The 70,040-nt window shown below is 47.6% G+C and overlaps 3 protein-coding genes and 1 long non-coding RNA gene across 28 annotated transcripts; 2 read left to right on the top strand and 2 right to left on the bottom strand.

Moving 5' to 3' along the window:
- Window positions 1-486: 486 nt before the first annotated feature.
- RAB33A (RAB33A, member RAS oncogene family) lies at window positions 487-7,451 on the bottom strand. The gene is made up of 2 exons (XM_038416321.2): window positions 6,485-7,451; window positions 487-1,061 (listed from the first exon to the last, which is right to left on the bottom strand). Exons 1-2 carry the CDS (start codon window positions 7,403-7,405, stop codon window positions 606-608), a joined length of 1,377 nt encoding a protein of 458 aa, XP_038272249.2. The 5' UTR covers window positions 7,406-7,451; the 3' UTR covers window positions 487-605.
- A 9,283-nt stretch (window positions 7,452-16,734) lies between these two features.
- Window positions 16,735-22,324, bottom strand: MARS2 (methionyl-tRNA synthetase 2, mitochondrial). The gene is made up of 3 exons (XM_038415983.2): window positions 22,108-22,324; window positions 21,564-21,898; window positions 16,735-17,960 (listed from the first exon to the last, which is right to left on the bottom strand). The coding sequence occupies exons 1-3, from the start codon at window positions 22,322-22,324 to the stop codon at window positions 16,776-16,778; spliced, it is 1,737 nt and encodes a 578-aa protein (XP_038271911.1). The 3' UTR covers window positions 16,735-16,775.
- AIFM1 (apoptosis inducing factor mitochondria associated 1) lies at window positions 22,261-60,469 on the top strand. 25 transcript variants are annotated; one of them, XM_038415974.2, is made up of 18 exons: window positions 22,261-22,383; window positions 35,456-35,598; window positions 40,895-40,985; window positions 42,063-42,119; window positions 42,922-42,954; window positions 43,590-43,714; window positions 43,858-43,988; window positions 44,862-44,952; window positions 45,649-45,733; window positions 50,250-50,326; window positions 52,097-52,205; window positions 53,481-53,588; window positions 55,565-55,653; window positions 55,745-55,885; window positions 56,606-56,748; window positions 58,248-58,372; window positions 59,555-59,751; window positions 60,217-60,469. In XM_038415974.2, the coding sequence occupies exons 1-18, from the start codon at window positions 22,323-22,325 to the stop codon at window positions 60,286-60,288; spliced, it is 1,878 nt and encodes a 625-aa protein (XP_038271902.1). In that variant the 5' UTR covers window positions 22,261-22,322; the 3' UTR covers window positions 60,289-60,469. The 25 variants fall into 25 exon arrangements, with proteins under 25 accessions (XP_038271902.1, XP_038271896.1, XP_038271909.1 ...); XM_038415968.2 differs by lacking the exon at window positions 22,261-22,383 and adding an exon at window positions 22,445-22,648; XM_043491852.1 differs by lacking the exons at window positions 22,261-22,383; window positions 35,456-35,598 and adding exons at window positions 22,492-22,648; window positions 37,109-37,236 and having other exon boundaries at window positions 42,925-42,954.
- LOC122455674 lies at window positions 23,626-35,436 on the top strand. Its single transcript, XR_006274055.1, has 2 exons — window positions 23,626-30,086; window positions 30,169-35,436. It is a non-coding gene; the product is annotated as an uncharacterized LOC122455674 (long non-coding RNA).
- Window positions 60,470-70,040: the final 9,571 nt, after the last annotated feature.

Below are 70,040 nucleotides of genomic sequence, written 5' to 3'. Positions count from 1 at the left end.
AGTAACAATAGTGAGTTGGGGTACACTGGGTTGATCAGGCCAACAAACTCACTGTTGCAGAGCAGAATGCCACTTTCCCCCTGCCCTAGGGCTGTTCTTAATGTCACAATATCATTCTAGGTTGCCTTGTTTTTTTTAAAATCAGAATATCATGCAGAACCAGAAAGAAACTGAAGATTTTACCCTGACAGGAATCCTACGCAGAGCAATGAATGCAAGTCAGTCCTTCCTGCACAGAGGGGGCATTCAGCTGTTGTAGAACAGCTGCAAGGATTCCTCTCAACACAGCATCAAAGAGTCAAGTCTCAGGGCATGACAGCAACATACCCTTTAAACTTTACCTCGGCTTAATCTCTTACATGGTGAGATGAACAGCCAGCCTGAGGGTTTGCTGAGAGTTCCAGTCCTAGCCAAGACCCCATTTCTACAAGCATATAATTACTCTGAATCCCCTGTTGACAGGCAAAGACAGACTCAAAGCAGACATCAGTGATACAAATTTTATTCTGTTAACATTAATTTATAGTGAAACAAGCAGGTGTCAGTCTTATACGGGCACAAAACCCCTCCCCCCACAATATTAACCTAGACTGCACAGCCTCCGTTCAGCAGGGGCAGGAATTTTTATTATTAGCATCTTGTGTGAACTCCAGTTTCTGCACTTTTCCCTGCTGCCTCTCCATATCCCGATAGAGCAGGGACTTCTGGGCCTTCAACCGGCAGGCCAGGCACATGAAAATTGACTCCACGTTCTGACTCTCTTTGGGGTCCTTGGCTGATGTTTCAAACAAAAGCATGTTGTGAGCATCAGCGAATTTCAGGGCCACGCTGGATGGCACCTGAATTTGTTCTCGCAAGTCACACTTGTTCCCAACAAGCACCTTGGGGACGAAAGGGGGCACAGCATGCCCATTGCATTCCTCAATCCACATTTTGAGATTGTGGAAGGAAGCCATCTTAGTGACATCATAGACAAAGATGACGGCATGCACATTGCGGTAATAGTGTTCTACCATGCTCTTCCGGAACCGCTCCTGGCCAGCTGTGTCCCAGACCTGCACCTAGAAAACAAAGCACAGTGTGCCTGAGGCAGCCAAGATATAGCCCACCCCCACAAAGGGCTTGGGTCCCAGGAAAAGGCAGTTTCTTGTTGGGAGAGGCTGGGGGCACAGAGACTTGGGGCATTTCCTCTTAGTCTAGATCATTCTCAATATGTACATAACCCTTGTTCAGTTTGATTAGTGAGGCTAGACAACTACAGAGCTCCACACAGCTAATTCCCCTTCACCTCAACTGACACTGCTGAGTCCAGCACATTTTGAGAGAAGTCTCTCCCTGGGCAGCCGTTTGCTTTACCTGCAAATAGTCCCTGTATTCTGGCCCAGAAGCCTTGGATTCCTTTGTGCTTGTACTGAGCATAGTTTGCTCCTGGCAAAGTGGTTGTCTGGGATTCAATCACTCTTGCTCAGCACCTATCTGGCAGGCCCTGCGAGCTTTTTTTTTTTTTTTTTTTTTTTAAGGGAGCGTTTCCTCTTCTAACCATATTTCATTGCCTTCTTCACCATAGCAATGACGTGCACAAAACACCTGGCACTTAAAGAGGCATTTCATCACCATACCAGGCATTACTCCACCTCCACCAGCCAGAGCCGTCCCTTGGGTAGGGTGAATTGGGACAATCGCCCCAGGCCCCATGCTTTGGGGGGCCCCCCCATGCTTCGATAAAATCGGAACCGTCCCAATATTTAGCCCTTTGTCCTACGTCCCAACCGATCTATGCCATTTGTTCTGATATTCAGGTAAGGCGAGTGGGCAAGCAGGGTAAGGAGGTGAAGGGCAGGTAAGGAGGAGAGTGGCGGATGGGGGGAGGGCATGCACTGGACGGACGGCAGGTAGGCAAGTGGTGGGTAAGGAGGCGGGGGGGAGGAGTGATGCAGCTGTTGAGGAGGAGAGTGGTTTGCGGGGAGGCACGCTGGACAGACAGCGAGGAGACAGGTGGGCAGACAGCAAGGACGAGAGCGATAAGCAGGGGAAGCGTGAAGGGGTGGGTGGACGGCAAAGAGACTAGTTGGAAGGCTGACTTGTCCTGGGCCCCACATCCCCCTAGGGACAGCCCTGCCGCCAGCATCCTATTCCAGAAGATAGGAAGAACCCTGTAATGCACCCAGCCAATTATACAATGGTGAATCTGGAATGGGAAGAAATAGTAGAATTCCTACCCTGCCCCTGCAGGTGCACCCTGAAGCCTGGGATTTTATTATTTCTTTTTTAAAGCTGCAATAACTGCAGACTAATGCTGAAACCATTCCTTGTCAACCCAGTGCCAGCATCTGCAGCAGGGGAGTCTCAAGCTGGGCACACGCTGGCAGAAAGCAAACATGTTTGTTCTTCATTTCCCTGCCATTCAGTTCCCCCTTGCACTAGAATTAGGTGAACAGCATGAAAAGGAGGGGCTGCCCTGGGCTCATTGTCCTTCAGATCCTCTTGTCCCCACCCTCTTTTCAGGCTACATACGCCTCATTTTTCCCCTCTGACAGGAGGTTAGCCTGGGCCACTAACCCTTCTCCCCTCATTGCTCAAGTGTAAGCAGCTATGGTAGAGCAGCAGGCTGGACACTTCCAAGACCTGGAGCAGTAACACTGGCTTCAGGCCAACATATGGTGTAAGTTGCACTAAAATGATCACAGGACTCAGGAACAAAGCTGGCTGAAAACATTTTGACCAAGCTTCTTCCTGTCGAAAAATGCCATTTTATCACCACTGAAATGGCTCCCTGGGCCAGGATGGACCAGTCAAATTGAGATGCAGAGCAGCCTGGAACAGCCCAGAGTCTGGCGGGCAGAGCACTCCCCCGAGGAGATGGGAGGCCCAGGTTCAAATGTTTGCTCTACCCAATTAGAAGCAGAGACCTGAGTCTCCCACATCTCAGGCGAGCGTCCTGACCACTGGACTAGAGAGTCTTGTTGGAGTGTTTCACTTTGTATAACTAATTAAATAGTCATTAGGCCAGAGAGAGGGACAACAGCTCAGCGGTTATGACTCGCCTGGTTTCTGAGCCTTTCAGTCTACTTGGGTCATGTTTTCAGGCTTTTATCTGCATTCAGAAGGGAAACTGACAACTCCCCCCCCTCCCCCCGCCCCCGCAATGAAAAAGCTGAGAGTCTCTCTTAATCACATGATCCCACAATCTGGAGATTTAAGAAAAACATCAAATATTCTGAGACTTGTGATAAAATGGTATGGATTGACTGCATTGTTGTTCCCCCTTCAGAAGCCCTCAGACTGCTCAGCTTCCAGGGGTCACTCCCGCTGCAGCGTGCCAAGCCTGCCAGTCTTCCCTTGTTCTCTGTTACCTTACCCATCAAGTCAAAGTTTACCAGTCTCAGCCATCGAACTTGAATTACCAGAGTCAACCCACTGGGCGGGCAGGCAGCCAGCTCCAGCCCATGCACTTTATGGATGTGGACTCAGGACAAGTTAACATTTTGCAGAAACTCAGCTTTCATTTAAAAAGGTAGTTTCTAGCCTGCACATTTGCAAAGGAAAGTCTGAGAACACCTGAGTGCAGCCTAAAGGCTCAGGAACCAGGAGTCAAAAAAAAAAAAAAAAGACCTAGCATTCAAGATTTTAAACAGTCTCATGATTTGGGGGCCTGGCTTGTGGTTTTGGAATATCTGGGCCTGTGATAGTGGAATGGTCATCTCTTCCTAAGTTTGGTGCAAGCTGCAAGAAAAGGGGATTGGCACCCACACACAGCCAGCTGCTCAAGGCCTGTTCCCAGTGTAGCTGTTACAGACAGACACACAACAAGGAGCATCCCACTGGGCAGCCAGCTGCATGCACAAGCTACTGCAACTCACCCTGCCCTAGGACTCAAGCCACAGTCACAGCAACTGGCTGGGTGGGCCCATGGCTCTGCTCTGCAAACTGCCCCTTACTGGGCCTACAGCCCAGCTCTGCAAAGCCCTGCCTTCCTCAGTGGCAGAAGTCCTGGGGTCTGGAGTAGCTACCAGCTCCTTCCTCCCAAGCACTCACTTCCATTCCCCCACGCAGCTCCCTTGCTCCAAAACTGGGCACACTGGACCTTTCCACAGCATTCTCACCACCACCTCCTCCACAGATCTTGGAACCTCCCAGTGGCCTGGTACATGGCCCCCCACTTTCCCAATGCCTTCATACCTCAGCACCTCCAGTGCTCTCTGCCCCATCCCATCTATCACCACGCTCTCTCCATACCAACCCTCATACACCTCCTGCCCCGACCTCCTTTACCTCTCCACCCACTCCCCTCCCCTCCCCAGCCCCCTCCATGACTTCATAGTTCCCCCTCCCTCAACCGCTCCCATCCCCTCCTACCTCTCTGCCCCCATTCACCTCATACCCCCCTCCCCTTCCCTCATGCTCCCAGCCCCTTATACCACCCTCCCTCTCACAATGTTTCACCAATGGGTTCAGACCTCCCAATCCCCTGGATGACCTCATAGCCCCCTCCAGTGCCCTCGTACACCTCTCCCCTCCCACCCCATCCTTCCCCCAGTGCCTGTGTACCCCCCTCCCCTCCCCACCAGTGCCTGCATACTCTCCTGCCCTCCAGTGCCCCCCTCCCCTGCCCACTAGTACCCTCGTACTCCCCCTCCCTTCCTAAAAAGAAAAGGAGTACTTGTGGCACCTTAGAGACTAACAAATTTATTAGAGCATAAGCTTTCGTGAGCTACAGCTCACTTCATCGGATGCATTTGGTGGTTTTTTTCCACCAAATGCATCCGATGAAGTGAGCTGTAGCTCACGAAAGCTTATGCTCTAATAAATTTGTTAGTCTCTAAGGTGCCACAAGTACTCCTTTTCTTTTTGCGAATACAGACTAACACGGCTGCTACTCTGAAACCCCTCCCTTCCTGTATCCTTGTATCCCCCCCATCCTCCAGTGCCCTCGTACCTCCCTGCCCCCTCCTGCCTTCCAGTGCCCTCGTACCCCTCCGCCCCACTCCTGTCCTCCAATGCCCTTGTACCTCCCCACCCCACTCCTGCCCTCCAATGCCCTCGTACCTCCCCGCCCCCCTCCTGACCTCGTATCCCCCCTCCGGCCCTCCAGTGCCCTCATACCACCCCCACTACTGCCCTCCAGTGCCCAGTCTCCCCTCCCCTGCTCTCGTATCTCCCTACCCTCGTACCTCCCTGACCCACTCCTGCCCTCCAGTGCCCTCGTAGCTCCCAGCCCCCCTCCTGCCCTCGTACCTCCCCACTTCTCTCCTGCCCTCATACCCCCTCCCCTCCCCACTAGTGCCCTTGTACCTTCCCACCCCCCTCCCCTCCCCACCAGTGCCGTCATACTTCCCCACCCACCTCCTGCCCTCCAGTGCCCTCGTAGCCCCCACCCTGATAACTTGCTACTCCACTCACTGCTCTCACACATTCTTGCCACCCCACTACCTTTGTACCTTACTGCCTCTGCTCTAGCTCCCCACCTCTGTTCCCCAATCCACTCATGGCCTCCTATCTCACTGCCCCCCAAGCAGATGTGCCCCCATCCCCGTGACACTTTCATAGCTCAATACCCCCACATATCTCATCAACCTCCACTACCCCCTATCTCTCTGACCACCAACCTCCCCCATCCATTTCTCTCCCACACACCCCAGGGCAACCTCCAGCCCTCTCACCACACACCTCCACCCCTCTTCAACCCCTTCCAATGCCCACACCTGCTCTTTGACCTTTGCACACCATGGATGTCTCACACCTGGAGAGCCCCCCAATCACTCTCCCTGTTCCCCTTCTCTCCTTCTGCTGTGGGTGCTGTTCCCCCATTTCCTTGCATCTCACCTGCTCTCCAGCATCCAGCTCTCTCTGACCCATGCCTTCCTGTCACCAACTCCCGTGCTTGTTCTCCACCTCTCCCCCCAATCCCTTACCAAACCCCTCACTTCCCATCCCTCGCCACCTCCCATTCCCTCCTCCTTCACTGCCCCTGCTCCTCCATTCCCCCCTCCCCATCCGCCACTGCCCCCCATTCCTCCCTGCTCCCATTTGCCACTACCCTCTGCTCCCCATCCCCCTCACCCCATCCCGCACCCCCAGTTCCCTCCTCCCTCACTGTCCCTGCTCCTCCATTCCCCCCACTCCACATCTCCCACTGCCCTCTGCTCCCCCATCCTTCCCGCTTCCCCATGCTCCCATCTGCCACTGTCCCCTGCTCCCCCATCCCCGTCTGACTCTTACCACCACCCCCCCAGTTCTGTCCTCCCTCCCTGCCCCTGCTTTCCCCATTTCCCCACTCCCCATCTACCACCACGCCCTGCTCCCCCAACTCCCATCCCCCACTGCCCCTTACTCCTCCTCTCACCCCCCCACCCGCCAATTCCCTCCTCCCTCACTGCCCCGCTCCCCATTCCCCGCCTCCCCCGCCGCTCTGCTCCCCCACTTCCCTCCTCCTTTCCCGCCCCTGCTGCTCGCCCCATGCCCCCTGCTTTCCCCATCCCCCCACCTTGATTTTCTCTCCCTCGATCTCCACCGTCTTCTCCCTGAAGTCCACGCCGATGGTGGCCTCGGTGCTGGCGGGGAAGGCGCCCCCGCAGAAGCGGAAGGTCAGGCAGGTTTTGCCCACATTGGAGTCGCCGATGACGATGATTTTGAAGATGCGGACCCGCAGGTACTGCTCCAGCGAGGCGTCCAGCTCGGCGGCGGCCGGCCCGGAGGGCTGCATGCCGGGCGCTACGCGGAGCCGGGCGGCGGCCCGCACACAAAGGCAGGAGGCAGCTGCCGAGCGCGGCGGCGAGCCCGGCGGATCAGGTGGCTGATACATATTCAGCGCCGCGGAGACCCTCCCCCTGGCCGGCCGGCCGGCGGGTGGGGCTGGCGGCGGGGCTCGCCCGACCCACGCGCTCCCGCGGCGCCTGCCTGCGGGCCCGCAGCCGGGGCGCGGGGGTACCAGGCCCGGGCTGCGCGCCAGCGGAGCGAGGGGCGGCCCCGGGCGCGGCCTGCCACGCCCCCGCCGGCGCCTTCCCAGGGCCGGGAGCTCGGCCTCCGGGAGCCTAGCCCAGGAAAGGGCCGCCGCGGGCGCTCGGATGCTGTGGGCCGGGCCCTGAACACACGTAGTGAAGTGCAGGGCCCAGGGGGGAGAAAAACTCTTGCTGACCGGCCAGAAGAGCTCCCGCCCTGGCTCGCCCAGCCCAGCCCAGCCCAGCAGCAAAGCCCAGGCAGGCCTGATTACACCGGCGGGGAAACAAGCCGCCCAAACGGGGCACCCAGAGAACCTTCCCCTCCAGATCTCTCCAAACCCCCGCGGGAAGCAGGAAAAGGCAGCACCCCCCTCCACCTCCTCTGCAGGCTGCTGGGGGAACAGCCGGGCTGGAGAGGCCAACAGAGCCACGTTTGCACCGCCTGCGTGACCACAGCAGCATGACATCTAGCCAGCAGCGGGCTGGCCCCATCAGCACATACTAGTTGACAGCCCCTCTCACCCCTACCTGCTCTTCTAGGCCCGGTCTCTCCAGCTCAGGTGAAAGGCAGAAGCAGGGTAGGCAAGATAAGAGGCGGTCTGTGGCTGGGGGAAGGCGGACCTGGATCACAAGGCTTAGGGGGGCACTTCCTGGGTTACATGCAGGCCAGAGAGCCAAGTGAAATTTACAGCAGACCAAAGTACAGACATGACTGTGTGCATCCAATACAGGGATTCATTCTGGGCACTGCCAACACCTGTGACAGACACACATGCTGGAGGGACTATCAGCACATGCCTGGGATAGGTCTTGGATCCACAGGGTCTAGTCTATGCCCCAGCCTGTAACCAGTCCCTTGAGAGTGACCCCTTCAGTTTGCTGGGCCCCTAAGGACCCACACATTTCCACAGGGACAGGCCTCTGGCCTCCAAGACTTAGAAACTAGGCCTTCAGGCACCTTCAGTCTCTGTCTCTCTCCATGACTCCAGCCAAGCCAGACTCTTGCAGAAGGCTTTTACCGGGCCCCGTCAGGGTGCAATGCTTTCTGTGAGTACTGGCAGCCACACCAGGCAGCCTTTTCAAGTAAAGGCAATGAGTTATTGGTCACCTGGCTACAGAATCTGACAATCCTGCGGTTAGCAGAGATGAAAAGGTTAAGATAGAGTTCAGCCTGGCCAGTCAGGCCAGGGCTCCCTTGAGCCATGCTGCCATTGAAGCCATCTTGGCTCTCTCTCTGTCGCTCTCCCTTTCTCCTCAGCCCCTTTGTGAGAGCTCCCATCTCTCTCCCCAATGCTAACTCTTATCGCAGCTACCTGATACGTTTCCAGCCATCGTCCAGCTCCTGCAGAGTCATACCGAGTTCGCCTGCCAGAGAGGCCCATGGATAAGTATCAATTGCTCAGTCCCATTGTTTTTGTGGACCCTTCATTGATACGGGTCAATTTCAGCCAGTCCTTTAAAGACCCATTAATTTCACCCCCAGACAGTTACATGACACAACATCTCATGTATCCTGTTCTGCCCCAAGAACAGCTTTTTACCCCCTTTGCACCTACTGGGTAGAAATGCAAGTACAAGGACTCTGAGTCACACAGGAATAAAAAAAATCACAGAAAATTCCCACTTTATCAAATAGAGCATCTGAGGGCTTGTACCCACTACCACTTACGTTACTCAGGGGTGTAACTTGTATCACTCCCGGGGGTGATTTATACACACACCCCTGAGCAACATAAGTTATACTGACCTAAGCGCCAGTGTGGACATCGCTGTCCGTGGGAGAGCTTCCCCCGCAGATATAACCACCTGTTCCTGAGGTGGAGTTATTAGGCTGACAGGAGAGCTCTCTCCCATTGGTGTAGTGTCTTCACCAGATGCGATACAGTGGCACAACACTTTGAGTATAGACTAGCCCCGAGTCTGCTCCTGCCTCTTTGGCAGGTGGCTCCCCTGAACAATGCTGTGTCTGCCCTCTCTCCTTTCTCACTGTAGGCTCAAGTTTCCATCATTGCTCTTGGATCCTTTTGGATAGTTTGGGGGAACCTTTCTCCTGCTCCCTGGTATATGGGGAAGAGTCCCCTTCACCTCTGCCCAGCTCCTCTGCATTTGTACCCTGGATAGGGTCACTGTTCTTCCTTCAGCTGGATGCTCCATCTAGCATGATTGATACCTGGAGAGGCATCTCACATTGGACACTTTGGCTTCAGCTCCCTTTGCATTGGAACTTTTCATGTCACCCGTGCCCCCTCCCTCCCCCTCCCCTCCCAGGACTGCTGCTTTCCCCCCAGCTACACAGTCTCTTGGCCACTCTCCCCCTCACTCTGTTTCACACAGTTAATTTATTCTTTCTTCCCTCTGTTCCTTCCTTGGCCTTGCCTATGCTGGAGATGTACTTCACTTACAGCCAGTGCCGGTGTATCTTCACCAGTGCAAACTGCCATTGCAGACACAAGGGAGCCGATTCATAGGGGACTTGCAGCCTGCACCACTGGCTGGCACTGAGACAAACCTGAGTGCAGACAAGACCTTTGATTTCATCCTCCATTGCCCTCTCTTTCATCTTGGAGACTTCCTTAGTGCCCAGGTGTCTCTGCAGTGCTCCTTCACCCATCAATCTCCTGTTCCTTTCTCTTTGCCTGCCTCTGGGGGATACAGCAGCTGCTCTCTATTAGCACTGGTAAAGCTGAGTGATGACTGCTGCCGCCAGGGGCCTAGCATGACTCCCTAGAGCAGTGCACGCAGGCTGCACTGCAAACTGTGCTAGCAGATAGTGCTGCGGCCCTTCCCCCTCAACCCTGTGGCTTTGTGAATGGCTCTAACACCTTCACTGTAGTCAAGGAAACCATGCTAGAACCTGGCTAGTAGTCATGGCTGTAGCTAAAAGGAGGATTCTCCTGGACAGGACTGTAAATGCATACAGGAGCAGTCTGTCGAAAGGCACTCAGCTGCAGAAAGGATGTACACCCCAGAAAATGCTGGTGAAAGACAGGGGATGGGCAAAAATGCTTTGAGGCATTCTTTGTTTGCAGCAACAGTGAGGGATTTAGAACAAAAAGAAAAGGAGTACTTGTGGCACCTTAGAGATGCATCCGATGAAGTGAGCTGTAGCTCATGAAAGCTTATGCTCAAATAAATTTGTTAGTCTTTAAGGTGCCACAAGTACTCCTTTTCTTTTTGCGGATTTAGAACAGTTTCCAGTCCCTCCCTTAGAGAATATCAGAATATTCTAGTGACCGGTGCATTAGAAACACACCCAGAGGATTCTAACTGCCCCAAGGGAGTTTGATGCAGACTTTGACTCCAGGCTTTACTGGGAGAGCTGAGGGTACATCACCCCTCCAATAAGAGTCCCACAGCATAGCCTCAGCTGGTCCAGGTCAGCTGAGCAAGCTTGTGGGGCTCAGGTTGCAGGGCTAAAAATCGCAGTGTAGATGTTTGGGCTCTGGATAGAGCCCAGGCTCTGAAACCCCGGTGTGTGTGTGTGGGGGGGGGGTCCTCACAGCCTGGGCTCCAGCCCGAGCCCAACCATCTACACACCAATTTTTTGTCCTGCAGCCTGAGCCCCGCAAGTCCAAGTCAATAGACCCAAGCTCTGAGATTCAGTGCTATGGATTTTTATTGCAGTATAGACATACCCTGAGAGCCAAAGGAGTCACAAACCAGCAGGAACAAGAAGAGTCTAGTTATACAACGAGCCCAGATGAGGATTGGACAGGGCAGCTGCTGGAGCACTTCCATATGCTTCTGGGATGGCTTGTAGTGTGCAGTCACAGCTGTGAGGTAGATGCTTCATTGGACAAGACCCCATCTTCTGCACTTTTGGGCTGCACATGCAGAGGTCTCGCGTTACACTGCAACTCTAATGAGACAACAATATGCTATATTGGCTTCAAGAAGTAGGGGGAATCTAACAATTCTGGAAAGATGCTGACAGACTATAAGGAAATTGAGAGAAGAGCAAGATATAGGATCTTGAGGGAGCAATTTGTGATGAGATATAAAAAGAGCTAGATCTGTAGAGCTAGGGAACAGTTCCCTAAAGGTATCGGATATAAGCCAGATTCTGCCAACTCTCAAAATTTGATCATAAATCTCATGGTATTTGGTGTTTTTCTTAAATCCCCAGATCCTGGAGTCAGGCGATTACGGAATAATCTGTTCTCACTTTTACAGTCCTCATTTTGAATAAAAGTTTTTAAAACAAGACCCCACAGGCTCAGACACCAAAAGGCAAAGAAACAGAACCCCACCTTTGGGTTTGTTCCCTGGGTAAGCACAAACTTTGGGTTGTAAGCCAACCTCACAACTGATAAGCACAAGGATAGGCAATACTGGGACTGCTTAGTGTAGGGCAAGGGGGTGGAATTAGGAGGAAAGTGTGGGTGGGGATGTTGAAAGTGAAAATATAAGAGGAAATTAGGAGACACCTTCCTACTGGTAGGCTGCAGAGACAGAAGCCCTAGCATGGAAACATGTTCCTGCCAGGTCACTGTCAGGAGTCACTTCAATTGGTGAATATTCTACAGGACATGGCCCTACTCTGACCTGTGGAACTGGCTGGGCCCAGCACTTAATTTATGCTTAGCCCTGGCACCTCTAGACTTGCGAGTTCATAGCCCTGGCACCCCTGGGCTTGCCACATCAGTTATGAAAGTAAAAAAATTGCTTGAGCCCCAGCAACTCTTTCATTACAAATTAAGCACTGGCTGGGCTCCTCTGGATTTCTTCCCATCATGTTTTTCTGTGATTCTCCATCTCCCATGCAGCACTGCCAAGCCCCAGCCCTCAAGAACCATGAATCAGGCCTCACACAGTCATAAGTTTGGCTTAACAATCATGAGATTTTAAAAACTAGTAAAGCTGCAGTCCTGTTGCTTTGCCTGTGTTTCAGCCATTAGAGGTCACATTTTCAAACTTCCCTACATTGAGAAGGGCTAGAGATTTACTTTTTGTTTTAAAATGAAAGCTGAGAGTTAGCAAATCCAGCTACATGACCAGCCTGGGTCCCCAACACTTCTACCACAATAGGTGAGCAGCAAAACCTTGGGGGAGGATGTCCCTTCTGGCATCTTCCCACATCAGCAAGAAGCAGAACAGCATTCTTTCAGGGGGATCCCCTTAGCCACTGATGGTACTGGACCAGATCTGGATTTAGGAGATACACAGGAATCTCCAATCATTATCAAGGGTTGACTGGCTTACCCCTGCACTGAAAGTGGAGAACAGAGTCTGCCTGTACCTCAATAGTGCAAAGGACTCAGCACAGGACAGCTGCACTCGCCCTTTGCCTGTGAAAAAAGCCACAAGTGAGATGAGTCTGGAAGGTCTCATTCAAATTCCAATTTGTGCACCTCCTCAAACCACTTCATTGTGCAAGAGGCAAGCCCAGGAGCAAACTAGGGGTGGATCATGCCCCTCATGACTGAGGTACATTAGCAGAGCTGCCTGGGGTCCCAGCCCTGGAACACCAGGGGGCATGTAAGTCAGGACTGAGAGGCACGGGCAGTGGGGGAATGAGGTAGTCATATGCACACATTGATACCTCACCAGCATGGCAGCCTGCTCCCTGCAACAGGGTCCTCTTCCCTCAGACACCCTTTCCAAACTGAACTGCAACCCTGTCAATGGAGCCCCTTCCTGCTCTGAAAGAACGTCCTGACCAGCAGGACTTTGCTCTTTGCTAGCTTATCCACACCTGGAGTCTCATGTTCTCACTGCCCTGTGTGGGAGGGTCCTGGTAGGACCTCGGAGAGACCTGCTTGCCAATACAAGCTGAACCCCGAGTGGTAGCTCTTCCCCCAGCCCAGGGGGAAGAAATGCTGAGACAGTCAAAGAAGGAAAACATGGCCCGTGCTTAATATTGGTATGTAAATGGTCCCAGTTAGGCACTGCACTCGCCCCTCCCTGGAATGAGAAGAGGTCTGGCTTTGCTGAGGAAGCTTTCTGCCAGGCTGGGTTAAGGGACAGCAGCACAGTGGTTTGCATGAGACAAGGCCTTTAAATGAAAGCTGGAGATGGGAAAGGCAGCAAAGGTGGAGGGCCCAAGGAGCACCCTCCCAGCCAGGATGTCCTCTTGCACTCAGGGGAAGGGGGTAGTAGTTTCTGGGGGATTTTGCTGTGTTACAAGGCAATCTTCTCAAGAGAAAGTGTGTTCTTGGCAGACCAATGGCCCAAGGGTAGCAGTTACCACCAGCAGTTGTGGCTCTAGAGGGTAGAGTGGGACTAACCCTGCCCCTGCTCAGGAGAGTAGCAGCAGACCCCTCCCTCTTTGGGTGGAAGGGTGGCACAGCCATATCTCCATCAGCTCCTGGATCAGAGTGCAGCCACCAACTCTTGCTGGTGGCTGCACTGACACTTTTTCCTAAAATACTTTAGGAAAACAAATAAATATACACGTCCAAATCATTGTAATTTATTGATGTAGGGTTTGTTTGGTTTTTGCAGACACCATGATAAAAATAACGCTGTGAAAAGTGATATTTGTATGTTCATTAATATCACTTTTCACAGCACATTTAGTAGCTAGCTGGGAGGCTGCTATAAGTGATATTAACAAACATACAAGTATCACTCATCACAGCCTCCCAGCTAGCTAGTAAGTCTGCTGTGAGAAGTGATACTTGCATGTTTATTAATATCACTTTTCTCAGCAAACACCAGGACAAATTAAGCCCTGGATGGGGGGGTGGATGTGGAGCTGGGGGAGGCAGTGGGGGCTTGGGGCAATTGTGGGGGGAGTGAGCCTGCATGGCTGGAGCCAAGAGTCAGTGCACCACCACTGCGTGGTCAGAGCCGGGGGCCATACAGCTAAAGCTGGGGGTTGGAGCCCGCTACCAGAGAGCAGGGCTGGGACATAATCTGCTCCCGACTGGCAGCACACTGTTATCCCACCTGCAAACCCAGCCCCTAGCTATGCAGTGCTTTGGGTGTCTCCCAGAGGGCACTAGGGAATTCCATTGTCTCTCTCTGGCTTTGTTTCCCTTTTAATCTTAGCTTATGTACATAGAGAGCATTTACACTTGTAAGAGGGTGGCCTGCCCAGTTAAGGGCCAGGAGGCCTGGCACTAGCCAGCTCTGTTCAATCAGCCCACCTGTGCCATAATTAGTTGCCTCCCAGCCAAAGAGGGATGGATAATGGGATAGGTGTTAGCAGGCGAACCTCTAGGCCTGTAAATAAAAAGACGCAAGAGAACCCAGCTGAAGGGAAACTGATTGGAGGGACAGGGAGCAAGTTGGGCTCCTGTGGAAGGCTCTGAAGCAGAGTCTGGAAGGGCTCCAGGAGTGGAGCTGGCAGTCAGTGCTCTAAGTCTCTGACTCTTGGATAAAGGTAGCCTAGAAGAGACTGGGAACTGAGCCCAGAGGGTGGGCTGAAGAAAAGCCCAAGTGGGATGGCAGAACCTTTTGTTGGTTTGGGATGTCTGTTACCCACAAGGGGTCTGGACTTCACCCGAGGGCTGAGCCACTTGAACCCCCAAAGAGATGGAAAACTCTGAGCAGAAATGTAGGGAGGAAGTGTCTGCAAATCCAGGCTTGGCCAGCAGGGGGTAATACAGGGCTGCCATGCTCGTGACAGCCATTCAGGGTTCACCTCTGCCCGAAAGCCAGGAGCACAGATGCCCTAAGCTTTTTCTCAAGCTCCCTGAGGACAAGGGGGAAGAGAGTTCCTGGAGTGAGGGAGCCCCTGGAACACCTTGCCCCCTTTTTTAAAGTCATGGGGCTGTTAGCTAACACACATCTGTCCATCCCAGAGTACCACATGAGGAGAGAGGCCCTTTCTCAGGTGGCCAGGACCCAGGGCTTCAGCAATGGCTGAAGTTTCTGTGGGGCTGCCAGTGGGGCAAGCTGTAGAATCAATCCGGGGTGGTGAAGGCGTGGAAAGTAGCAGCAAGGTCCCTGCATCCCTAAAGCAAGGTTGCTGCCTTCAAGCCAAGTGCAGACAATAACTGCTGGATGGCCAGAAACAGCTGCACTTTCTCCCAAGGTTGTGAAACTGTACAGCAAGTCAACTCCCCTTCTCAACAGAGCCAAAATAATTGCCACCGATTCTTCCCATGGCTTCCCCCAGCCCACAAGCATTCTTCCAGCTTACCCAGGTGGAGTCGCGGCCAGCTTATCCTCATCTAAGTCCCCATCCGTCGGGCACTGTTCCAATGTATGGGCCAGGCCCGAGTGGATGGCGCTAAAGGATCTACCCATGCCACAAGTACAGCATGGTTTTGTAACCAGTTGGTGTCATTTCCATCTACTCTAACTACAAGAGTTGAGTTGTCTTCACAACATGAGCCTGTTGCTTGTCTGAGCAATTGCACTTGCCACACTGCCTGATGTTTGTATCTGTGCATCCTTGCAAAATCAGCCCATATTGCTCTAGTAGGAGACACACGGGGGAATGTGCTGTGGGCTGTCCTGGGAGGAAGGACAGCGACCAAGCTGGTTAGGTAGGAACCAGGGTCTGATCGCCCAAAAGGACTGTGAGCAGAGGCAACCATGTGCAATCTAGGCCTCTGGCTGGGGCCACTGACTCAGCTGCCAGGGTTACTGACAGTAGTAACAGAACTGGAGACTGGCCCTGCTGACAGCCAGTAGCCATTAACTGGTTACAGACTGAGTTACAACTGCAGCCTGGCCTCGGGTACAGAGCATAACACTGGAAACCAGGCTTCCTCCAATCCTCCTAGCAGCCCCATGTCCAGACTGAACAGCAGCAGTGACAGACTAACATTCTGCCTGCACATGGCCTCTAGACAGATGAGCAATTGCCCCAGAGTACAACTTCATTAGCTGTACGATGGTGGTACCTTCCTGCATCCTTCCCACAGCATAACATCCCACAGCTCTGCAAGGCAATTGGTCAGACTCAGCAGGAAATCGACACTGCATGCACTCCAGCCCATCTGCCCTCCTCTCCATCTGTAACAAGCTAGCCGCAATCCCCAATGCCTCGGGAGGACGAAGCTGCTAAACACAACATGTAGAGGCCATTGTATCCCGAGGACAAAAGAAGCTAACATTCTACAACCATTAACAGAGCGCTTTAGCAGCTATCACTGCTGCCATTGATGCCAGCAGGCAAAGGCACCAGCCTTAGCACTGAGCCCAACACAGGGGCCTTGGCATCCAAAGCTCTGTGCAGAACAGCTGGCTACAGGGTTTGGCAGCAACCCCAGTTCCCCTCAATGCCCTGTCATCAGCCCCTGCCCTTCTCACTTCAACTTTCTCTCTCACACCCCTACCCTGCTAAGTCACCCAGCAGGTCTGAGGGCTCTGGGTCCTCTCTGCATAGAGGTGCTAGCTGGGAGGGGAATCACCCCAGAAGAGGAGAGGCCACTCAGGGGGACAGGCTGCTGTGCTCTTGCCCAGATGTTATTAGTAGAATGACCACCCAACTCCTCACATCAATGAGAGAGGCAGACAGGATGGAAAAGGAAACTAACTGGGTAAGAGGTGGGGGTGGGGTTAACTTTTCAGAGCCCAAATATTATTTAGAAAGGGTCAGCAGCAAAGATCTACCCTTTTAAAAAGGAGTCAGGCATTATCCTAATCCCTTCTCATGTCCCACCCTAGCGGCTGAGGATATTTACCAGTAACACCATTAGAGAACGCTCTACTCAAAACCCCACAAAAGACAACATGCCTGGCTCACGCTCCTGGGGTTCTAGCACAATGAGGTATTCAGGCCTCCTGCTCTGGCAAGGGCATCCCAGCCAGGAGGAGGGTGCACGAGACCCACCCAGCTGATGCCTGATCCAAGGAGCTGCTAACATTTTTTAAAAACATACTTAAACAGACACAGATGTTCGGTGTGTCCCTGGAAGTTTTATTCACAACAGTTATTTGTCAAGGTCTAAGGCCTTTGGTTTCCATCTGACGCCTTCCTGGTGTTTCCAGCCTAGGAAATAAGGCCCCCGTGTCAGGGCCAAGTCTTCTTCCTTCAAAGGGACTCGGCTTTCCATGGTAGCGAGGCAGAAAGGTCAAGTCTGTGAAAGTCCTTTCCTCAGGCTTAACAGCCAGCCTGGAAAGTAACTTTTCCGCAGTGGCTGGAATCACTGGCTGCAGCAGAATCCCGTAAATCCGCAGACATTCCAGAGTCACATGAAGGACTGTGTCAAGCCAGCACTTCTCTGCAGGGTTGTCTCGGCACAGCTTCCAGGGTGCGTGTCTCTGGAAGAAGCCATTGGTCTGCCTCACACACGCAACAATGGATTCTAAAGCTTTGTATATTTGGAAGTGTTCAAAATAATCAGTCACCTGGAGAGGCAGGTGATCAACTGATGCTACCAGCTCGTAGTCCTCAGCCAAAGCCCTACCTGAGGCTTCCACATCCACATGGTCAGAGCCCTTTCGAAAGCACGACTCTGAGAAATGTGGGTAAATCCCACTGGGGTTGATGCTAGAGGCTGTACAGCGGTTGAGAAGCCCCCCAAGCGCATCTGCCAGTTCAGAGTTCACCAGCTTAATAACTTTCTCCTCGTAATAGTCACAGTCTCGCTCAGGGACACCTTGCCTTAGCAGGAAATACCTAAAGCCATCCACCGTGTACTGCTTGAAACATGCCACTGGATCCACCACATTGCCCAGGCTTTTCGACATCTTTTGCCCATGGACTGTCCAATGGGAGTGCACACAGATCTGCTCTGGGGGATCAAGCCCCACAGCCATGAGTAATGCTGGCCAGTAGATGGCATGGAACTTGATGATGTCCTTGCCAACAACATGGTGAGCGGTTGGCCACCAGGCATGGTGTGCATCAGGGTAACCCGCTACAGTCAGATAGTTCACCAAGGCATCTACCCACACATAAATGGTTTGTGTTGAATCACCAGGGACAGGGATACCCCACTGTAATCGGCTTCTCTCACGGGAGACAGACAGGTCTGGCAAGTCCTCTTCCAGCCATCGGAGCACCATCTGGTAGAACGGCTCTGGGGAGATGACATGCCGATTCCCCTGGAGCCACTTCCGTAACGGCTCTTGAAATTCAGACAGCTTGAACATGTAATTCTCCTCTTTGGTCCAGTGCACCTGAGAGAAAAAATGAATTACAACCAATACCCTTCACGAAGTTCTACAAGAGACACCCATACGTTTGTTAACATGGAGTTATGGTTTTAGACATTCAACAGTGGTTGATGCCCTTTTGGACCTCCCACTGCACAGGAGTTTAATTCTCAAAATTCAAACCTTGGAAAACCAGGAAATGGAGAGCTATGGTCCCCATACATCTCTACTACAAGGACTGCACCTCTCCCTCCCCCGGGCAAGCATTAGAAAACCAGGAATGAAACTTCCCAGACAACACACAAAAGTTGCACTAGTTTAATTTAAATTTGTTTTTAAGCCCATTTACTGGAATGGGTTCAAAACCCCATGCAGACACTTTGGTTTAAGAGTATTTTACTTCAATTTAGTTTAAACCTTTTCCTAATCCACTGAAGATAAATTGATATACACCTGACTGATACAAGAGTGTCCACAACACCTTTTTCACTTATTTAACTGAATTAATTTGAAATTTCACTTTCGTTAAAATGGTATATACACTGCAGACAGACATGCCCAAACTGATTTGATCAGTGAACTCAGGAACTGTCTGGCCAAACCGGGAATTCATAGATTTTAAAGACAAGAGAGATTATCATAATAATCTAGTCTGGCTTCCTGCATAACAAGAGGCCAGAGAATCTTACCCAGTGATTCCTGCACTAAGCCCAATTATTTGACTGAGCCAGAACACATCTCTGAGAAAGACATATTATCTTGATTTCAAGTGATGAAGAATCTACCACGTCCCTAGGTAAATTGTCCCTCATTGTTAAACACTTGTACCTTATTGCCAGGTTAAGTTTTCCTGATTTCAATTTCCAGCCTCTGGATCTCAATATGCTTTTGCCTACTGTATTAACAAGCCCTCTGTTATCAGAAACATTCATAGATTCAAAAGCCAGAAAGGACCCTTGTGTTCATTCAGGCTGAGTTCCTGTATAGCACAGGCCAGAGAACTGCCCCCAAATAATTCCTATTTGAACCAGAGCAGATCTTTTAGAAAAACATCCAATCTTGATTCAAAAATTGCCACAACCCTTAGTAAATTTGTCCAATAGTTAATTATCCTCACTATTAAAGATTTAACTATTCTCCCCACATAAAGTCTTTCATTGTAAGACAGGTTTCCAGACTTTGCTTCACTCTTGTAGCTCTCTTTTCTGAACTTTTTTTTTTCCAACATCCTTTTTTCAAGTGTGGACACCGAACTGGACAGAGTAATGGTCTTACTAATGTGGTATACAGAGGTCATACCACCTCTATACTGCTACTTGATGTTCTGGCTTATGCACACAAGGATCATGTTAAACATTTTAGCCAGGACATCGGACCAGGAGCTCACATCCAGTTGATGTGCCAACATCTGTCAGACAAATACAGAATTTTTATTTTTATTTTTTTTTTAACATAACTGCACTCTAAAACAAAACAATGTAAAACTTCAGAGCCTACAAGTCCACTCAGTCCTACTTCTTGTTCAGCCAATCGCAAAGGTAAACATTATGGGAGATAATGCTGTCCGCTTCTTATGTCACTTGTTCATCTGGCACTGTTGTAGCTGGCATTGGCAAGGTATTTATGTGCCAAATATGTTAAACATTTGTGTGCCCCTTCATGCTTCGACTTGTAGGCTCTATAATTCTACATTTGTAAGTTGCATTTTCACAATAAAGAGATTGCACTACAATACTTGTATGAGGTGAACTGAAAAAAACCCACTTCTTGTTTTTATAGTGTAAATACACCTCTACCCCGATATAACGCGGTTGTTGGGAGACAAAAAAAATCTCACTGCGTTATAGGTGAGACTACGTTATATCAAATTTGCTTTGGCACCTCTGTTCCTTGTTCCCTGACCGCCCCCTCCAGAGACCCCCGTCCCTAATCACCCCCAGGATCCTACCCCCTACCCAACCCCCCTGCTCCCTGTCCCCTGACTGCTCTGAACCCTATTCACACTGCTCGCCCCCTGACAGGGGCCCCAACCCGGGCCCCAACCCGCTCCGTTTTCCTTGCCCCAGCCTGAGCAGTGTCACAGGGGCGGGGTTGTGGAAAGGTCCCCCACTCACCTGTGGCGGGAAGTGGAGTGCCATGGCTGGAAGCTGGCGAAGTAGAGCAGGCTGGGGCCGGGCTGCTCCACTTCCCGCCGCTGGTGAGTGCAGAGAGGTTGGGGAAAGGATGTCCCCCCGCACTCACCTGTGGTGGGAAGCGGAGTGATGTGGCCCCAGCCCGCTCCACTCCACAACCTCCCAGCTGTGGCGCTCCGCTTCCCGCCACTGGTGAGTACGGGGAGGTTGGGGAAAGGACGCCCCCGGTACTCACCTGCAGTGGGAAGTGGAACAACGGGGCCCAGCCCGCTCCACTTTCCTTGCCCTGGCCCCAGTCGGGAGGTGGGGGTGTTTGGGGAAAGGTCCCGCACTCACCTGCAGCGTGAAGCGGAGCACCGCGGCTGGGAGCTGGTGGAGTGGAGCAGGCTGGGGCCGGGCTGCTCCACTTCCACCGCTGCCGGTGAGTGCGGGGGGGGGGGGGGATCCCTTCCCCAAGCGACATGGCTGGGGCCGGGGTGAGGGAAGTGGAGTGGGCTGCTCCCAGCCCCCCGCTAATCCCCCAGGCCACTCTGGGACTGCGGGGCCCCCAAAAGTGCCCCCCCACACACAGCTCCTGCCTCCCAGACCCTGGGGGAGTGGGGGGAAGCAAGCCCCTGACCACCCCCGAGACCCTCTGCCCCTTATCCAACCCCTCGGCCCCGGCCCAGCCTGGCACCCTTAACACGCTGCTCAGAGCAGCGTGTTAGAGCTTTACCGCGTTGTATGTGAACCTGCGTTATATCAGATTGCGTTATATCGGGGAAGAGGTATCTGTAATAAAAATAAAATAAAGTGAGCACTGTACACTTTTTATTCTGTGTTGCACTTGAAAGAAATATATTTGAAAATGTAGAAAAGATTTAAAGATATGCATAACAGTAATAGAATACCAATTTAAATTTAACAGTGTGATCAAAACTGAGATTAAGCGTGATTATTTTTTAAATCTAGTAATTAATTACAATTTTTTTAAAAATTGTTTGACAGCCCTAATTTTTACATATAGGAGGTTTTCCTTGGTGCTGAATGCTAGCTCTCAACACGTACAGCGAAGCGACGTGGGATTTATGTGGCTATTGCCCTCTGTTTTGTCTCCATTTGTGCCCAGAGATTGGTATAAGAAGGTTGAGGTTTTAAAACCATCTCCTTTTATAGTATTCTACATTTCCAGAACCCTTTGACTAAATGAGTGCGAGTTCAGACCGCTAACTCTGCTCTAGCCCATGAACAGACGCACCAAATTTCAAGCTGATCTAACCGTACAAGAAAATTCTAGAGAGATTTAAAACTTCAACTTCTCTCTTGCGACATTAACTACAGAACTGCTATTATTTCTCTTAAGCAGGCGGTCTGCTGAGCATCCGGTAGGGGAGCACAGGGCCTGAGCCCGGGTGAGAAAAGTACCTGCCCACCTGCTCTGGCCAGCGAGGCAGGGAAGCATCGGGCCATGCCAAGAGGAGGGCAGGGAGGAAGGCAGCGCAGCTCAGTGCTGTACCTGATGGCCGCTCTCCAGCGAGACCTTGCAGGGGCGGCCCTGGGCGTCGGGGCGCTCGGTGATCTGGGCCTGGGTCAGGAAGCACTCGTCCGGGGTGCAGTACCAGCCCTCGTAAAAGTCCTTGTAGAGCAGCCCGCGGTCCTGCAGCGCCGCCCAGAAGCACTGCACCGCCCGGCGGTGGCGCGGCTCCGTGGTGCGGATGAAGTCGGTGAAGGAGACGGCAGCCCGGGAGAAGAGGTCGCGGAACAGGCCGGACACCTGCGCGCAGAGCTCCGGGGGAGACGTCCCGGCCGCTGCCGCCGCCTGCTGGATCTTCAGCCCGTGCTCGTCAGTCCCTGGAACAGGCAAGCGGGGCAGCTGAGTGGCGGGCCAGGCGGGGCTGCAGGGCCGCGGGCACTGCCCGGCGAGCACGGCCCCCGCCGCCCCCGGCACAGCCCCCCCGCCCGGCGAGCGCTCCGGGCCGGCGGGGATGGAGAGTTGCCAGGTCCTGCTCCCGGCCCGGGGCCGCCCCAACCCGCCCCCGCTCACCGACCCCTCCGCTCACCGGTGGCGAGGCGGCCCGGGCCCGGCCCCAGCAGGCCCCGATGTCGGTGCAAGGCGTCGGCCAGCAGCGCCGAGTAGAGGTGCCCGATGTGCGGCGGCCCGTTCACATAGAAGATCGGGGTGGTGAGAAGCCAGCGGCGGCCGGGCCCGGAGCTTCGCCGCCGGGGAGGGGCCGGGAGCGGCCGCCGCAGAAGGCAGCGAGCCGGTAACGCCAGCATGGTCAGACTCGGCGGACGCACTATAGAGACGTGGGGCAAGAGCGACCCGCTCGCGAGAGGTGAGTGAGGCGACGCGAGAAGGCTCCGCTGCCGGCGGACCGTTGCGCACTGCGCGTGCGTGGAGGGATCACCCAATCGGGGCGCGGCGCTGCGGGCGGCGCGTGCGCCGAGGGCGGGCCGGGGTCGGTGCAGTGCAGTGCAGAGCGGAGCCGAGGCTGGGGCACGCGGCAGCCATGTTCCGCTGCCGAGTGGCCGCCGTGGCGGAGAAGCTGGCGCGGAGCCTCCGCTCTCTGAGCCCGAGGCCGCGAGGCCGGGCAGCGGCAGGTGGGTCGGGGTGAACGACCCCCGTTCCCGGCCGCCCCGACGCCCGCTTACCCGGGCATGGTGGCGATCCTCGCGGGGAGCCCCCGGGCAGGATCCCGCCCCACAGCGGCTCCGGCGCGAATCCCCGCTGCTGGCGGGGGCCGGGCGCTGCCAGTGCCTCCAGCCCCGCGCCCTGGGGAGCCGAGCCCCGCCCGTGCCTGGACTGAGGCCGGTGCTGGGAAGTACAACCCGGCGCTACGCAGGGAGCCCGGGCTTTGGGAACTGCCTGGGGCCTCCGGGGAAGGGGGTGTGTGAAAGCCGGACGGTGGGTGGGGAGGAACCGGTGTCCGCCTGGCATGCTCGGAGCGCTGCTAACTCAACAAGGCGGCTGCGGGGCACCAAGGCAGAATGGGTTAAGTAGAGGCAGCCAAGGGAGTAGATCAGTTCATGGAGGGTGGGTCCATCAGTGGCTAGTCAGGGATGCAACCCGTGCTCCAGAAACCCGCACTCCTGACTGTCAGAAGCCGGGAGGGGAAGTGGGGTTGGATCAATCCAGCTGCCCTGTTCTGTACACTCCCTTTGAAAACTCTGGTCCTGGCCACTGTCTAAGACAAGATAAAAAGAAAAGGAGTACTTGTGGCACCTTAGAGGCTAACAAAATTTGTTAGTCTCTAAGGTGCCCCAAGTACTCCTTTTCTTTTTGCGAATACAGACTAACACGGCTGCTGCTCTGAAACCTGAGACAAGATAGTGGGCTAGATGGACCTTTGGTTTGACTGAATGGTAGTTCTTGCGTTCTTACCCCTTCCTGGAACCCGATCTCATTGCCGTAAGCCAGCAGGGCTCAGGATGATGACTAGAAGGAGTTGGGCCTTTGAATTCCAAGAAGTATTCTAGGTGTGAAGTGACAGTCTGCTAGAGCTCCTTGCTACATTGCCTGCTGAATGACTTTCAAGTTGAGTACCTCGTAGTGGAAGAGAAACAGGATGAGAGTGAATCCCCAAACAGCTTTGAGTCTAGAACAGAAATAAAACCAGTGGGGTTTAATGGTAAATGTTAAAGTAGTTAGCTGTGTTGCTTTTTACCCACTTCTGTGAACTTTTGCATCAGAATGTGGGTATTGAGAAACAGCTTCCATGGCACCATTAAATGGATTCTTAGAACTACTGTGTTTATTGTCCTTGAGGTTCTGACATCTTAGTGTGAGGGCTGTTTAAGGATGTCATTTTGAGCTTTCAGAGCATGAGATCAGTGAATGAAGTCCCCTGTGCAGCTTCCCATCCCATTAATCTAATCCTGTGTTGTAGGAAGGCCATCTTAATCTCCAGGATTGAGAGGTGAGATTGCTATTTCCTTAAAAATGAACTATGAAGCAACACACACAGTGTGCATTTGCTTTCTACTCCTCCTTTGATAGCAAGGCTTGAAGAGGATCTCAAACTTTGTTCTGCTTGTCTGTCTTTCATATTGGGAATATCTGCTCCTCATTTTCTTCTTTGTTCGCAGTTTCTGGCAAAGCTCCTTGGAGGAGGATGTTACTGATGTCACACAAGGCGATAACCTGAGCTTCAGCTCCCCATCCAAAATGAGATGGGGAAGGAATGCTGATTCTCAGACTGGAAACTGACAGCCTAAGACTACTGTTCATGGTCTAAGAATCGGCATTCTCTCTTGTCTTCCCATCTCTGCTTGATGTCAATAATCTGGTCCTCCAATGATCTTTCCAGAGCCCTTTAAGAAAGAAGGGAGAATCTGATGTTTCAAATATGAAAACTGTTCTAGCGTGAGGGGAGAGGGATTGCATCTGTCTTTGAACATAATAAAGGAGACTTTATGCTTCATCATTCATTTTTAAGCAATGCCCATGCCTTTGGACCTTGGTGCTTAGAGATCTCTTGAATTCATCTTCTCTTGTTTTTTTTTGTTTTGTTTGTTTGTTTGTTTTTTGGACTTTTAAATTATTCGGAGAGCTCTGCATGAACAGTGAAATGAAAATACAAGCAAATTTTTTATGGCAGATCCTTGCATGGAAGCAGGTTATTTTACACTATCTGTCTTTGTGTTCTCCATTTACTTTTGACATCAGAAGTTAACCTTTAAGGAAGTGGTGTATTCTTTCTCTTCCAGCATATCTTTTGGTGGAAGAGATTTGCCCTGCTCCTCTCAGGTCACCGATTAAGATGAATGGCCTATTGTAGTTCCTGAACACTGCCAAATTAATAGCCCAGAGAATCTTATTAATTATCTTTTCACTGAAGAGTGAACATGTTTTCTAACAGCTACTGAAATAATAAATCTATAATTCTTTTAGAATCTTGTTGTCTTTTCCACCCATTCCTCCTCTACAGGGTGACAGATTTGAACTTTCAGCTTTCTTTCTTATTTCCCCTTCACACACACCCAACTTCTCTTCCTTCCTGGAGTGTATGACATGAGATAAGAACTATGCAATGTTGCCGTCTCACTTTCCCCTGTCTTGAAGTTTGACTCTTACTGCAAGGATGTAAACTGGAGAACTCTCTAAGTGGAAAAGGTGTAGCAGAGGTTTCAAGACTAGCCTTACAGTGCAAAGGATGTGAAGTTTTCTTTGATGATAATGAAGGGAAATGGAAGCAAATATAATCAGCTGGTTATAATCCTGCTTTCCATGCACCACAACCAATCCACTTGTGATATTCTGCTTCTGCCAGTAGCCTGGTAAACTTGAGTTTTCCTATCTAAAACATCTTTTTATGTATGTTGTGTCTTTGTTCCACAGAAAGGAGCTACTGTTTTTATTTAAACTTTGAAACTGCAAGATGCAAATTCCGTTAAAATCATTTATCGTAAGTGATCTTGCCTAACAAAACTGTTAGTGCTCCTTGTGGATGCTCCAGACTAGATAAAAATCTTGAGTATTCCTGAGTGTGTGAATACTGTCAGGGAGCGAAAGTGGGACTTTAGTTTCAGTTGAGTGAGTTCAAGGGCAGTGAGGATGAAATTCAGCATAACTTACTTTGGCAAATGAAAGAGGATGTCGTGGAAAGCTGGGGGAGAGTCTCTGAGCAGAAGAAGAATGATGCTGTCTTCTTACTTCTCAACTAAACAATGAAACCGCCTCAGGAAGGTCTTGGGCCCATAGACACACTTGGAACCAAGGAGGAACTGGGAAACTGACTCTTGCTTCTGCAGTTTCTTATAGGAGACTTGTGTATGTTTCCCGTGACTGAAGCAAATGATCCTGGTTTGCTGTTTTGCTCTAAGTCTGATGTTGAATCCCATGCAATGGGCCAGGCTGTGTACTGACTGCAGGAGTTGGGGGATTCTTCTTTGTTTTTCCTTTTTTTTCCTGTGACCCACAGTCACAACCTGGGCTACATTCATACAGAACTGTAAACTAGCTTGTAGCTGATTCCAGGCTTTGCTGTTGCAGCTGCTGGGTTGAGCCAGAGGTGAGGGGTATGGAGTGGGGCGAATGAGTATGGGACTAGTGGCAAATGCAGAGGGGCAGTGTTCAGGGGGAGCTGACAGGGAACCAAGGTAGTCATGGTTTGGGGGTGTGGGGCAAATTAGAGAAAAAACACTGTGCCTACCTTCTTGGAATGAAGGGCTGGGAGGGGGCTCTGTAGGAGAAAGCAGACTGTTGCAGAATGGGGAAAGAAGGTGCAGAGGACGTGGGGCCATAGAGAAGTCCCTGGGAGGGGGCTGCAAGTTGCTATGGGACACTTGGAAAGGACAGAGAGAGGCCAAGTGTTTTTTTTTTTTATCCACACTGAATTATCAGGACATAAACATTAGTGTTTCCCTGTGCACAAAAGCTTGTCCCTCTTCCATCGTTCGCTATCCCGTGTATCCCTCATGCAGGAGACGAAGCCCTGCTTTGAGCTTGCTATGATCTATGAGAGGAGGGGGCGAGGGGCCCTTCCTCTGGGCTTTATATGCCAACCCAACTTAAACTTGGCACGCATTTAAAATCAGGGAGATTCCCAAACAAAGCTTGTTTTAATAAGTTTAATGTTGAAAGTGTGTTCCAGTGGACTCCTTCAAAAACAAATCTTGACCAAAATTTGACACTGTTAGAAAAATCAGAAAATTAAAAATTCTGAACTTTACTGATTCACCTCTCACTCTCACACTGCCTGTTTTACACCACCCAACCATCTTTAACTGTCCGTTTAAAACTAGTGAGGTTTGTGCTAAGGTCAAAATGACAAATGACGAGTTCATAAAATCCTGTTTCTTATTCAAAGACTCCATTTCCATGGTAGTATAGCAGAGAACAGTGCAACACTACTTGCTACAAAATTTGCATTTGTTAGTTGCTACACATTATTGTTAATGGAGTTAAAAATACAAACTTGCAAGCTGTACCCACATTTACATAAACCTTCAACGCCATAGAGTCAGCCTGTCTTATGACGCCACAGATCAGTCGTGTTTCCACTTTGTTCCACCAGTATATCACGCTGAGAAAATGTACGGAACTTGAATGTAACAATGTACCTGAGGCTCTACACTTTGAAATATTTACTATCCATTGAATAAACAACATAGACCTAGCAGCCAAAGAAAACTACTTACACTCACTGGTGTAAATCAGGTAAGATAGTAAGTGATGGCAGAATGATGGAGAAGGTATGGCAGTGGATCCCTTAAATGTTAACTTCCCAGATTGTTTAAAGGTGTAGGGCTTTTATGAAGAGGGTGTAATTTTTGGGTAGTAGCTGGACTCTAAAGCACACTTTCAACTTTAATTCCTTTGGAAAAAAAACTCCAAACCTTCTTATTTGGGAGTAAATATTATGAGGTAACTTTTGGTCTCAAGCCTTGCCTAAATTTTGCAAATGCTTTCCATGATTGCCAGCCCTGGTTCAGGTCCTCCCCTTTCTGCAGTCCTGAGAGCTCTAGTGTAGATGGACTGCTGCCACTGTTTTCAGCACAGTGTTGTTAGACCTGCTGTGAACAAGATCAGGTGACGATTTAAAAACACTGGTGATGTGTTAACAAAGTTAGGAGCCCCCAGTGTAAACTTGTGGAGATGAACTGATGGTAGCTACAGCAAGAAATTTTGGAAAATTTCTGTAATAGACACACAGCTTGTGTGTGACTTTGAATTGGCTGGCCAAGTAGGAACTGGTCACCTAAGGATGCTTTCCAAATTTCTTGCATTATGGATAAATGCAGACTGTGGAGGGGAGCTCCTACATAGGACTTGCCAGACTTGGTCAGATCCATGGTCCATCTAGTCCAATATCCTTTCTCGAACAGTCGCCAGCACCATGTATTTCAAAGGAAGGTGCAAGAAACCATGTAGTAGGCAGGTGTGGGATAATCTGCTCCCCATGAGTGTCTTCATCCTAAACACTAATAATTAGAAACTGGTTTAAATCCCAAAGCAGGAGGTTTGATATTAATTCCCAAACTTTTTCTTTTTTCTTTTTTACTGTTGTTCTCAGATGTTATTAGATGTTATAAATGTCCAGTCTTTTTTTGAGTCTTGATAAGCTCTTGTCTTCAACAGTATCCTGAGGCAGTGGGTTCCACAGTAGATATGTGAAAAGATAATTTCTGTTGTCCATTTTGAGTTTGGCACCTTTCAATTTGTTTGAATGTTCCCTTGCTCTAGTGTTAGAGAACTTCTTGGTCAGGAAGCTTGGTCTCTCTGTGAATGTAATGGAAACAACAGTGGAGCCGGGAGCTCTGAAGTGGATTTCTTCATTAGCTGGAGGGCAGGAGCTACAAGGAAGAGCCGTGTGCTCTGGTATTAGACACCTAATGTGGGTAGTGGTAGGGGTCCCTCGGATATTTGTAGTGATGAATCTTGACTGTTCTAACCCTAGTTTTTCCTCTTCTGTCAGAGGCAGATTCTCACTTGTGGCTGTTCTTGGCATGGCAGCTTTTGGGGAAATCTGAATTAGTGTGCTCATAGCAAGTCTTGAGGCACATCAGACGTGCTGCGGTCTTCTAGGCCTTGTATGCATTACAGATAGTTGCTGTGTTTGATTGTGGTGATGAAGAATTGAGTTAGCTGACAACTTTTTCCTGGACTACCCTGTCGGCTAATTTTAATTCTTCAAAGCCCTATTCAGACAGTCACTGTGTATCATGTAGACAGGGCTCTATAGGTAGCCAAGTAAAACAGGAGTGTAGCAATGACCTTGGAAGGCCATTGGAGAATCTAGCAGCACACGTCCTTGAAAGTTGCTAATATTTATATTAGTCACTGTTATGCAAAAGTTTCCCTTCTACTCCTCTATTTTTCATGTTTACAAATTTATGGAAAATTCTTATTTTGTTCCTAAATTTTACATGTTGATCTCTACCTAAAAGTGGCCTTTTCATAAATTGGAGCAAAATTCTTTCAGTTGATCTTGAAAAATACTTTTTCCCTGTATTAAGAAAATCTAGTCACTTTTTTAAGGAGAGCTATATGAAAAATGACTGAAGATTTAAACTTGGCATAGACACAGTCCTTGAGAAGTAGTGCCTGTACTACACTTAAAATACCTTGGTTTTGATTGACTAAAATAGACAGTTTGAAAATTGCCTAAGCCAAGCCTTCTCAAGAGAAAATTAAATTTCCATGTGCACACTTCAGGAGACATAGATTGTTCGCAAGTTCACAGCTAGTTAGGTACATGCACAGATTGGTTCAAGAAGCTTATGGTGCGGCTTGTGAAGTCTGCACAGATTGGAGATTTTGCCAGTCTAGTAGCTCTGGTTAAAAGAATTTACAAGGTCTGTAAGCTTAAAATTAAAGGGAAAGAAGTGTGTTAATGCAGCGTTAACAATACATAATTGACTGCTGCATTCACTGATGTGATCTGAATATTCTAACATTACTCAGCTGTGTTGCATGTAAGTACTATTTTCTTTCTCTCTTGGGAAATAGCTAAGTTCCTAGAAGGACAGACTATGAAAACATACTGTATGTGTAATGTGGCCAAGTTAACTTTTGCATTTCCCAATGTTTTATTATCTTAACTGTGGTATGATGTGAATACCATTTCTTGCATGTAATATGTCACATTCAATATAAAACATAATAGATATGTGTTTAATTCACAGAACTCTCGGTTGACCCTCCCAAACGCCCTCTTCTGTGTTCTTTTCTCTCTTGTCTCTGTTGCAGTTAGGCCTTTCCAGATGCAGCCAAATTTTCCAAAAGTGGCCACTGATTTTAGGAGTCTCAGTTGTTGCAAGTCCAGTGTAGGGTACCTGAGGCCAGATTTTCAGGGGTGCTTAGTACCTGTGGCTCCCATTGACTTCAATTGAAATATTGTGCTAGAACAGCATGTTTTGGGACACACAAACCGAAAACCAGAGGTGAAGGGGATCACCATACAGGCTTTGTCCATCATGCCTAATGCTGAGTAACTGCATTCTGATGCCCTCTCTTTGAAGTTGAGAGAGTTGACTGAGTTAATCAAGTTGGTCTCTCCCCTCACCCCCATGCACCAACAACAGCAAACTTGATGAAGTGAGCTGTAACTCACGAAAGCTTATGCTCTAATAAATTTGTTAGTCTCTAAGGTGCCACAAGTACTCCTTTTCTTTTTGAGTTAACAGAGACTGCTCTGTCAGGGAGACAAATGCCTTTCCCCTCTGCTGTACGCTGCCCCTCTGAGATTAAGGAAATTCCTGCTGACACTTTACATGGGACTGTAGCTGTTTGGATTACTAGAATGAGGGCAATTGGCATTTAGTTCCTGTAACAATCCCCCTTCACTCTAGACAGTATCTTTTGTCTTCTATTTGGAATTGGTTTTCATGTGGCGTTAATCTGGGGTAATACACAGCATCTGGCATCAATGTTTGTAGAAAGCATGTCAGAGTTCTCATTTGTAATGATCTTCACTTGCAGTATGCAAGTCTACTGTAGGGAAGGCATCATGAGATTCTGTCCAGCCTGCTGTAGCAAGCTGTAACTGTTTTTAATCACCGTCATCTGTTTCTACGCTGGGGGTTTCTACAAACATTTCTCATCATTGCTATCATCAATGGTAGCAACATTGGGAGCTAGGGTAAGCAGGGCTCCAGGATCCCATTGCATTAAGCGCAGCATTCAGAGCAGATTAGCATGACGATACTTAAAATGCCAGTGACTGTTGGTGCACAGTTCACATGAGCATGTTTATTGATATCACTGATTGGACTCCACTAGGGGTGTCAGTGGTAGGACCCTATAGGAAAGTGTTCTGGTGTAGACAAGACCCTTTTTGCTGGTTGGGTTCTAGTAACTTCTCCTTGACTTGTGTTTCAGACTACAATCCCCATTTCGGGACATGACTACACTACAAACTGTCGTTGACACAAAGTACATTCTTGTACAGTGACCACCATTGCTCGTGCGAATGCATGCTTGGCTGCTTGCATCTGCATTGTATGTGCTCACCAGGAGTGCTTGTGTCACTGCAAAGTGTGTTGCATGTCGCTGTCAGTGGTGTAATGCCTTTTGGGAACTTTTTGCAATGTGTATGGAGTAGAAATGAGTCACGTAGGACCTTTGAGAACTAGGGGTCAAGTTACTAGCATGCAACTTTCTTCATCCCATAATGCCATTCATAGATTATAGTTGTGCCTTTTTAAAAAAAATCCCACCAACCTTCATGGCACTTTCGGTGTCTCCCCTCTCTGACAGAAGCGTGGAGCCCAAGGAGCTCTGTGCTATTCTCATGAATGTTGCAAATACAGGAGGCACAATTCTCCTGTTGTTACAGACCCACAGGAAGTACCGCAGCAAATGGGGGACATGAGAATTTCTTCAAGGACAGTTTACTAAGGGATGTAGCGAAAAACAGTTCAGGATTGTTGGTGGGGTTCAAAGAGCAACTGCAGACAGCTGATCACCACTTCTGAGCCCAAGAAACGAGCACTGGTGGGTGGGATCACATCATAATGCAGGTTTGGGAAGATGAGCAGCGGCTGCAGAACTTTTGGATGCAAAAGGCCATAGTGCTGGATCTCTGTGCTGAGCTGTCCCCAGACCTCCAGTACAGGGACACCAGAATGAGAGCTGCATTGACAGTGGAGAAGAGAGTGGTGATTTCACTCTGGAAACTTGGAATGCTGAATTGCTACCAGTAATGGGAAATCATTTTGGAGTTCGAAAATCCACAGTAGGGACCATTGTCAGTTAAATGTGTAGGGCTATTAGTCGTCTCCTGCTACTCAGGACTGTGACTCTTCGCAATGTGCAGGACATGGTGGATTGCTAGTGAGGGGTTCCTAAACTGCGGTGGGGCAAAAGACCACACTCGTATGCCTATTTTAGCACAAGTCCACCTTGCAACAGAGCCATCAACAAAAAGGGTTCCTTTTCTATGGTTAAGCAAGCATTGGTCAGTCACCAGGGACGTTTCAGTGATGCCTATGTGGGCTGGTCTGTGAAGGTGCATGATGCTTGCATCTTTAAGAAGACGGGATTGCTCAGAAAGCTGCAAGCAGGGACTTTCTTTCCCAACTGGCAGCTTACCATTGGCAATATTGAAATGCCAGTATTGATTCTGTGGGACCCAGCCTGCTCTTTGCTCCCCTGGCTCATGACTTATGCTGACTACCTCAAGACCACTAAGGAAAGACTCAGCTACTGACTCAGCAGGTGCAGAATGACTGTTGAATATGGTTATGGTGGATTGAAGGGACGCTGGTGGTGTTTAGTCACCAGATTAGATCTCACTGAGAAATATATCTCAATGGTTATAGTTGGCTGTTGCGTCTTGCATCAGATCTTTGAGGCCAAGGGGGGGGAAGCTGTCATGACTGGATGTCTGCTGACACAGGGGCCATCACAAGAGCTGAGAATGGAGCTAATGATTGAGGGTAGCTTTGAAAGAGCTGCAGTAGGGTGCTGTTCTGGAGTGTGCTGTGGGTGCTGCTAGGAATTGGGTGGTACCTGCTGTCTGTTTATAAATAAGACTGTCTCTTTGCCAGGACATGTGTGCACTGTGATCCTGTACATTTACAAGTACCGTGTGCTTTCCATTTCCGGTGTGAAGTAATAAAGAGAATCTCATTCTCAAAAAACAGAAATTTATTGAATTGCACCAACAGCGCAGGAAAAATCGATGTGCAAAAAGCATGCAAGGCAATACAAATGTTAATTGTAAATTAATGGAATGGAACTTGAAGATTAGAAAGGCAGCAAACATTTCTGCTCGTTTGAATGCACACGTAGTCGATTTTGACTACACATATACCAGGCGTTGGTCTCTCAGGTTAGAGTATGTGAAGTTGTGGTTTCCCTTGCTGTCCCCTGGCATGGAGTAGTAGGGATAAGGATGAGGCCCATGATTCTATATGGTATGTAGGGAGCTGGAGTTCTCCAAGGAGTGCAAAGGGTGGGGAGTCTGGGATTTCTGGACTTATAGCTCACCAGGATCTGCAGCGTTTGGGTTTACTGCGTGAGTAGACAGATTACATCCTCATGCATCCTTTTCCTGCTGGGACTCTCGTACCTTTCTCCCGATCACTCTTGCTTTCTGCTACATTGGCCCTCCAGCCCCTTTTTATCAGTCTGATGCAGCACTGGCTTGCAGGATCTTGCTGGACATATCCTTCCTGGTCGTCTTCTTTCTCCTCCTTGTCAGGGTCAGGTGTTCTATGGGAGTGGAGGGGGCAGCCCTCAAGGCCTCCATGCTAGTATCTGCTGATAACAATAGTCAGATGTGCCATAGGATTTAGAGCCACTAGGGGAAGAGAAAGATAAGATTCAAAACTCCTTTCCCCTATTCCCATAAACACTTTTAATAAGACATGCTTATTGACACTTCAGCTATGGAGCACCTGGGCACAGCTCCACTCTCCAGCCCCAGGCATGGTGAGTGTGGCCCATCCAGGGCAAGATGGAAGGGGGACCAGGGAAAGGAATTTTGGTTGCATGAAACAATAAAATTTCAGTCCCTATTCTAAGGGTGGGAGCATGGAGCAGTGGCACTGAGTACTGGCCCTGTTTTCCACAGGCAGTGGAGGTTTTAGCTGATATCTCACTGCAGAGCGTAACAAAGACACAGAGGGAGCAGCTGCTACTGGTGTCCTGAAGCCACCTGGGTTTGTATGCCATTAGCCTGTTTACTGCAATGGTGCCAGCTGAACTCATCACAGAGCAGTGCAGGAAAGCATCCTACCACTGAGGAAGAAATAAGGCAGCTATCCCTAAAACCTTCGGCAGAGGATTGCAGAGTATCTCCTTGAACGTTTCATTGAGGGACACCCCTATGTACATAAAACCAAACTGCCCTGCATGGCTCACCCTATCCCCCATCTAGCCCAACAGGGGAATGAAAAGCAGGTGCTAATTCTGCCTCTGTTTGTTGTGCCACTAACTCTTCTAGTCTGAGTAGAACAATGAAAAGTTGATACCTTTGTCTTGACTTGGGGATGGGCCGGGCGCCATCTTTAAATTTAAACATTGTAAGGAAAAATACATGCCCGTGCTTACCTGAGGTCCCTTCCCCTTCAGCAGGCTCATCCATGTTTGGCTGGCAGGACTGGCTAGACTGGTCAGGCAGGTCCTGGCTCATGACATGGCTAGGCTCCTCCCCAGCTGCATCTCCCCTAACTCCTATCTTCCTCCTTGCTGATCATGGCAGGGGGCTCTGTCTCGGGCTCCTGTGAGGTATCCATTGTGGTCTGTGGCACACTACTGGGACCTCTGCCAAGTATGGCATGCAACTCATTGTAGAAGCGGCAGGTCTGCGGCTCCGCACCAGATCAATTGTTGGCCTCTCTGGCCTTGTGGTGCGCCTGGCAAAGTTCCTTTGCTTTCACGCAGTCCCTGCCATACCTCTTTGCCTGCACGCCCCTGTGCCTCTCTTTGCAGGTATCCACAATTCTGTGTCTGGTCCATAGCTATGCTTGCACAGCCTCTTCTCCCCATAGGCGCAGGAATTGCAATACCTCCCGTGTACTCCAGTCAGGAGTGTTTCTGGTGCATGGAGCTAGCATGGTTGGTTGGGCAATTGAATGCAGCAAGGGTGAGCTGCTAGGTGTACTTGCCAAGGTGGGCCATCAGGAAAAGGCATTTCAGAAATATGCAGGGGACTTTAAGGGGAGTGGCTTTCGGTCTCTGACCCCTGGTCAGTGGAGTTCACCCTGGTCAGAATTGTAATCACTGTCACAGGAAATGGGGAATTGTGGGATAGCTGATGGAGGACCATTAGGGTCAACATAGTTCATGTGGTGCCATCAACCTCAGTAGTTCAACCATGGCTCAACACCGTTTGGAAGGTGGTCTTACTGTGTCACTGTAATGGGGCGCTGATGTCGGCCGGAGATTAATTTAAATGTAGACATGTGCACAAATAAGTTGACGCAAGGTGACTTGCATCAGCCTAACTTTGGCATGTAGACCAGGCCTTAGAACCATCTATAAATTGTTGGAGAGCTCGGGGGTGGGGGGAAGGAGGAGCTTGTCTTCCAGAGTTCATAGAAATACTCATTGCAGGGGAACCTGCTGACCCCCAGCATGTGCAGCGAAGAGTTTGATCCCAGTATGGACAGGGTCTAAATTGTGCTGGAAATCCCTCTCCTGTGAACATGCTATTTGGGCAGTACTGCATTCAATAACTGGGGGCTGTGAGGGGAGTTTGAGTACTAATTCCGAAGACTGAGTATAGTAGCAGTTCCATTTTCTGATGATTGAATGGGAGGAGGTGGGATCTCAAACTTAGTGTAGTGGTTTTGCTTTAGCACAAAATAATTCACTAGGGTCAGTCAAATATGGCCTTGGGCTCTTCAAACAAGTGACTGATTTACTTGGCTTTATGATACAGTTAATTACTATACCTTAAAACATTACTATGTATTGACAATACTTTGTGTTTTGTTTACAAAAATTGTGTTCCTTAGGCAACTTGTTGCAGCGATGGAATGTTCCCTTAAAACTGCAGATGAGCAGACAAATGGCTAGCTCTGGTGCACCTGGGGGCAAAGGGGATAATTCTGCTTTTGTCCTTATTGTGGGCTTATCAACATTAGGAGCAGGTGCATATGTAAGTAGAAAGGCAGTTCATGAAAGAAGCTGCAACACAGCTCCTGTTAAATGATTACATTCTCTTGCCTCTTTTGCCTCTTATCTCTGCTGTTCTTTCCTGCTTTGGAAAAATTCCTAGGAATCTAATATCCAAACTGGAACTGACTGCAAATTAACCAGTATTTTCTCTTGTCGTTTCAGTTACCCTTTGTCTTTACTAGAAAAACATTATTTTCTATTTCCTGTGATTAACCACAGTTCTGTCTGTTATCTTGTATGTGATAATTAGCACATAGTTCTGATGGTTTATCCTTTTAGCAACAAACTTAATCAGGCCATTGCTTGCCAAATTTCTTTTTTCATTTCAAAGTTTAAGTTCTGCATTTGTCCCAGTCTGATATTTATAGACCTCTTTTTCCAGTACTTAAGGGGAGGTTAAAAGAGCAAAATGGTTCACCTAGGCTGAGGTGGTAAATCAGGTTCCAAGGCAGAGAGAATTCAAGACACAAATAGTGTTTAGTAGGTTCTATTTTAAGGAATATGAATCTACCCTTTTGAAGTTCTGTTTCTTAGAGGGAAGCATTGTGTACATTTTTATCTACAGTTGATAGTCTTGATTTAAAACATCAAACACTTAGTGTGGCTATTGCCCTGATTTTACCTTGACGAAACTCTTCACATACAGGCGGAGCCTGAGAAATAGAACTTTTTATTTATGTTTTTTAAATTTGGGGGAGAAATGTGTTTTACCTGTTCCTTTGGCTCTCAGGTATGCCCTGCCACCCTCCTCCCCAATTCAGAGATGCCAGCTCCAACTGCCTGGCAAATGTGATCTGACCTCTGTCATGGAGCTGCAGCCAGGAAGTAGAGTACCTAAGTGGGGAAATGTCAGAAATAATTTCCCCCATCAAATTTTAGAATAAATAAGACTGCCACTCAGGAGCTTCCTGAATGTGAAAAGCTTCCTTGGGGAGTAGAACCACATGTTAAATTGTGTGCTCCTCTAGGAGGGCTTATCTAGCAAGGAAATTCTGTGGAAAAGTTGTTAGAACAAAGGGCTGGGAACAGTAAGACCCGTGTTCTAATGTGGAAAAGCCATGGACTAAGCATGTGGCCTGGGGGGTAAGCTGCTTGCCTGCCTAGTCTTCTTTCCTGCTGGAAAACTTTAGTAAAACTCAGAATCCAACTAAAAAGTGAGCCTGGCATGTGAATTGATCTTCCTTGAGAGAGACACATGCCCATCTTCTTCCCCAGCTACACACAGGAAAGCAGACACTGCATCAGAGCGGAGCCTTTCTGGTTAGAGGATGTTATGTCCACTTTGAAATGAATATGCTCATAAGAAAGGGAAGAGGCTTTTATAGTATTTAAGTCCTGAAATGATAAGTATGTATTAGCCACGCTTCTTTTGACCAACAAGGTAACTGAAAACGAACCCTGCTTCGCCAAGAGCTGTTTGATGAAGTGTCCTCATTAATGTTCAGTACTCTTTCCTTCTCTTTTCTTTCGTTGCCTGTCTTCACCTACAGTTTTGCAGTGTCATCATCTAAGACCCCCATCTAGATCTCTAACGTCTACAGGTGTTCCTGGGACAGATGGCAACAACCTAGTGTACTACTTAATTGTAGGAGGAACAGTCACTGGGGCAGGAGCTTATGTAAGATGATTGAACTAAATGCATTTTAGTGGGAGGGTGGGTGGGGGATACCCTGGCATGATTCAAATCTTTGTGCCTCTCATATTTCTAATATCCAGTTAGTCATATAACTTAACTAAATCCTATGATAAGTGTCCTCTCTGGGGTTTTATTTAAAGGGACATTGTCAAATAGTATACAACTCCAAATTTGATCTGTCCACAAACTTCAAGTATATGATGGGAAACTTTCTGCTGAGTTTAGTTTTTTTACACTGAATATCTAAAGTCAAAATAACCAGAGCTTGTGTACGACTGACTGTGTCTTTTGCTTTTCTTCATAGCCAGCAGGGAAGCAAAGTTAATTAACAAGTCACATTACCAGATTTATGCTGACATCATTGAGCTGGTGTACAAATAAATAGGCTTGGCAAAATTTGATTTTCATTTTTTATAATTTTGACCAATAATATAAATGTTTATTTTTAAGCATTTTTCCCAATTTTTGTAATTTCAAATTTTCACAGTTGTACAAAATTATGGGGTGCCCAGATATTTTTCTTAATGATAGATACTGATATTCAAAAATTAAAACTTTATATATGTTAAAACACAAGTTGTCAACATTACATCAAAGTATACAAAGTAAATATCCTTAAAGCAGACTCTTAGTTCTCAAGCAGCATTTGTCTTTGCCTATCTGTATATTTCAGTTATCTATGGAAATACTTTGGTTGCATGTATGGTGAAATAGACTTTTACCAATATATACTGATGATTTAATCCTTCCAAGCTTACAAATAAGGAAGTAACCACTAACTTCAAGCTCCATTAGAAAAACAGGGGCAATCCATTTACCTACTTTTGTAATTATGCTACAGAAGGAGCATTAAATAAAGCACTTCTGTCAAATAGCTAAGAGGGTAGCTTTGTTTTTTTAATATAAGTACTTAGCAGTGTCCCTTTGGAAAACCTATCCAGAGGTAGTGCTGAACTGGTTCAATCTAATATGTGCACCTATATGTATCTGCTTTCCTTAATGATCAGATTTTGATTTGTTGTATGCTGCCTTTTTAACTAATTTCTCAACTTCACACTATTCTACCTCTCTCTAAAACACAGAGGTAGGTTTACAAACCTTGGGTTTGTACAGTTGATTATAAGTAACAGTTTAAAATGGTTTATGCTAATTCTTCTCAAACAGTACTTCTATTATGCTTGAAATTTTGCTTCTATCCCAGAGATATGCTTTTGTCTGCCTCTGCTTTTTATTCATGTTCTGCATTAAGATTGAAATCATTCAGATTTCATTTGAGACTTTACCTTGCTTCACTATGCAAAGTTTAATCTTGGAGATAAGTAAAGTTTGAACTGTGTAGGCAGTAGGAGCGATGCCAAAACCTCCAGGGAATTGTTAATTTTGTTTTAAACAGAGTTTGGATCTCGTAATATTTTGCTTATAAACTGTTAAATGTCTTCAGTGTCATTTGGTTTTTGCCATTGCAACTTTAGTTGCCCTGACTTTGAATTTAAAAGTGGCATGTTGCACATTGAAAAGATCCAAGTTTGTATGCTGTTTTAATGTCCTCTGAGAAGGTCCAAAACGTGGTGTCTAATTATTGTATGTTAAATTGTAGCAGTTGCTTTTCCTTAGAGCATTACGAGAGATGCAATGCATGTCGGATTTACGTAATCACACAAGGCTAGGCAATACCTTCAGACAGTTAATTTGCTTCCCTTTTATTTATTAGTTCTCTGATGGGGAGTAGAATACCTTGCTACGATCCACTTCCAGAATGTTCCTTTCTCTTCCACTTCCCATGCACATGGGAGTTTTTGAAAACTGGTTTTGGAATATATCCTCCATATATGTTCTCTGAATAAAAGTCTCCCCAGAATACAGCCTGTGCTCGCCTATCATTTTCCTGAGGTCTCCACATATCCTCATGGGGAAAAGTGCTCAGCTGAAAGAGGTTCCAGGTGTTTAGTATCAAGTTCCTGACAAAAATCCATGCTTCCCTTCCATGGATGTGCTGACACTGACATCTTAGCTGCTGACCCTAGAAGTGTCTGAGAGATGTTTAAAAGATCTCATGTGGATTCTTTTCTAAGCCAAGACAGTTAAGTTGAGTTATTTCAGAGCCTTCAAGGCCCTTGTCTAGACTAGGATTTAAAGGTATGTGATTTAAACTTGCTAACCTCATGCCTTTAAATGCTAGCCTGCCTACACAAGGCTCAATTCCCTACAAGTTTTCCTTATCTTGGGACTCAAGTAGTTCCTTGGATCTCTGCTTTTTCTGGAAGATTTGTCTTTCCACCAAGAACTATAAAAATACATTTCTCCATTGTTGAGACTCAGAATGACTCCCAAGTCCTAACTGACAGGGACCATTGCACATTCCAAGCCAGTCATGCTGCCAGGCCTTCACCCAATGTTTTCTCCTAAATGAAAGAGACATACTCTATTTTTGCCTTGTTAAGACCATGAATCAAAAAGGATTTATCTCTGTCAAAGTTGGGCATCTTTGCTGCTTCAACCAGTATTCTTTAATCACAGTATCATTCCTGTTGTAGAAGGTCAAATTCTCAGTACCTATGCTTTTTGTGGTGCTGATTTTTACAGGTAGGAAGCCACTAGACAGATTAAGATGACTAGGGTCTCTAGCATTAAATGTGTAGGTTTTACAGTATTTGGGGAAGGCTTGAATATTTCACTCCTCTGAAGACAATTAATTTTTGTGTTTCATTGTGTTCTTCTATCTTTAATTGAGCAGTGTGTCTCCACAAACAAGCAAAAAACCATCACCCTTGTTGTCCTCTACCTTCACCCCGTTGGCCTAGAGTACAAGTTGCAGTTCTCCAGCCAGAATTTCTCCTCATTCTCTTTCCAAAAAGAGAACAAAAATTAGGGGGTTACAAGGCAGTTGTCTCCTGGCATCTCCCAACTCTGTTCCATGCTCCATCAGCAGTCGTTGCCATCTTCCCCAGTTAGACTCTGGTTTGCGGCTTTGGAGCCCTATCCAGCTAGTCCAGGCTCTGCTGTGCTCTTCTGCTGTGCAGTTGGGAGCTGTTTTGCTTTCTGTCTGCTTTTTCTTGCTGCAGCTTTGTGTATATCCTGTCTTGCTGTCTTCCTTCTCTGCTCCAGAATAGCTTTCTGCAGACCCAGTCGCTTGTCCTGCCATGGCCTGCCCTTGCAAAGAGCCTAGAGTGGTCTGTATTGGTTGTGTTGCCTTTGTGGCAAGGCCCATACAATACAGTCCAAAGTCTGGGGAGACAGTCCTCTTTCCAGCTCCGGAGACAGTCCTCTTTCCAGCTCCGGAGACAGTCCTCTTTCCAGCTCCGGAGACAGATTTGGAACAAATCTTCAGCTCGACTCCCAGACATCTGCAGAAATCCTCAATCCATGATTAGGAATGCACCCAGACGTGAAGTCTCACAAATAGAACAGTGGAGGAATCTGAGATTGCTCCTCTAGATGCATTATTTTGTAGACTTACCTACACATGCATTTGTTCTCTTTTAACAATGAGCTGCATTTTGCTTCATTTGTTTAATTGATGGCTCTTCTGAGTGAGCAGAGTGGACAAAAGCCTATCAATGAGTTGAAGCACAATGTTACATTGATGCAGTGATATGCACATGGTAGATGCGTAACTCCCATCCACTTTTCTCCTCTCCAGGTGTACAAGACGCTGAAAGAAGACAGGGAGAGATTCAATGACCGCATTGAAGCAATGGCTATGAAATCCCAAGACGTAAAGTCCACCTCTGGTGGGTAATAGCCTACCATAGCTACGAGCTATATCCCAGTTTTAAGAGTCTCAGAAGAGTTTTTCTTAAAAGTGATCACTTGGGACATCTAAAACTAGACTGGACAGAACAGGCTTAAAAGCCCAATATAGCACTAAGCCAGGGCAGGAGAGCACTTGTCAGCCGTTGGTGTATAAGCCTTTGGTATACTCAGCCTTGTGCCTTCAAGCATGCACAGTGGTGCTAGCCATCCAAATGGCTCTCTATAAAAGGGCAAGAGAAAAGCATAGGGAAGTTTCTAAACATCTTTTCTTGGCCATCTGGTAGCACTGAGTCAAAAAAAAAAAAAAACCAACCCAAATTTAACCATATTTCAAATTTCCTGGATTTTGTAAATCGTCCCCTTCCATCACTTTGTGAACCCAGCAGCACTTTGTGGTCCAAGAGCCGCTTCCAACTTATTTTCCATTTCAGAAACTATATTTGCACAATTACATTTCCCAGTTTAATTTTTGTACTGTCAGGTGTCTCAAACTGCTGCTGAAATGGCAGCTTGACACAAAGGCCCTCGCACATCTTTTAGAGCATCCCTTCTCAAAACTGTGGTCTGTAGACTTCTTCTGGGCCAAAGAATGAAACTTCTTGAGAACTGGCCAATGGGAACTTGTTCTGGGAAGTGAGAGGTAGGTCCATGAGAGTTGCTCTCTTATGAAGCTAACAGGAAGGAAAAGTTGGAGATTCACTGCATTTTGGAGGATTTGTAGATTAAAGCCATAAGATACCATTAGATCATCTAGTCTGACCTCCTGCATCACACGTCAGTGAATTTCACCAGTTACCCTGGTATTGAGGCCAATAACTTGGACGACAGCAGATCTAAGCCAGAGCTGGGGTTGGGGGAGAGAACTCTCTAGGTTAATTGTTGGAACAGCAGTCTAATGACAGAGGCTGTTACTCACTAGAAGCTCTACCACCTTCATTGAGGGGAATTTGCTAATCCTGAGGAATCCAGAGATTAACTCTGAATTGTGGCTTCCCAAGTGCATTCTTGTTTGTTTGCACCTTGCTGAATTAAGTCTAATATCTTGTCTCTTCCAGAAGAGGGTGCTGCTTCCCAGGCCACAACAGTTGGGAAGGAATCCAGGAATCGCCCTGGTAACTCTGAACTCGGTTTTATTTCTGTATGCAGGATAGTCATATGTTTCTTAAAACAGGGTTTGAATGTGTGTAGGAAAAACACATTCCTATGAGCTGGTCTCCATCTCAATATATGAGTAAAAGAAAATGCCCCCCAGGATTTTTTCCTGGTGGTTTCAAGTATTCCATATCTTTGGATTACTTGCAAGCTGTGCACTAAATGGCAAGAGTGAAATTTTGATCCTGCCTGTAAGTGATTCTGGTTTTAAAATGTAAAGATTTCCTACATCAGAGGTTTAAACAAAGCCACCACTTGGAATTTGGCATTTTTCAAACTCTAGAAGCCTCATCTCCCTGGTGTTTGAGCATTTTGCAGGCTGTGTAACTTACACAGATGTTGCAGTACTTCACTTGCTCAGCACTAACCAGTTGTTTGATCCTGTGGGGTTCAAAGACGTTGAATCTTTGATGCTCTGTCTGGAATAAACTACTATCCTGAGCTACAAGGAGAATGTCTGTCTTAACTGAAGCTTTTAAAGTTGCACGTTGAATGCCAACGATAAGCTTTGTGGGTCTTTGAATGTGCTGCAGCCACTTCACCCAGCTATGTGCATTTAAACAGAGCTTTTTTTAATGGAGGTGTTATAAATACAACAGGAGCCTTGATGAACGTTTGAATAGCAGTCTACAGCTAAGAGCAGTAGCAATGCTCAAATGAGTAAGCAACTCCATTTGATGCCTAGTAACAGGATGTCCCAATGGGGTTATAGTTAAACATCATTATACAGGTTCCTTTAACTCTCTCTCTCTTTTTTAACAGCAGAACAGGGGTTGACAACAGATGAGCAGGGAGGTGAGTGAGCACAGCTTCCATTGTCGGGCTTATCTTATTGGATTCTTTTGTTCTTTCCAGAATCCTCTGCTGTGCCTCTTTGATGTGTTGGCTCTGCTGGGTAACTGGGGTAAAAACTTGATTTAGTCACTAAATTTAGCAGGCCTGACTGACGTACAGGGAGCTAGGTATGCTGAGTTAAGAAGCAGTTTTTCCATAGGTTTCAGAGTAGCAGTCATGTTAGTCTGTATTCGCAAAAAGAAAAGGAGGACTTGTGGCACTTTAGAGACTAACAAATTTATCTGAACATAAGCTTTCGTGAGCTACAGCTCATAGTATCTCTTCTGATGCTAACTACACATCAGCGTCCTTCACTGTTTCAGGCTGTTCCTTGGTGAGGGTAGCGTCTCCCAGAATGTCATGTGGAATTTGAGAAGCCATCCTCTGGGTGAGGGGATGGGAGAGAGCAGCCTTTAGTGAATATCTAAGGGACAGCCATCCACCAAAGAGAGTTACCAGTATTTGAAATCCAAAGGATGTCATGATTCTTTCAAGGGTGAATGTTTTTTTCCTTCTGCTGTTTGGGGGCAGGCAGTGTTCCTGGTGGAACTTTGTTACTGTATTCACAACAGGCTGTCTGATCTGTTGCTTTGCAGCTCCAGAGACAGATCCGAGTGCTCGCCCTGAATGTCCATCCCATGCTCCTTTCCTGCTAATTGGTGGAGGCACTGCTGCTTTTGCTGCTGCTCGATCCATTCGGGCTCGTGATCCTGGGGCTAGGGTAAGGGATGTGCATGGCTCTGTTCTAGAATGGCGCATGTCTAAAGCCAGATGACGTGCTCCCTTTAGAGCTTGTACATTTCATTCTGCCATTCTCAACTTTATAAACATAGTTGAGGTTGTTAATGATTTCCCATATTAAAGGTGCTGATTGTTTCTGAAGATCCTGACCTGCCATATATGCGTCCTCCTCTTTCCAAAGAACTGTGGTTTTCAGAGGATCCGAATGTCACGGAGACTCTGCGATTCAAACAGTGGAATGGCAAAGAGAGAAGGTATGTGCCATCTGCATGCAGTGATTAATGGGAATTGAATTAATTGCTTAATGACACTCTGAGCGTCCAAACTATGCTCATCTGGGAGTCACTGGCAACCTGCTTAGGTGCGTGAAAGCCACCGGGCTTAAAATGGAGCAGCTTTCCTTGTACTTATCTTCACTATGGATGGACAGCCTATTGAGAATGCGCATCCCACTGTGCGTTGTGGCTAGACTGCTCCAGGACCACTGTATGCTGGTGCACATGGTTTCCAAGAGCCACATCTTTGTACTGAAAATAATAGCTGCAAGCTGCACTGTTAAGCTCCTTAGTTCACTATGTACACTGACTGCACTGAGTCCCTGGCTTTAAATGCTGAGATTGTGCACAGACTTGTCAATCGGGAGCGCTAAGCAACAAACTATAAACCCAGGATGTTGCAGCGCTGGAGACCACTATGGGGAAGTACCAGTGCAGAGCATGAGTGTGTCTCACTGTTGTGCTACAGCCTGTATCTTTCTCTGTCTTCAGGGAAAATACTGAACACTTAAGAACTGGACTGTATAACCTCCAGGAAATGAGCTTAAAGAATTTGATGCAATTATGCAAAGCTGACCTCCGTGCAATTTTGACTAGACCTGTATGGCTTCCTCCATTGGAGAGCATTGCTGTACTAGTGTTTGGTTTTGAACAGTACAGACATCCTAGTTTTATGAAACAAAATCCTTTCTGGAATTTGCAGGGGAAGTGTGTTACCATATCAGAAGTTGTTTTTCTCTTTGTAAACTCCCATATGCGTTTCGATGGGTGGGTGCTCTTCCAGTCATTGAGTAGCTGCTAATGTGGGAAAACCAGTGATACTGTGTACATTGAAGCCATTTTTCTCTACAGTATATATTTCCAGCCACCTTCTTTCTACGTACCTGCTCGTAATCTGCCTTATATAGAGAATGGTGGTGTGGCTGTCCTCAATGGCAAGAAGGTGGGTACAGCGTTAATTAGTGTTACAGCGCCATACATTTACACAGCCCTTTCCAAACAGCAGAGCTTACAGCCTAAGAGTCTGTCTACACTGCATTTTAAAACCCACAGCAGCAAGTCTGAGCCCCAGTTGACAGGTGCAGGCTCGTGGTCTGGCACTAAAAACACCTGTGCAGACATTTGGACTGGAGCGCCAGTTCTGAAGCCTGGCAGTGGGGTGTTACTGAGGCTGCCAAGCACCACCTGACCCTGAGCTGGTGTGCGTAGTTAGCTTTAGGAGCCTCCTTACAAGTCTTGTGGTTGGAGTGAGTAGGGACCCTAGCTGACCATTCCCTCCCCTGTACACCTGGTAGCCGAGCCCAGAAGGCCTTTGGTTTCAGTGAGCCTGTCAGTCCTGTGGAATAATAGCAGGTGCCTGATCTGCATTCCCCTGAGAGTCGGCAATCATGGAGAGGAACAAGCCTAGGGAAGGTTCAGTCTGAGCTTCGGCCTACGGCCAAGTTAAAACCTCTTGTTTAGTTCTGAAGCCGTGCTCCCTCCTCAGCTCCCTTTCCCCAGAAAAGGGAGATTCTACAGGGAAACCTTGTTCACACTAGGGTATCTTCTGTGGCTGTTTCTCTGCCTGATAAGCCTATGCCCACTGATCAGGGCTACAGGACGTGTAAACCTGAGCTGCTCTCTGCATTGTGCCTTGCAGGTGGTGCATATGGATGTTCGAGGCAATGTGGTGAAACTTGATGATGGAACCCAGATATCTTATGATAAATGTTTAATTGCCACAGGTTAGTTCCGTGGTGTTTCATCTTTCCCTCACATGTTAATTCTTGGGCTGACGGTAATGTCATACACCATTTTGGCGAGGTTCTTTGTTCTCTGAGACAGTAATACAGAACCCTTCAGCTGATGGGGACTTGAACCGAGCAGACTTGTCTAGGACAGTTACCTGGACAGGGATGTGCCTGATGGGAATCTGTGTCTGGTCCAGTGCAATCCAACTCGTCCCATGGAAATCATGGGATGTCTCCGTTCTCTTCTGACTGTGCCACAGGACAGCAGGGGAGGCATGCTCAGCCATGCCCAGCAAGCTGAGAAGAGACTCCTGAGAAAATATGGGGAAGGAGGTTCTCATTTCAAGTCTGACATAAGTATTCTTGCCAGCAAGTTAAAGTAGTATGGGCTGGATGGATGGACTATAAGGTGGATAGAAAGCTGGCTGGATCATCAGGCTCAACGGGTAGTGATCAATGGCTCCATGTCTAGTTGGCAGTGGTATCAAGTGGAGTGCCCCAAGGGTCAGTCCTGGGGCCGTTTTTGTTCAATATCTTTATTAATGGTCTGGAGGATGGTGTGGATTGCACCCTCAGCAAGTTTGCAGATGACCCTAAACTGGGAGGAGTGGTAGATACGCTGGAGGGTAGGAATAGGATACAGAGGGACCTAGACAAATTAGAGGATTGGGCCAAAAGAAATCAGATGAGGTTCAACAAGGACAAGTGCAGAGTCCTGCACTTAGGATGGAAGAAACCCATGCACTGCTACAGGCTAGGGACCGAGTGGCTAGGTAGCAGTTCTGCAGAAAAGGACCTAGGGTTTACAGTGGATGAGAAGCTGGATATAAGTTAACAGTGTGCCCTTTTGCCAAGTAGATTAACAACGTTTTGGGCTTTATAAGTAGATGCATTGCCAGCAGATAGAGGGACTTGATCGTTCCTCTCTATTTGGCATTGGTGAGGCCTCATCCGGAGTACTGTGTCCAGTTTTGGGCCCCACACTACAAGAAGGATGTGGAAAAATTGGAAAGAGTCCAGCAGAGGGCAACAAAAATGATTAGGGGACTGGAGCACATGTATCAGGGTTCCCTCCCCACTCTGGGGTACAGATGTGGGGACCCGCATGAAAGACCCCCTAAGCTTATTTCTACCAACTTAGGTTAAAAACTTCCCCAAGGCACAAATTATTCCTTGTCCTTGGATGGTATTGCTTCCACCACCAAGTGAGTTAGACAAAGATTCAGGAAAAGGACCACTTGGAGTTCCTGTTTCCCCAAAATATCCTCCCAAACTCCTTCACTCACTCTCCTGGGGAGGCTTGAAAATAATATACCTATCAAATAGGTAAACAAGGTGAGCACAGACCAGACCTTTGGGTTTTTAGGATACTAAAAAACAATCAGGTTCTTAAAAGCAGAACTTTATCATAAAGAAAAAAGTAAAAGAAGCACTTCTGTAAAATCGGGATGGAAGGTAATTTTACAAGGTAATAAGATTTAAAACATGGAGGATTCCCCCTCTAGGCAAAACTTCAAAGTGACAAAAAACAGGAATAAACCTCCCTCTTAGCATAGGGAAAATTCACAAGCTAAAACAAAAGATAATCTAATGCATTTCCTTGCTATTACTTACAATTTCTGTAATTTTAGATGTATCATTTCAGTAAGAGCTGGATTACCTGCTTGGTCTCTCTATTCCTCTCAAGAGGGAACACACACAAAAGAGCACGAACAAAACCTTCCCCCACAGATTTGAAAGTGTCTTCTTCCTTTATTGGTCCTTTTGGTCAGGTGCCAACCAGGTTATTTGATCTTAATCCCTTACAGGTAAAGGAGGGATTTTATGCTACCCTTAGCTGTATATTTATGACAACATGATTTATGAGGAGAGGCTGAGGGAACTGGTATTATGTAGTCTGCAGAAGAGAAGAATGAGGGGGGATTTGATAGCTGCTTTCAACTACCTGAAAGGGGGTTCCAAAGAGGATGGATCTAGACTGTTCTCAGTGGTAGCAGATGACAGAACAAGGAGTAATGGTCTCAAGTTGCAGTAGGGGAGGTTTAGGTTGGATATTAGGAAAAACTTTTTCACTAGGAGGATGGTGAAACACTGGAATGCGTTACCTAGGGAGGTGGTGGAATCTCCTTCCTCAGAAGTTTTTAAGGTCAGGCTTGACAAAGCCCTGGCTGGGATGATTTAGTTGGGGATTGGTCCTGCTTTGAGCAGGGGGTTGGACTACATGACCTCTTAAGGTCCCTTCCAACCCTGATATTCTGTGATAAGGCTCTGAGTGTCAAGCAAGGCTCAAGATCCTGCCTGCCTGAGGAGTGATGGGAAGAATCTAGCTCCGATCCCCTCTGTAGTGGGGCATTGTTGCTATAGCCTATGATTCTTAGTCCCGGCTTGCAAACTCATCTGGTGGAGAGGGCTGGATTCCCTTTTTTATCATGGTCATTGGGCCAGGGTGTGATGTTAGGACACAGTTCATGGGAGATCACCCATGATTGTGCAACCTCCCACCCTCACCCCTCGTGGTAAGTGTGGAATATGATCTTTAGGTGGTAATGAAACTGTTTTATTACCTTATCTATTATTTGTTCAGTACCTTGCCACCTTTAGTGTTACTTAATGGGAAAATCATCTGTCTGCCGTGTGTTCTGTTTCTTCCCAATTCTCATTCCTGGCTTTCTCTACCTCTTTCCTGGTTTTCCTTCTTTTTCTCCCCCTTCAATTTCCTCCCTGAAGCTGTTCCCACTCCCTTCCACTAAAATGGTTAGCACTGAAATGGCTAACTTTGACATTCAGGGTGTCATTGTAAGAGTTTAGTTAAATAGCCCCATCTACAGATTATGTATGTATTATATTGGTTACTTAAGAATTCCCGGTTATCGTTCTGAGTTTGAAAGGTTCTTGTCCCAAAATCAGCCTCATTATTATTAAAATTACTGTTCAGGGGGAGCCCTGACGTGCACAGTTGCAACACTCACACTTTAGGAACCCCTTTATATTTACAGTAATTTGTTAATACATTTAGCAAAGTCCCAAACTCTAACCCAGCAAGGTAGGTAGAGAGAATACAGAATGTCCATCTGCACATCCAGACTCTCACCTTCCCTTGCAGAATAACCTGAAATGTTAGCCATTATCTTCCTTCACCATCACCAGTGGCCATCGTCCTGGCACCTCCCATCTCTCTCTCTCACCCCACACTTAGGATGGGCTACAACTTGTGTAATATGTTATATGCTTATGCCACTCTGTGTAATGCATATTCAGTAGGGGTTTCTCCCCTCTTCCTTGTTTGTATTTGCTCACCCTACTAATGGTGGGGTGCCCCTCTCCTATAGGTTAGTATATTAATGTTCTCATTATCATATATGTCAGTTCATTGCCATGGCACTCTTGTGGTCAGACATCTGCAGATGTTCCCATCCTAAAATATCTAAAAGCCGGTGTTAGCTCATGTTCCTGTGGTTGGCTGGTGTCCTTCTGGACAAACTTCCCCCTTACACGCTCTTTTCGCAATTCCCCAAAATTTAGGGGTGACCATTGGGTCATTTACCTGTGCCAAACTTCATAGGCCTGAAGCTGATGTTTTACAGGGGTTTTACAGTAGGTTCCTTGTGTTACTGCTGAATAAAATAAATACCACAGCTAGCTCTATGGAAGAGGTCCTCAAACTTTCTCTCTCACCACCGCTTACCTGTGTCCGCCCCCCACCCTGTGGGGATGTGGCTCTGGGAGCGGGGGGTGGCGGCACATACAGAGGTAAGGGGATCAAGGCTGGAACTACAGCTGGGAGCAGGGACGTGGCCAGGAGTGGAGTCCTGGACACAGGCCTGGCAGCCAGGGCCCTGGATGCGGGGCTAGGGTCAGGAGCGGAGCTGGTGGGTGGCACTCCCTCCCTTCCCCCCTGAACTTTGCTCCACACCCACTGGTGTGCCCTACAGTTTGGGGACCTCTGCTTTATGGGCTATAGTTAACATCCCAATGAGATTAATGGAGTGCAAGGGAGTCCATCCTTATGAATGCTTGTTTCAGGCTGTCTGCAGACTCAGGCAGACATCCCTGCATTGGTTACACTTGAGGCACATTTAGAAAAGTTTCTTCACAAACAGAAGAGCTGGAAACATATGAGTACTTCCTCTTCCTCCCCCCTCCCCCCCCACAAAGATTCTTCATGTTCTGAATTTTCTGGAGGCTGTGTAAATACATCAAATGGGTTGTATTTGGCCTCGTTTGACACTTACTGTGCTCTATTATTTTGAGCTCTTTAGTGTCGTTCATACCCGCTGATGAGCTTGTCAATTGTCCTTGTCCCATTTGACAATACTGATTTCTTCTGAACCCTGTGTTTTGAACAGAGCTGAGATGTACATGAATGTGTCTGTCTGTCTGTCTGTCTGGCAGAGGGTGGAGTAAGTTCTGCAGCAGTAGGAGCCCAAACCCAGATTCTGCAGCTTTGCCTGAAGGGCTAGTGCTCTCATCTGAGTGTTGTGTTGCTAATTGTCTCTCTCCCTGTTATCAGGTGGTTCCCCAAGGAATCTTCCTGCAATCGAGAGAGCAGGGAAAGATGTGCAACAAAGGCTGACGCTGTTCCGCAAGGTAATCCAAGGGGCTTTTTTTCCTTGTGTGCTCCCTGAAGGCTGTCACGATGGGGTCTGTTACCTTCAGCCTGTGCTAACTCTGGGCTAACTTGGATTCTTAACCGATCTTGCCCATCAGGGACTGGCCTCAATCAGTAACTAGAAGGTGGCCACAAACGAGCTAACAGGATAGCTATGTTAGCATCCCAGCACTTTGTCCTCAGGAAATTAGAGCCCTCGCTTCAGGATTTTAGAGATAAATTAGGCATAGGACTTTCTTGTATCTCCCAAGCGTTTCACATGCAATAACTAATTGAGCACTCTCCAACCCCCAGGAGGGAAAGGGTGGGGTTATCCTTAGATTAGATTGGGACTACAAATTAGGCACAATAAGGGTAAATTATTTTCCCACAGCCATATTGATTGAGTCAAGATATCCTGATTCCCAGTCCAGTGCAATAAGCACAAAAGCATTCTGCCCCTGTCTTTTCTGGCCCAGATGGATTAGAGCAGAGGATTTAAAAGTCTAGGAAGATTCCACTAAGCACGTGACCAGCTAGGTTTGGTAGACCATTGCAAGTGCACAGAAATTTCAGTTTCAATAGTAACTAAATGTGGAGGGGGGGTGAAAAGTTACTCCTTGGCTCATGCTTCCCTCTCCTTAACTCCAGTATGGTGCATGTGTTTTGGGAAGCATCCCATCCCTGCTTGCAGAAAGGCCCTTCCTATATACAGTTCTATTCTTCCTTCATCAAGGGCAGCATGCTTTATAAGTAGGGCCCTACTAAATTCACGGTCATGAAAAACATGTCACAGACTGTGAAATCTGGTCTCCCACAATGAAATCTGGTCTTTTGTGTGCTTTTACCCTATGCTATGCAGATTTCATAGGGGAAACCAGCATTTCTCAAATTGGGGTGCTGATCCAAAAGGGAGTTATAAGGGGGTCACGGTATTGCCACCCTTACTTCTGTGCTGCCTTTAGAGCTGAGCGGCAGGAGAGCAGTGGTTGTAGGCTGGGTGCCCAGCTCTGAAGGCAGTGCCCCACCAGCAGCAGTGCAGAAGTACGGGTGGCAATACCATACCATGCCACCCTTACTTCTGCACTGCTGCTGGCTATGGCTCTGCCTTCAGAGCTGGCATCCCAGCCAGCAGCTGCCACTCTCCAGCTGCCCAGCTCTGAAGGCAGAATCACCACCAACAGCGGCATAGAAGTAAGGGAAGCAGTACTACAAACACCCACCCCCCAGTGTTGGTGGTGTTTTGAAATATAAACGGGAAGAAGTTGGGGCTCTTTTCTAGTTCAGTCACTGAACCAGTGATAACGAGCCATGCTGTGTGCTGCCAATTGGCAGACCAGCTTTTAGTCCTGAACTCCTGCCGAGCGCCTGGTGGGGATGACATGCTCAGCTGGGGAAGGGGGAAGGTGGGCAACATGATTCGTGGTTGCTTTAGGGTGATGCATGGAGGCCCATTTGGAGCACCGTTAATTGGGATTAGCCTTCTTCGCTGGAGGGGAATTGTTATGAGGAGATGGTTCACCCCGGGAGTGGGAAGGATTCTTTGTGCTCTGGATCTCTGCAGGTGGATCAAATCAAACTGCAGTGGAAATTCAAGAGTTACTGCTGTAAGTACAGAAGGGAAATATGTACAGCTCACTCTTAGCCCAGAGAGTGTGGGACCGATTTCCTCATGTTCACAAATCATTTGGAGGCAGGATCTAGAGCAAAATGTTCTCTGCTGTTGTCACTGACCAGGGCATCTGAAATGGAAATAAATCTTCTTACAGATTGAGGATTTCAGAGCTCTAGAAAAGATTTCAAGAGAAGTCAAGTCCATCACCATTATTGGCGGCGGCTTCTTGGGTAGTGAGCTGGCCTGTGCTCTGGGAAGAAAAGGTGAGTGGATTGCACCAGGCTGCTTGCTTCAGTCTCTTGCACGAGGCAGCACATGTGAGACTGACACATGTCAAGAAACCCCAGAGAGACCTAAGCTAGAAAAATCCGAGGGCTTGTCTAGTCGAACGCTTAGTTTTCAGCAAGCTAGGGTGTGACTACCCCTTGCTAGCCTGCCTGTCTGTGTGGACCCTGCTGCTGCATATTAATGCTTCCTCTGTGCACTTTGATCTACGCGTGTTTCAAAGTAAGGTAGGTGAAAGTGCACTAGGGAAATTTTAGTGCATGGCAGCAGGGTCCACATAGACGCTCATCATGCAGCAGGCTAGTGCGGGGTAGATTTACATCCCAGCTTGCTGCAAACTAAGTGTTTGTTTGAACAAACCCTCAGATTATATCCTTCCCTCTTCTCCACTGACCTCTGGTTTTATTTTGGGAAGGGAAGGTGGGGGTTGGGGTTCCCTGCCGGCCAAGGCAGTTGGTCAGCAGAACGGATGTATGATGTCTGCCTGTAGTGGTCCGGTGCATTATTACGTGAACTCTTGGCTGGCTGTGTGGACTTGTCAGGCTCTCCATTGCCCCACAGACATCTCCTTTGCTAATGGTCCAGTAGTCCAGGGCCCCAGAGTATTTTGAAGTGCTTCCCAGTTCTTTGAGCCTGGCTCTTCTGGGCTTGCTGTCTGGACTAGCAGGTGGATTCCAGTAAATTTGGAGATCAGTGCTCCTTGTGGAAAGGGTCAAGTTTGCCTTGTAAATGAAGCCCCACTCCAGTAATTCTCCCAAAGGCCTGTGAGCACAAGCCCAACACTGTTGGTTTGGGTTTTCACCAGCAAGTGTGCATACGTTCTTGAATATCTTCCTCACCTAACTTCTGCAGGTCTCCTAAAGAACAGGCCTCTCTGCGTGGATGTAATCCCCCCTCAGGCACTCGGGGCAGTTAAATGGACACTGCTGTGACTGTTTTAGGCTAATACAATCTTGTCTCTGTGTGTAAATCCAGTGTCTGATCCCCCAGAGTGTGCTGGTGCCAGTCAGGGATCCAGACAGTGCCTGACCCCAAAGGCCAGAAACAGTCCCTTTGTTACTCATCTGTGATGCAAACTCTGGAAGCCAGGACGTGGGGTGAGAGTGATTTGTGTCTAGGAAATTGCAGTAAGAAAGGACTTGAATTCCTTTTGTCTAAGCAGGGTAAACTATCTTGGGGTGTGTTCTGAAGTTTTGTGTAGCTCCTCGTTATCCATGTGGTATAAAGGGGCTGCTCTCTGGGTCTCTTCACAGTACATGCCACAGGGCTGGAGGTGATTCAGATGTTCCCAGAGAACGGCAACATGGGCAAGGTCCTGCCTGAGTATCTGAGCAACTGGACGACAGAGAAAGTCAAAAGAGGTAAAGCTGTTCCTTAACCCCTTCCTTTCTTCTGAGTTTCTTCTCCTATGAGATAGCCTGTGGGAGCAGTAGAGTAGATCCATCCTCACCAGTATTACTCTTGTAAAGTATATGACAGCAGCCCTCATGGTGGTAGAGCATTGCTGTCTCATAGCTTGTCCCCAGGGAAGAGCCTCCACCTTTTCATCAGTGAACTCTTAGTCAGACATCTCCTTCCATGGGAATTGGTGTCCTCACTGACACCTTTGGTAGCATCACTGATTCCATCTTTCATGCATGTGCTGTAGAATCTATAATCTGCTTAGATTTTAGGCTTAGCTGGTTCTTCTCACTTGGACCTGATCAAACGCTCCTTTGCATGCAGCTCTGGAGCTATGGCTGGAGTTTTGACCCTCCCTGATTCCCCTCTGAGGAGTGTCCCATCGCTCCAGAGGAGTGGGTCCTGCTTGAGCATTTGTCTAATGCTGAGAGGGGATTTCTGCTGCAGAAGTGGCACAAGTCCGCTGCCAGGCAACCAATGAGCAGAACAGGACATGTTTTGGCTAGAACCACTCGTCTGTTTAGATAGCACAAAACAGCCCTAAAGCTGGCTTACTTGGCTGCTTGAGGATTTCCTGGGTACCACAGAGCCGGCATGGTGGCTTCTGTAGCACTTGTCCTCCCAACCACTTGTGCAGGGGGCGTGGCCGGAGTACCCTGTCCATGGCGATCTCTGTAATGGTCCTGAGGCTGTTCTAATTTGTGGCAGGAACGAGACCAGCAGGTGGCCCCAGCATTCTGGGAGCAAAGTATGGCTTCAAGACTTGACATCCCACCCCTCTCCTGAACTGTATCGAACACAAAAGCCACAGCCTGGGATCCTGCCTCTCATTTCGTGCCTCAGCCATATAGCCTGGAGCAAAGCTTGTGGAAGAGGGAACACATCTTGCACAGCCTCCCACCTTGGGAAAGCAAGACCCTGTTTGTCCCTCCCTGACGGGTCTGAAATACCTTTTTCTTCTTTGGCATTTTCCATTGAGAATAAGTTTTTGTGCTCTCGAGGGTTGGGATGGAGGAAGGAAGAGGACTGATTACCCAACCTGCTATGGAGACAGAATAGAGCTAATGGGTTTTGGGGCGTGGGGCTTAGCCACAGGGCCTAGTGACTGAAAAGGCTAGTCTGCTTCTCTTCCACTGGTCCTGGAAGATCCTTTGTAAGGTCTGTGGACCTGGCTGGAATGGAGCAATATCTAACCTATGTATCCATTATAGTGCCTGAGGACTGGAAAACAGAGGTCTCAATCCCTGCAGGTTTCTGTGCATGTAATTTGCATCTCCTTACAGACAAACACTTGTTGCTGTAGTTCCTGTGTTTCCAAACAATCCTCTTCAGACTTTTTATAGTGGGACCTCAGCATTACAAACATCTCGGGAATGGAGGTGGTTTGTAACTCTGAACAAACCGTTATGGTTGTTCTTTCAAAAGTTTACAACTGAACATTGACTTAATACAGCTTCGAAACTTTACTATGCAGAAGAAAAATGCTGCTTTTAACCACCTTAATTTAAATGAAACAAGCACAAACAGTTTTATTACCTTGTCAAATGTTTTTTAACTTTCCCTTTATTTTTTTTTTAGTAGTGTACATTTAACACTGAACTGTATTTGCCTTTTTTGTTTGTTTGTTTGGTCTCTGCTGCTGCCTGATTGCATACTTCCTGTTCCAAATGAGGTGTGTGGTTGACCTGTCAATTCGCAACTCTGAGGCTCTACTATAGTTGGTTTCCTTTCTGTTCACACTTTTACTCTGGATTCTGTGGATCCTGTGTACAACAAAGAGAAGCCAGTGTCCTTTAGGTGCTGAGCCATCCGCAGTTCTGCCTGGTACAATCAAGAAGTGGTACATTGTGTGTCTGCACCATACAGTTTGGCTTCCACTGAAATCTCTGCTCTTCTCCCCCGACCTCTAGTTGAGTGTTCTGTGTTTTGTTTCCAGAGGGTGTTAATGTCATGCCCAATGCTGTGGTGAAGTCCGTCTCTGTCTGTGGGAACCGGCTGATAATTAAACTGAAGGATGGAAGAAAGGTAAATGCCAGGCGCAGGCAGCGAGCCAGACACTTGGCAATGTGGAGAAGGAACCAGTAGTGTAACCAGTCTGAATTTCTCTCTCCATCAGGTGGAGACCGATCACATAGTGGCAGCAGTGGGCCTGGAGCCCAATGTGGAGTTAGCAAAGTCTGCTGGCCTGGAGGTAGACTCTGATTTTGGAGGGTTCAGGGTGAATGCAGAGCTGCAGGCACGCTCTAACATCTGGGTGGTAAGTGTGTGCAGGTGGAAGATGCTTCTTTATCTGCTGTTTATGTTGCAATGAATAAGCATGTATATAGAACTGTGATTATAAACCCAGTTTAGGTGAATGGGTGAATTGTGGTCTGACAATACAAGTAAGATGCAGAGAGCAGCAATCTTAGGTAGCTCATTAATGCACACTTGCTGGCATGCCTTGTTCCTGTAGTAAGAACTGTGGGCAAACTTCTACTTTACAGGTATGAGCACTGTGTGCATGAGGAGTTGGCATATCCCAGTAACCCCCTCACCTCTTTGCCTAATGCTGGAGGAGTCCTGTGTTGACACACAAAGGTCCCTTTGGCAGGAAATCCAAACCTCCTTGAAGTGCGATCAGCATGACCACAAAACTGTCTTAAAAAGAAAAGGAGTACTTGTGGCACCTTAGAGACTAACAAATGTATTAGAGCATCAATAAATGCTCTAATAAATTGGTTAGTCTCTAAGGTGCCACAAGTACTCCTTTTCTTTTTGCGAATACAGACTAACACGGCTGCTACTCTGAAAACTATCTTAGTTTTCCCTGTTCTGGCATAAGTGCTGAAGCCATGGAGACCAGCTAAACTGGAGGCAGTCCTGCAACCCTTTGTTTTCTTTCCCTTTATGGTTGGGCAACATCTCCCATCATTCTTTTTCTCTTTAACTTGCCTTTTCTCTTGTCCATTTTTCATTGTGTGCATCTCTTTTTAAGGCAGGAGATGCCGCCTGCTTCTACGATATCAAGCTAGGCAGAAGACGTGTGGAGCATCATGATCATGCTGTTGTGAGTGGAAGATTAGCTGGAGAAAACATGACAGGAGCTGCTAAGCCATATTGGCATCAGTCAATGTTCTGGTAGTTTTACTCCCTCTTTCTGTATACCTTTTGTCACGCTGTCCAGAGTGGCTCACAAGCATGAGTGTCAGCCTCAGGGCAGACTGTCATGGAACAGGACACAAACCCCAAATTGGTTGTATGTTCTTTAATTAGATTTCCAGTAACAAGCATGAACTCCCAACGTACTAGTCTTATCATGGAGTCTCTCTCAGTCCCCTTGGGCACGCCAGTCTAAAGCTTACCTTTGTGATAGATAGTCCCTTGCACCAAAAATCACAATAATATGCAGTTTACTCCCAGTCCCATAGGACTTACACCCAGATCTCTCACCAAAGACCATGCTTGTAACTAATATTGTAATGAACTAACTAAAGATTTATTAACTAGGAAAAAGAAATGAGTTATTTACAAGATTAAAGCAGGTCACACACACACACACACACACACACACACACACACACACACACACACACACACACACACACACACACACACACACACACACACACACACACACACACACGTACGTACGTACGTACGTACGTACGTACGTACGTTAGTCTTCCATTCTAAATGATAATAGAAACTTCTGTAATTTAAAAAAAACTTGAGATGTCCATGAGGGCTCAACCAAGCTCAGCTGTTGGGGACTCCTTGTCTAGGCTAAGAAACTCGCCCCTCAGAGTTTAAGCAGCAAAGAAAGGAATAATCAGTTCTCCTTAACAGGCCTTTTTATTCCCTTCCCCCAGCATTCAAGCTGGGATGGGATGAGGGCTTGGGCATGTCCCCTCCTCAGAGCTGTGGGGGAAACAATCAACAAAGTCCTTATTCCACAATGGCCCATTTGGACACAGTAGTGCTTTGTGATGGACAGGGGATAACACCTCTTGTGGTGAATGAGTAATTCATACTGGACAATGCTTCTCCCCTGCCTGGGGGGGGATTTACAGTCTGAGCAAATGTTTTAAACATTACCTTGTACCATGGGAGCAGCTGTTCTAAGTAGGATTAATACATGCAGCATCCTACAAGCATTCTATTTTAACTGTACTAACCCACGGGCAAGCCAGACTGGGTCTAGCTCGGCATTTGTCAATGTGTGGTGGCTAAAAGTTACTCTCCAGTGCCTTGCTGTGTTGCCAGACCAGGTACCATGGCATAGCGCTTGCTGAAGCACAGTTGATTGCCGAGTAGCTCTGTGGAGGATGGTGCACTGCAATATTTCACTGTGAAGTAACAGGCAAGTTTGCTAGGCCATCTCCCTCTTCCCTGTTGGGTTAGATCTATACTTGTCCATTGAATGCCTGCATTGAAAGCTGTGCAGCCAAAGCTCCCACAGGTGCTGGCTGGCATCTCTTGTATTCTGCCCACCAGGTAACCCAGCTCAGCATAAAGCTGTTCTCAAGAAATTGGGTGTTCTGTGGCCTCACGTTTCTTTTAAATCAACCAAATTGTAAAATGGCTAGTTAAGGTTTCAAACTGGGACACTGCAATGGTCTGTTTCTGTTTATTGCTAGGAGTGACCTGGGCCCTGATGTCGGATATGAAGCCATTGGCCTTGTAGACAGTAGCTTGCCCACTGTAGGAGTTTTTGCTAAAGCAACTGCAAAAGACACACCGAAGTCTGCAACGGAGCAATCAGGTAGGGGAGCGGCGTTGCTGGAGGCTGTACAGCTGTTTGTAGAGTGGTAATACGTGGAAGGTTGTCACGTATTAAAGGCAGTCACTCCACTCCCCTGTGGCAGGGGTTCAGAACTGTGCAGGGTGGCTGAGCATCAGGAGACGCATGCCCTTTGAACTTGGCTCGCCTCCAGTCCAGGCTGCAGAGAGTGCTTCTGGCCACACCACTCTGGAGAGGGGAGCTCCCTTGTGGGTGAGTTCTAGGCAGTGTCGGTGTATCTCTGGTCAGGTTCAGAGATCAGTGATCTGTGCATCTGGGGATGGCATTATCAGCCTAAACAAAGGAGAGAGCGCTTCAGCTTGAATCTCCTCTGCCTCATGCAGGAAGCAGTGTCCAACCTTCTTCCACCAGAAGGCAAGTCATTTTGCTGCAAGGGGTGAGCTCAGACCAAAGGTTTTGGGGGTGGAGGGGAGATGTAGGAACACAGTTTAGCGACTCACCTTGGTATAAAAATTGTTGGCTAGCAATACTGATGCTGCTTTGGTGGCTCTTCGGGTACCCAGGACTGAAAACCACCTTTGTTACCCCCTGCCTCCAATGTCAGGGACGCTTGCTTGTGCTTGGCTGAGTGTGAGCTCCCTGACACCAGCTTGCTAGCCACCCAAGCACTTTCCTCTGGGCTCTGCCAGCCCTTTAGCTTGCAGGGTAACAATAGGTGCATCTGAGTCACTTTGAAGCGTTCCCCTGTGATAGCCAGCCTAACTCTGGCTGCTCACAGAATTACCAGGTCTGCTGTTCCCAAAGGATCACTGTACATGCCATGATTCTACTCAGGATCAGCCCTTTGCTTAACATCACAGCACTTTGAAAACAAGAATAAATTTATCATTAAAGACTAAAAATTTCGGCGATAGTGAGTAGGGGTCTTGGAAACAAATGGTTACATATCAAACAAAATCGTAACGCACTTTCTAGAGACTACACTTAACGGACAAGTGACTTTTTTGTCTAAAGATGCTTATTTCACCCAGGACATGTCTCCTCTTCACAGTGGTGCATTGTATTTTGCAACATTGCAGCTATTGGCATGGTCTGGATAGGAAATTCAGAGCTCTTACAACAGGCTTTGCCTTGCAGACTAAAAGCTTCAGTCTTGCATGACATTTCCAGTGTGTGACTTTCCCCTGGGGTTTTTTGCTGTAGGGACTGGCATCCGCTCAGAAAGTGAAACGGAAGCAGAAGCCTCTGAGATTACCATCTCTGCCAGCTCTCCCTCAACACCTCAAGTTCCAAAACAAGGAGAAGACTATGGCAAAGGGGTCATCTTCTACATCAGGGATAAAGTGGTGGTGGGAATTGTCTTATGGAACATCTTCAATCGGATGCCAATTGCTCGAAAGGTCAGATGTTTCCTCTCTACTGATGCATGGTTGGGGCACTTGAGTTCACCAAGTGTCATGTATGCAGTATGTGTCGGCAGCAACCATACATATCAGAGCAGCAGAATAAATTTTTGTAGTAGGAAATTGTGGCTAAGTACTAGAATCTAATGTACCTTCACCTGCGATGTCTTGTCCTGTCTTTAAAGCCAGCTGGGAAATAGGTAGACAAGATATTTTTTTAGGAAGAGTAACCCTATTTTTATCCCTTGCCAGACATCCTTACTTGCCAGGGTACTGTCTTTTTGAATGGATCATAGGAATTGCCACAGCAGACCAGACCATTAGTCCTAGTTATAGTGTTTCCAGTAGTGGCCAGTAATAGGTGGTTCAGACGAAGTGTAGGAAACCCCTATTGGCAACTAGAAATGTGGACTCCACCTACATAGCGTGTGCAGCCCTCAACTCCCTCTTCTGTCTCCTCAGATCATTAAAGATGGAGAGGAGCATGCTGACCTCAATGAAGTAGCGAAGCTCTTCAACATCCATGAAGATTGAGTCCCTGCTCCGAGACCCATCTGGCTGGGATGCGTCGGTGTAAGTGGAGACGCACATGATGCAGGCTGAGAGCTCTCCCCGCCTCGGAGTGCTGACTCTGTGTTCTGAGTACTTTGTGAATATTTCCAGTAATCTAGAGCTCTAACATTTGCACCAGTAAATAAAACCAGATTCTTCTAAATTCAAGGCCTTTTTCCTAAAGATGTGAATTGTTGTGGAAAAATTAGTCACTAGTTTGCTTCACTAGGGTGAAGGTAGTGTTGTTGTCTGCTCCACTAACGTTCACATTCTAGCAGCCTACAGAGCTACCACCTGGGATTGAGTGCACACGTTCACACAGTATTACCCTGGGTGCTTAACACTACCATCCTTTGCTGGCTTTAGGAGGGCAGTTCTTTAATTCTGGCTAAACTCCTGCAAATTCAGATGGAGGAATTTATGCAATAAGGGAGGGGGAGAAGAATCTCAAATATGTGCTTAAAAATCACAACACAGAGTTCTGATCATGTAACTGCACCCATTATCAAATATGTGCTCCCCATGCAGGTACTTATAGGCTGGGAACAAGTCATCCTTTAATCTCATTTAAGCTAAATAGATTGAGCTCCTTGCATCTTTCACACTAATGCATGTTTTCCATTAATCATTCTCATGGTTATTCTCTGACCCCTCTCCAGTTTATTAACATCTTCCTTGAATTGTCGACCCCAGAACTGGGCATAGTATTCCTGCAGCAGTCATGCCCAATACAGCCATGCTAAATACAGAGTAAAATAACCTCTCTACTACATGAGATTTCACTGTTTATGCATCCAAGAACCACATTAGCCCTTTTGGCTAAAGGATTGCACTGGTAGCTCATGTTCAGCTGATTTTGGGCATGGTGGATAATCTTTTTTGGAGTATCTGCTTCCCAGAATAGAGTCCCCCATCCTGTAAGTATGGCCTACATTCTTCTTGGAGTAATTGCATGTGTCCATTCCACTATATGTGTTCGCCCCTCGTGTACAGTTATTGGAGAATTTTTTCTCTCAGTGGTACTTGTTGGGGCAGCTCAAGTGCCCTCTGCCATTGTATACCACTGTATGCAGGTATAAGAGGACAGAGCCACCCCCTCCTCTCCTTCAGTTCCTTCTGACCACCTGTGATGGTTGCTGGAGCATGTCTGGTCTTGCTATTGCGAGTTTTTCCCTCACTCTTTGTATATCATTTTTGTTCTCTTAGTAGTTAGCTTGGTAAAGAGCATAGTTAGTGCTAGTGATAGGTTTTAGTTTTAAGTCCATTTTGGACCAAATTAAAATCTTGGTACCAGGACCAGTACTGGAAGCAAGCTTCATTCTCTAGGGGGTTTAAATTCTGCCAGTTTTGTGCCAAGCCAGTGCTGATCAGCGACCCCCTGCCCCAGCTGCCTAAAATGTTTGGAGAAGTCCCACATCTGTGACAAAAGTCCCACATCTCTCTAAAAGAGAGAGCAGCGAGATTTAAGTGTCTTCTTATGGAGGTGGCATTCTGCTCTCCATCAGAGCTATCAGGTTCAGAACGTACTCCAAATGCTGCACCTTTGGTACGACACACACCACCAGAGATGTCTTCAGCACCTCGTTCTGTGTCTCTGGTACTGAAGAAAAGACACAAATCAGTACCCCATTCAGCAAGATCAATGGTACCAAGGCCATCTAGAAACACAGACTCTGGAAGAGACTGAGGGGAAGCATTCCTCATCTAGAAAGGGGGGATAGTAGACACTGGAACATGTGCTAGGTCCGTTGAGGCCAACCCCTGAAGTTCCTATGTAAGACCTCAAACTCAAAACCCAATTCCAGTACTGACTATGGCAGAGGAGTAAGTAGCTGCTAGAGAACTAATCAACCTTTCAGTACTAGTGTTTCTGGGCACTGGGGTGTGCCTCTCCCCCTGCTAGGACCTCCGCTCATCCATATTGGTTGACTTACTTGAGGGTGCACCGAGATCATCAGCTCTGCAGACAGCATTCTCCGATGACAAGGACCAGGACTGAGCAGCTGGAATTTACTGAGACAGCTCCTCCACCACAAGAGACAGACCAGACATTGCCTCAGCATCATGATGTGTCATCTTCATCACCAGTTGAGGTTATGGAAATGGTAAGTGATTCACCACTGCTGGAGGATTGCATGGCTCACCAAGTACTGTTTAAAAGGGTGGCCTTGTTGTTAGACATTTACTCGGAAGAGGTCTGCAAGAAATCCCACAAGCTAGTGGATGTATTAGCTTTGATGGGGCTCTCCAGAGCAGCACTCCCGATTAACAGCAATTCTGGCTCTGAAAGACCCCTTCTTCCCTCCGTCCTATGGCAAAATGGGCAGAGAGGAGATACTATGTCCCTTCTAAGGATTTCAAACACCTCTACTCTCATCCTCCCATAGGTTCTTTAGTGGTGGCGGCATCTAATGAATGGGAGAGACGGGTATTGAGCATCGACGTCAAAGGGAAAGGAGTTGAAGAGATTGGACCTGCTTGATCGTAAACTTTATTTAATGTGGGGCTGCAACTTAGAATTGCCAACCAGCAAGCTCTTCTACATCACTGTGACTTCACTCTGTGGGAGAACATCATGAAGTTTAAAGACAGGCTACTGGAGGACTCCAGGCAGGAGTTCAGTGTGATGGTTGAAGAGGGCAAGCTGGTGGCCAGGACACTTTGGATACACTGGACTCAGCAGCTCGATCTATGGCATCTACCATACCTGTGAGTAGATGTTAATGGCTGCAGTCTTCCAGTTTCCCTCCTGAAGTACAGCAGACCATCCAATAACATCTGCCCTTTGAAGGTGAGAGACTACATAACATAAAGGATTCCAGGGTAACTCTGAAATCTCATAGATATCAGCGCTTTATACCTTGGCCCCAAGACCTACCAAGAAGAAGGTGCAGGAATTACACGAGGTGATGATCTCCCCTCTCCTCGGCTACAGCAGGTTCCTCTCGACCACCGGCCCAGTCTAACACACAGTTTGACAGTTTGTTGAGAGCAACAGACCAATCTGTTCCTACCCATAGCTTTACCAATCATCTATTCCATTTCCTCCATACTTGGACTCCCACCAGATAGGAGTATAGTGGGTCCTAAGCATGGTGGATCTGAGATACTCCTTTCCTTTCTATCCCCCTTTCCCACCCTGTCCCTTGTCAGGGACCACACTCCCGAGACCATTCTTCAGCAGGAGTCCAATCTCTCCTTCTAGCAGGGGCCATAGAGCAAGTTCCTCTTTTCCTCACGGGGGAGGGTTTTATTCCCACTATTTCCTTATTCCCAAAGTAAGACTGTCTTAGGCCTATCTTAGATCTAAGAGAGTTTAACAAGCATCTGAAGAGAATAAAGTTCTGCATGGTTACCGTAGCTTCCATTCTTCCTTCCTTGGAACATGGGGACTAGTATGCTGCCCTCGACTTAAGACATTTATTTGCATATAGTGATCTGTCCAGGCACCAGCAGTTTCTCAAGTTCCTAGTGAATAGAGCCCACTACTAATTCACACTGCTGCCGTCCAGCCCCTCAGCAGCCCCTCATGTTTTCACAGAAAGCACGGTGGTAATATCTGCATACCTTTGGGATCTTGGGGAATCACGTATTCTCCTACCCGGACGACTGATTCATGAGAGCCCAATCTGAGTCTCAAGTAATGTCCTAGCATGACCTCATCCAGTCCACCTGCAATTGCTCAGTCTGGACAAATACATTCTATTTTTTGCACAGATTCCAGAATTGATCAGAGGTTCTATGAAAGCCAGAGCATTTCTGCCTCAGTCAAGGTTCCAAGCGCTCCATAGCCTGGGCATGGAACTAAAAGCACAGTCCATTACCACAGTGCACAGTCCTCAGACTCCTGGGGCAGCTGGCAGCATGTATCTATGTAGTACAGCTCCCCAGACTACACCTCAGGAGGCTTCAGGAATGGCTAGCATTGGTGTATGGTCCCAATCGACATTATCTAGGCAGACATCATCCAGAGGTAACTTTGTCCTCTCTGGACTTGGACAGTTTGTACAGGAGTTCCCTTCCTTTCCTTGCAACCAGAGGAAGGAAGAGCATTCCTTCCTCTGCAAACTCAAGGTTTGTGGTCTTCACAGGACCACTGAGGACTCATATAAACATCAGGAAGCAACATGCAATCCGTCTAGCTTGCTTGACTTTCCTTCCACATATTGTGATAGAGAAGCTGCTAGTATTAACGGACAACACAGCAACTATGTTCTACGTAAACAGACAAGGAGAGGCGCGTTCATCGCAACTGTCAGGAGAGTTCTGCATCACTGTTCCATTCACCTCAAAGCTGCTTAGACCTCTCAGGAGAGCAGAACACATTGGCAGATCACCTGAGCAGGTTCTTCTCCACTCAGCTGGAATAGTCACTATGTCCAGATGTGGCCAGCCCCTTCTAGCTGCGGGGGGGACTCCCCAAATGGAGCTGTTTTCAACAAAGGCAAAAAGAAAATGCCATCAGTTCTGCTGTCAGGGGGCAGGGGTCACAGCCTGGGTCATGGGCAGAAACTTTCCTGCTACCATGGAAGAACTCCCTGCTGTATGCCTTTCCTCTGTTACCATCACTGTCCAGAGTCTTGTTCAAGACCAAACAGAACCATAATTACCTCATACTAATAGCACTAGCGTGGCCTTGATAACCCTCCTAGTGGTGGTAGTGAGAGCTCCACTGCCTCTCCTGTTGGCTCCAAATGTGATTCTCAGAACGATGGCCATCTGCTCCATCCCACCCTGCAAGCCCTTCACTTGACAGTGTGGATGCTTCATGGCTAACCCGATTGGAAAGGGATTGCTCGAAAGCCGTTAAGAAATGCTTCTGAGTAGCAGAAAGCTTTCAGCTAGGCATACTTACCTGGCCGAAGGGAAACATTTTTCTATCTGGTCTCTCCAGTGCAAGCTTCCATCACCCATGTTTTGGGCTGTCTGTTGCACCTAAAACATCAAGGTCTGACTATTCTATTGAAGTATAGTTAGCAGCTATTTCAGCTTTCCACCCTTCAGTAGGGGTAATAGACTGCTTTTTTCCAAACCCCATAGCTATCAGATTTCTAAAAGGGTTAGACACGTTATACCTACAGGTTTAAGAACCTGTTCCCCCATGGGATCTCCACCTGGTGCTAGCAAAATTAACGGGATCATCCTTGGAAACTCTTGCATTTTGCTCCCTACTCCATTTCTCTGTAAAAGTACCATTTCTGGTTGCAATAACCTTAGCAAGGAGAGTGAGTGAGTTAAGACCCTCTTCTCAGAGCCTCTTTATACACTTCTCCATGAGGATAAAGTTTACCTCTGCCCTCACCCAAAATTCCTGACAACAGTGGTTTCCTTTCCCACAATAACTGGGCAGTTTATTTGCAAACTTTCTTCCCGAAGGTGCGCGCACACACACGCGCACACACACACGAGGAGAAACTTTATTTGTTGGATGTGAGAAGAGCTTTAGCCTTCTACTTGGATTGCACCAAGTCCTTCTCACCAGAGTTATTCGTTGCAGTTGTGGACAGAGTGAAAGGCCATCTGGTTTCCACTTGGAGGATTTCCTCCTGCATTTCTTCTTGCATTTGTCTGTGTTACTAATTAATTGCACCACCTGCTAAAGTGTTGGGCCATGTGACTAGATTGGAAGCAGCTTCGGCAGCTTTCCTGGTGCACGTACCTATTTGAGACATTGGCAAAGCGGTGACTTGGTCATCAGTGTATCTTTTTGCTGCTCATTATGCCATTTCCCACAGTCCAGCAATACCACCACTTTCAGACAGCATTTCAGAGAGCAACAATTGCTGTTCAGGTAGACTCCATGCCTGCCTCCATGTGTAGCTGCTTGTGTGTCACCTACAGTTTAATGGACATATGCAATTACTCAAACTAAAAATGGTTACCTTCCTTTCCATACTTCTTGTTGTTTGAGATATGTTGTACGTGTCCATTCCACGACCCATCCTCTTTCCCCTTTCTATTGAATCTATCCTGTAACAAGGAACTGAGGGGCGTCGGGGTGGCTCTGTCCCCTTATATCTGTGCCAAGCCACCCTGACAGCTACCGCTGAGGGGAAAAGTTCTCTAATTCTGCATGAGGCACGTGTACACTTGTGGATTGGACATGGGTATCACGTCTCAAAGAACAACAATCACAGAAAGGTAGGTAACAATTTTTTCTTTGTTCCTAGATATATACATCTATATTTAGCCATATTAAAATGCATATTGTTTGTTTACCCAGATTACCAAGCGACCTATCCTCTTCATCATTTACCACTCCCCCACTCTTTGTATTGTCTGAAAACTTCATCAGTTGAGATTTTGTTTTCTTCCAGGTCATTGACACAAATGTTAAATAGCATAGGACTAAGAATTGTCCCCTGTAAGACTGCATTAGAAACATGCCTACACAATGATGATTCCCCATTCACAATTACATTTTGAGACCTATCAGTTAGTCGGCTTTTAATCCATTTAATATATGCCTTGTTAACTTTATATTCTAATTTTTTAATCAAAATGTTGTGTTACCAAGACAAATGCCTTACAGAAGTCCAAGTAAATGACATCAATCCTATTACCTTTTATCAACCAAATTTGTAATCTCATTAAATATATATCAAGTTAGTTTGACAGAATCTATTTTCAATAAACCCATGATGATGGGTAGTAATTATATTGCCCTCTAATTCTTTATTAATCAAGCCCCATATCAGCCATGCCGTTATCTTGCCAGCTATTGATGTCAGACACGACAAGACTATAATTACCCAGGTCATCCTGTTTACGCTTTTACCCAATTGCTCCCTTAGCTCAGTGGCTCTCAACCTTTCCAGACTACTGTACCCCTTTCAGGAGTCCGATTTGTCTTGAACACCCCAAGTTTCACCTTTCTTAAAAACTACTTGCTTACAAAATCATACATAAGGAGGAGAGGAGAGGAAAGTGATCAGGAACAGTCAGCATGGATTCACCAAGGACAAGTCATGCCTGACTAACCTAATTGCCTTCTACAATGAGATAACTGGCTCTGTGAATGAGGGGAAAGCAGTGGACATGTTATTTCTAGACTTTAGCAAAGATTTTGATACGGTCTCCCACAGTATTCTTGTCAGCAAGTTGAAGTATGGACTGGATGAATGGACTACAAGGTGGATAGAAAGCTGGTTAGCTCATCGGGCTCCACGGGTAGTGATCAGTGGCTCCATGTCTAGTTGGCAGCCGGTATCAAGCGGAGTGCCCCAAGGGTCGGTCCTGTGGCTGGTTTTGTTCAATATCTTTATTAATGATCTGGAAGATGGCCTGGATTGCACCCTCAGCAAGTTTGCAGATGACCCTAAACTGGGAGGAGTGGTAGATACGCTGGAGGGTAGGAATAGGATACAGAGGGACCTTGACAAATTAGAGGATTGGGCCAAAAGAAATCTGATGAGGTTCAACAAGGAAAAGTGCAGAGTCCTGCACTTAGGACAGAAGAATCCCACGCACTGCTACAGGCTAGGGACCGAGTGGCTAGGCAGCACTTCTGCAGAAAAGGACCTAGGGGTTACAGTGGACGAGAAGTTGGATATGAGTTAACAGTGTTGCCCTTGTTGCCAAGAAGGCTAATGGCATTTTGGGCTGTATAAGTAGATGCATTGCCAGCAGATCGAGGGACTTGATTGTTCTCCTCTATTTGGCATTGGTGAGGCCTCATCTGGAGTACTGTGTCTAGTTTTGGGCCCCACACTACAAGAAGAATGTGGAAAAATTGGAAAGCGTCCAGCGGAGGGCAACAAAAATGATTAGGGGACTGGAACACATGACTTATGAGGAGAAGCTGAGGGAACTGGGATTGTTTAGTCTGCAGAAGAGAAGAATGAGGGGGGATTTGATAGCTGCTTTCAACTACCTGAAAGGGGGTTCCAAAGAGGATGGATCTAGACTCTTCTCAGTGGTATCAGATGGCAGATCAAGGAGTAATGCAGTGGGGAGGTTTAGGTTGGCTATTAGGAAACCTTTTTCACTAGGAGGATGGTGAAGTACTGGAATGGGTTACCTAGGGAGGTGGTGGAATCTCCTTCCTTAGAGGTTTTTACGGTCAGGCTTGACAAAGCCCTGGCTGGGATGATTTACTTGGGGATTGGTCCTGCTTTGAGCAGGGGGTTGGACTAGATGACCTCCTGAGGTCCCTTCCAACCCTGATATTCTATGATAAAAAGACAATGTCATGGCACAGTGCTACTGAAAAATTGCTGACTTTCTCATTTTTACCACATAATTATAAACTAAATCAATTGGAATATAAATATTTTACTTGCATTTCAGTGTATAGTATATAGAGCAGTATAAAAAGTCAAGTCATTGTCTCTGAAATTTTAGTTTGTACCGACATCGCTAGTGCTTTTTCTGTAGCCTATTGTAAAACTCAGCAAATCTCTAGATGAGTTGATGTACCCCCTGGCAGAGCTCTGTGTACCCCCCCAGGGGTTACGCATACCCCTGGTGAGAACCATTGCGAAAGCATACATGTCAGTGTGGTGGATCTAAAGGTTCCAACCCTGCTGAGGGAATTTATTTTTTCAGTTTGCTTTTTAAAAACCTAGGAATTTCCCGACACAAGACAAACAAAAGCTCTACATTAAAAGAACATTCAGGTTGCAAAGTCAGGTTGCAAGGTAGGAAATGCTGGAATTAAGGCTGCCTGTTTAACCGTAATTTGCCCCCGTTTGAATGTCTATTGCTTTACAGGTTTCAGAGTAGCAATCGTGTTAGTCTGTATTCGCAACAAGAAAAGGAGTACTTGTGGCACCTTAGAGACTAACAAATTTATTTGAGCATAAGCTTTCATGAGCTACAGCTCACTTCATCGGATGCACTGAATGCATCCGATGAAGTGAGCTGTAGCTCATGAAAGCTTATGCTCAAATAAATTTGTTAGTCTCTAAGGTGCCACAAGTACTCCTTTTTTTGTTGCTATACAGGAGCTTGAGCTGGAATCCCTTTCTTCTGCTGGCAGGGCCCTCACTGCCAGGGACCCTCAATTTACCAATTCACTTCCCTGTCTGGTCTACGACACCCAGAGTCTCAGCCTGATCTCATTGTACCCAGTTGCTTGGGGAGGCTGGAGTGTAATTAGGGCTGGAGAGGTTAGCTTAAGTTTAATCTCCCCTCTTGTTGGTGATTTTTCTGGTTTTAGACTGAAGGGAACCTGCAGATTTTGTCATTGTCATTAATGACCCAGGACAGCTGAGCTATTGAACTCTTCAGCATACCCTTCCACAGCAAGCTGGACAAGCAACATAACCAGCTTGGTAAGGAAGGGAGATGCTACGTTAGTGAGAGAGAGCAGGTACTGGGTACCTGGGAACAAGGAATGTCAGACCAGAGCTAGTCTGGTTCACAGGGATGTTTGGTCATGGAGGGAATTAGCTGCCAAACTCTCAGAATCCCTCTGTGAAAGCTCTTGGGCCAGAGGGAAGGTGGCAGCAGAGGAAAGCAGCTGTTCTGATTCTCAGAAAGGGGAAGCAGTATGATCCTGGCTAGAGCTGGCTGGCACCTAGCGCTAGAAACTGACAGAACTGTGGAGTGCGGACATAGACAGTGGAGCTAGGAGCCCTCCTGGTTTGGGGTCCAACCACTTTTTGCCTTGCCGGTTGCAATGTACTGAGTTGTTTTTCACTTTACATGTAAAAGAACCTGGCATGCTGCAACTGGCACCAGTTCTGTGTGCATCAGCAGGCAGGCAGCAAACTGCTGCTGCAGCCAGAGGC

Source organism: Dermochelys coriacea, chromosome 9, assembly GCF_009764565.3.
Source record: "Dermochelys coriacea isolate rDerCor1 chromosome 9, rDerCor1.pri.v4, whole genome shotgun sequence".
Classification (NCBI taxonomy): Eukaryota; Metazoa; Chordata; order Testudines; family Dermochelyidae; genus Dermochelys; species Dermochelys coriacea.
This window is presented reverse-complemented; position numbering and strand designations above follow the sequence as displayed.

Bases quoted from the DNA above. Each gene is read 5' to 3' on its own strand.
- RAB33A (XM_038416321.2), bottom strand. From the start codon at position 7,405: ATGTCATGCTGCTGTGGTCACGCAGGCGGTGCAAACGTGGCTCTGTTG. The intron at 1,062-6,484 runs GTGGGGGGATGG...TTTGTTTTCTAG, and splicing joins TCGAGGGAGAGAAAATCAAG to GTGCAGGTCTGGGACACAGC.
- AIFM1 (XM_038415968.2), top strand. From the start codon at position 22,558: ATGTTCCGCTGCCGAGTGGCCGCCGTGGCGGAGAAGCTGGCGCGGAGC. The intron at 43,715-43,857 runs GTAAGGGATGTG...CCCATATTAAAG, and splicing joins CTCGTGATCCTGGGGCTAGG to GTGCTGATTGTTTCTGAAGA. The intron at 55,654-55,744 runs GTAAATGCCAGG...TCTCTCCATCAG, and splicing joins AACTGAAGGATGGAAGAAAG to GTGGAGACCGATCACATAGT.
- MARS2 (XM_038415983.2), bottom strand. From the start codon at position 22,324: ATGCTGGCGTTACCGGCTCGCTGCCTTCTGCGGCGGCCGCTCCCGGCC. The intron at 21,899-22,107 runs GTGAGCGGAGGG...TGCCTGTTCCAG, and splicing joins CCCGGGCCGCCTCGCCACCG to GGACTGACGAGCACGGGCTG. The intron at 17,961-21,563 runs GTACAGCACTGA...TTTTTCTCTCAG, and splicing joins CGCTGGAGAGCGGCCATCAG to GTGCACTGGACCAAAGAGGA.